The sequence below is a fragment of the Hyperolius riggenbachi genome, chromosome 4, assembly GCF_040937935.1.
Source record: "Hyperolius riggenbachi isolate aHypRig1 chromosome 4, aHypRig1.pri, whole genome shotgun sequence".
NCBI lineage: Eukaryota > Metazoa > Chordata > Amphibia > Anura > Hyperoliidae > Hyperolius > Hyperolius riggenbachi.
Window position 1 is genome coordinate 20,254,675 of NC_090649.1, and position 72,089 is coordinate 20,326,763.

At 43.8% G+C, this 72,089-nt stretch overlaps 1 protein-coding gene and 6 pseudogenes across 1 annotated transcript; all 7 read right to left on the bottom strand.

The window, feature by feature from the left end:
* Positions 1–30,871: 30,871 nt before the first annotated feature.
* Positions 30,872–31,823, bottom strand: LOC137571039 (zinc finger CCHC domain-containing protein 3-like; annotated as a pseudogene).
* A 583-nt stretch (positions 31,824–32,406) lies between these two features.
* Positions 32,407–35,192, bottom strand: LOC137571040 (sterile alpha motif domain-containing protein 9-like; annotated as a pseudogene).
* An 8-nt stretch (positions 35,193–35,200) lies between these two features.
* On the bottom strand, positions 35,201–43,753 carry LOC137571041 (sterile alpha motif domain-containing protein 9-like; annotated as a pseudogene).
* A 3,981-nt stretch (positions 43,754–47,734) lies between these two features.
* LOC137571042 (uncharacterized) lies at positions 47,735–48,896 on the bottom strand. The gene is given in 10 exon segments (XM_068279731.1): positions 47,735–47,958; positions 47,961–48,025; positions 48,027–48,124; positions 48,127–48,279; positions 48,282–48,322; positions 48,325–48,411; positions 48,414–48,501; positions 48,503–48,592; positions 48,594–48,814; positions 48,869–48,896. Coding segments are annotated over 10 exon segments (1,095 nt in total).
* Positions 48,897–49,200: 304 nt separating this feature from the next.
* On the bottom strand, positions 49,201–52,052 carry LOC137571043 (uncharacterized; annotated as a pseudogene).
* Positions 52,053–52,548: 496 nt separating this feature from the next.
* Positions 52,549–53,183, bottom strand: LOC137571044 (sterile alpha motif domain-containing protein 9-like; annotated as a pseudogene).
* An 18,699-nt stretch (positions 53,184–71,882) lies between these two features.
* Positions 71,883–72,089, bottom strand: part of LOC137571045 (uncharacterized) — a 1,129-nt pseudogene continuing 922 nt past the window's right edge.

Below are 72,089 nucleotides of genomic sequence, written 5' to 3' on the forward strand. Positions count from 1 at the left end.
GCTGAAAAAAACGCACCACAACAACGCTACAGTGGAAACAGGCCCATCCACTTGCATTACATGTGCGAATCTGCATGCGTTGGACGCATGCAGATTCGCGATAGTGGAAACGAGCCCTAACAGTTTTTGTGGAAACTGGGTTCTGTAGGTGTTCATTCAGACAACTTCGACTTTTGGCCACAACTGTGCTTTGCTGAGGATGTTTTTCCTTCTTTCAAAGGCAGTCATTACTTTTGGGACAGTACCTCTTGAAATGTCAAGCATTTGGGCAGTTTCTGTTACAGTAGCGCCTGCCATATGAGCACCAACAATTTGGTGTCTTTGAAAGTCTGAGAGATCTCCCATTTGCATAAATTATAACCAACTTTTTGTTTAAATATCTGTAAAAAAACAATTTTAATTAAACATATCTAACAAAAATAAGAAACAAAAAATTAGCATATGTCAAGTTTTGATTGCTTAAAACGTTCAAAGATTATGATGCCAAAATGTTAGGTGTTTACATTTTGTCCAACCCCTGTATCATTCAATCTATTGTATGCCTTTCTCCCTTTTTTCCCTCTACACCTTTTCCTTGGAAAAAAATAATCCTTTTCTACACCACCCCCACCAATCTCCTTTAGCATTATTTTTTTTAAACTCCTTATTTTATAACTCTTCAAACTCCTCACATTCTTCTAATATTAACATTTAATTTCCAATTTTTTTTATATATCTTTCCCAATCCCCAATACACATTTTAGTTCCTGGTGGTCCGAAAAAAATGTTTAACCTCCATATTAATTAAATCCATCTCCTTCGAAACAAACAAGTCTATCCCACTTTTGGACCTATTGTTTTCAGGTCCAGCCATCTGTATCCCCATATGTTTTTTTTTTTTCTCCACATATCTACCAAATCAAAATCTAATAAGATGTCCTTTAAACGTTTGGACGCAGTCTGTCCCTCTCACTCCCATAGTCTTTATCTTCTAGGATACAGTTGAAATCGCGCAAAAAAAATTAATTTCCGAACCACCCAAAAAAACCTGTTTTTGAAACAAAGCAATTCTTTCTCTTTTTCACATCCATAAATATTTATTTAATCCTAACCTTTACTTTTTCCAACTGACATCAGGACTTTGGCTGGCTCTATTTCTATTTTCTCATTCAAAACAAAAACCTAATTTTTAAATAAAATTCCTAGCCCAGCATTCCTTGTTTCGTTTTTACCAGACCAATTTATGCTAAATAAAAAACCACTTTACATTCGTCGTTATAACTTAAACACTCCTGTAAAAAAAAATCCACCTCCTCCTTTCGGAAAAAAAAAACCTAGAACAGTTTGACTTTTTGTAACTGCCTTCAGCCCTCTTACACTGAGGGATCCAATTTTATTATACATCTAAAAAACGTATCCAGGATATTCATCTCTCCTTAATTCCTTATAGAAATATATGCTTATCCAGGCGGCAGCGAGCTATCCACCTTCCTCGTATTCACCAGCCTCTGTGGCAACAGATTTGGAGTCCAGGAGGACTCCGTCTGTTCCCTCAATAACTCAAGTGTCCCTGGGGTTACTTCATCTATATATAACGGTGCCGCATCTGAGCACACCGAACCTCCATTTTCTACATCTTCTTTTTCCAACCTCTTCCAATCTGTACCTTTTTTTTTACTAGCCAACTCCTTTTTCTCTTGGTTCTTGTGCTATCTCCTTCACCTCCACCTGTCTTACTACCTCACTATTTGTGCGTTTCTTCTTTCTCTAATTGAACCCTTCCTCTTTGCTGGATTCTTTTCTTACCCTCCACCTTTTTCACCCTCCATTCTTTCTCCTCTTCCTCTCCAGCTCCTATGTCCCCCATCAGTCCCTGAATCTCTCTGATCTTTCGTCTACTCCCTAGTACTCCTATCTTCACTTTCTGTCTATTGTGTTCCCTGAAGTATCCTCAATTTCCTCCTCAACACCTCTGTCCTCTCTTCTTCTTCCTCTCACCACCTCAGCAAGCTCTCTTTGCATTGTTTGTTCTCTGTTTCCCAAGGTTGGGCAGTCTTAATACAAATGGTCAGTTTTCTGACATCTATATAACATTTCCTTGGCTGTGTACACGCTTCCATCCTGTGCCCCCAAATTCCCACAGTTTCTACAGTGCGCTAAATCCTGTTTATTGCATGCTGATGTATCGTGTCGAAAAGCTGTACATTTCCAGCAATAACTAGGCATCCTGGAGTATCTTGAGAAGCCTTTTTTTTTTTACCCAATAAAGAAAGTTTTGGGATGAGTAGCCACCTTTCGTGGTATAATCACTTTTCAGTTTGACACTAAAGGTTCTCTTCCCCGACCAAATACCAGCATGCTGAAATACCGCATCATCAAAAATCTGCTTCAAACAAATCTCCGCTTTTTCTTCACGACACATACGGACAGGGATGCTCTAATACCACTTTTCAAAATCCGAATTGATTCAGATCAGGAGACCCAGATATCCGGATCAGACTCGCTTTCCAAATCCGAACTTTGCGGTATCCGCATAGAATTGGATATCTGAACCCATTATCTGGGATATCCACCGGATTCAGATATCCGGATAGAAAACCGGCAGTGGTGTAGAGATCACCATAGCACCGGCAGCAATGGCTATGGGGCCCACAGCCATGGGGCGGCCCACCTGCCCTGGTTGACTGTATTTTATTTTATTTATGTGAGCCTTTCATTAGCCACAGGTTCCCCTCCCCCTGTGTGGTTCTGACATCCTGAATGAGGTCCGCAGTTCAGCAGCACATACGAATCAGCAGGAATGGCTCAGTATAATTGACCAGATAGCACTCTGGTGTAGAGGCCTGCAACGGGTTAAGTACCCGCGGGTAACCAAAATGCAGGTCGGGTTCGGGTATTGATTTAAGCTGCGGGTAGGGTTGCGGGTAGTGAAAGCAAGCTAAAAAACTTCTTCTTCTTTAGCTTAGGTTTGTGTATAAAAATAGGTTCTATTAACTTTACTGCTCCCCATTGTTAGTTTAAATGTGAACTTTAGAAGAAAATGTAAAAAAGCGGGTTGCGTTGGTGCGGGTCGGGTTGCGGGTATCAAATTCACCAGAAAGCGGGTCGCGTAGTGGGTATGATAAAGTGGACCTGCGCAGGCCTCTACTCTGGTGTGCTTCAGCAGGAAGAAGTTACTAAAGGGGAGCTAAGGGGGAAGATGGCAGAAAGTCTCTGCACACTGGAGAGATACAGATCTCACAGCTGGAAGGTCCTGGCTGTTGAAATATAGATATTTGCACTTTATAGGATTGTGCTGTTTTCTCTCCCTGCTCTTTCTACCTGTCCTCTTTTCTATGCTGTGTAGCCCCCCTCTTCTATGTTTCTGCTCCTCACCTTACCATTCTCTCTGGCTGCCCTTAACACAAGTTCTTGATTTCACTGCACCTGTGGTGTAGGTATGCCCTAAATTGTTAGCATTTCCTTAGTGACCCAGAGAGGAGCATTCTTAATGATTTTAACTTACCCGGGGCTTCATCCAGCCCCATAAGCACGATTGCATCCCTCGCTGTCCTCTCGAGTGCCTCCGTTAAGCTGCGATCAGCTCCCCTATTCTGCTCAGTCAGACCCAGTCTGATTCAGTAACGTCAGCTTAGGGTCTTCTGCGATTGTGCTGGAGCTGATTGCCAGTTAACAGAGGCACTCGGGAGGCCAGCAAGGGATGCGTCCATGCTTATGGGGCTGGAAGAAGCCCCAGGTAAGTAAAAATCTTAACTCTCATCTCTGGTACACTTTAATGTCTTGCCATAGCCCTATTCCGTCATACATGCGCAATAGAACTTTCAGTCCTGGAAATCAGCTAACCCCCCCTCATCTATCTTTCATGCTGTTGTTCTCATCCCTATCTCTGCCCTGTTTTTCCTTCTCCCAGTCTTTCTCTGCCTTCAGCCAATCGGATTCATGGGATGGGGGGGCATAAAAACAATTTGCTATTAGGCCCAGTTATTCCTAGCTACGCCCCTGGGAAGTGGCCTTTAAATAGCTTCCAAAACATTTTTTTTAAGGTAAATGATGCATGTAGCATCATGACTTTTTATAAAAAAAAAAGAGAACCACTTATTTTGTGGGGAGTTAAAATAAAAAAAAAAATAAACAAAGCTATAAATTAACATCAGGCCTAGGTTCCAGACAGCGGTCGTGCAGCCCACATTGTGTCCAACCGCACAACTGGGACATGACAGTTTTTAGCCCAGACACCTCCAAAAAATGACACTGCGATTGTGTTTTGGGTTAAATATAGGTGGTATCAGCACAGCAGCAGTGGCCTGTGGCACCCTGGTGGTATGAGCAGCACAGGGAGCAGGGCAATGCAGCAGCATGTGTAGCATGCCGCATGTGACATGTGTTCGTGGCACATAGCGTTGGTACCACAGCTGTGTAAAAAAATAAAATAAAAAAAATTGTGAACCATATGGCTTAGTAATAGTGAAAAATCAGGAGGAGCCAGGAGGTGGTAGTGGTAAAGGGTGGTTAGGCAGACATAGTGATTACCAGCCACTTCATGTCCCCCTCTGGCCAACACCAAGGAAAGACTCGCCCAACAGGGTCTGGCAGCAGTTTTTTTTCTTTGCACGGGAAGCGGTGTACGGAGCAGAGGAGGCCACTGAGGCATGGCTGCCTTAGTGTCAGCAGGAGTGGCAGAGGGGGTTCTGGTACTCAGTCTGACCACTACCAGCGCCAGCTTGCTTCAGCCAGATGTGGGGTACTTGTACTTTATTAAAAACGGGGTTGGACTTTAAAGCAAATCAGCATGGCACCCTAGTCTGCACCCAAACACACTGATCTGCCCCCCGTACCCTTAATGCCCACAGCACCCCTCAGACCCCTCCCCCTGCCCACCCTCCAGACCACTGTTTGCACCCAATCACCCATCAATCACTCCCTGTCAATGTGTCAACGCTATTTTTTTAAACTGCCCTCTGGGGGCTCCTGATCACCCCCCCCCTGTGTACTGTATGCATATATCCCCCCTGTAATAACCCACTGATCACCCATCAATCACCCCCTGTCACTGCCACCCATCAGATCAGCCCCTAACCTGCCCATTGCGAGCATCTGATCACCCACCCACACAATCAGATCGCCCGCAGACCCGCCGTCAGATCACCTCCCAAGTGCAGTGTTTACATCTGTTCTCTCCTCTAAACACCCACTAATTACCCATCAATCACCCCCTATCACCACCTGTCACTGTTACCCATCAGATCACTCATCTGCCCCTTGCGGGTACCCAATCACCCGCCCACACCCTCAAATAGCCCTCAGACCCACCCTGATCACCTCCCCAGTGCATTGCTTGCATCTATTCCCCTTTCTAATCATACCCTGAGACACCTATCAATCACCACCTGTCACCCCCTAGCACACCTACCCATCAGATCAGGCCCTAATCTGCCCCCTGCGGGCTTCTGATCACCTGACCAAACCCTCACCCGCCCCACTGCATTGACAGAATTTTTTTTTCTGAACACTGCTGGTTTCTACGACTTAATTGTGGCTGAGACCAACCGTTATGCCACACAATACGCAACCGCCAATCCAAGAAGCTACCATGCCCAGCCTTTTTGGTGGAAACCACTCCAAGTTTCCGAACGTAACATTTTTTGGGGCCTTCTCCTTAACATGGGTCTAGTCAAAAAGAATGTATTGTGGTCTTCTTGGTCTACGCACCCAATACATCACATGCCCATGTTCTCTGATGCCATGTCCAGGTCACGATTTGAGAACATCCTGCACTTCAGTGCCATTACAACCTGTCATCTAAGAGGCCACCCTGCTTATGCCTGTTTCCACAAAATTCAGCCCCTCATAGACAGCCTGTCATCAAAATTTGCAGATGCTTATACCCCTGAACAGTCATGTTGAGGCATTTGGTTTCCAGATTACTCCTCACGGTTTTGGGCCCCTAAAATGCCAGGGCAGTATAGGAACCCCACAAGTGACCCCATTTTAGAAAGAAGACACCACAAGGTTTTTCGTTAGGTGTATGATGAAATCATAGAATTTATTTTTGTCACAAATTAGTGGAAAATGACATTTGGTGGAAAAAAAAAATAAAAATCAATTTCCGATAACTTGTGACAAAAAATAAAATCTATGAACTCGTCATACCCTTTTTTTTTTTTTTTTGTGGACTGGCACAATGGTTGTGGATTTAAGGCATGAGGGGACTACACCCAAGAACAGAGAGAGGTTGAAAATGTATGTAAACACTTCCGCTAGTTGACCAGCACAGGCCTTGAGCACATGTCCTTGCACACCATCATGGCCTGCAGCTTTCCTGGTGTTGAGTGCACTGCCTGTCACAGACCGCAAGGCCGGTCTGCGGGCGGGTCATTCGATCAGTCAGAAATCCTCTCACGCTGTCATCTTGCCCATCACGAAGTGTAAACCTGACTTCGCAGTTTGATGAACTGACTAATGGAGGGAGCGTTCGGACGCCAAAGGATTCACCACACACATACAATTCAAAGATCTGCCACCAAGCGGGTTACACAGCCCGCTACTGTAATTATGCTAATACTTTGAGAACGCACTGTTAACCCTTTGCAGTATGCAGGAATCTGGGTCAGATCTGAACATCTGAGCCGAATTCACGCTGATGGGTTATAAATATACACTTCTATTACACACAGGGTAGCGGTTACAGGAGAATAGGTATGATTGTGTATGTTAAGCAACAGGTCATAACCGCTAAACGAATTTTAAAACGTTTAATAACAAAAGCATTACATAGTTATATACACCACTTAACATACACACAAAGCTTAACAATAAAAGGAATAAAATTAGAAAGTTCTTACTTAGTTACGGCTGAACAGTCTATTTGGAGAACGAAGAGTCCAGTTGAAATGCACATTAAGAGTCTTTGGAAAAATGCATGCGTTGGTCCTTCTGTGGAACGCATGCTCTAAGCTCATCTTTAGCAGATGAAATGACGAAAGACAGGGGTGGGCTCTGCTGGCCCCATATTTATATAATCTTAGAATTGGGGCTGGGTTACCTCAACTAGGTGGAGGGAAGGCTTCGTTATCTCCTGGCAGAAAGGTTGCCACCCCCAGACTCAGAGCAAGAAAATGTAACCTTCATTAATAATCTGTGTGACTACGCCCCAGATTGGCGCATCGCAAATCCGAGGCTATATTCATAAGCGGCCTGCGACCCTGTATCAAATGAGGCTACACATGCCTATTCTATTGCATTTGCTCTATGTAGGCTGAATAAAGTAGTTTTCCTACTGACTCCTGACAGTTACATTGTAATTCGGTGGAATTACAAAACTGGCTTATGGGTATCCGAAAATGTCATTTTTGTCTTTCTGTGACAAGCCTATTTTGAAATACAAATACATTTGTTTCCTTTGTTTGAGTCTACGAGTTTGGAGGGAATCTCTTATCTTACTGGTTGGATCTAGTTTCTGGGACATGAGCTGTGCTGCAAATGGCTCTGCCTAGGGGATCAGGCCATGTGTGACATTCCTTGCTGACCTGACACAGGATGGGGGAAGTTACTGTACTCTGCTTTTAAAAGAGGGAAAAGACATCTATTGTGCATTTACACAGGACTGACAGTAATGGTGCTGGACCATACAAAAATTGTTGGCGATTATGCACGACTTTCCGTAATGTTCACCACACTGCCTGCTACACTTCATGTATATGAAGGATTAAAGGCTGTGAGTCTATAGTGGGCCCAAAGTTGACTGGAGAATGTCTTTTTCAAATCTAGCAAAGAAGTTCCCCTGCTAGGCTGGGGTTGTTATTGCCCAGTGTATATTGTGTGCCATTCTTTTTGTAATCTGTGAAAAGATGAATACTTTGAAAATGACTCAAACTCAAAGAGGATGTGACAAAGTTTTCCTCAATCTTTTTGTTTGTAATTAAGTTTAGCATATTGTATGCCTCTTTTCAGACTTGCTCTGGCTGAAGAATATGCTTCTTTGTCTTGTATTTTAAAAGCTTTGTTTCTATTCCTTATGAGTTCCTTAGGTTCTTTTGTCATCCACGGTTTTTGATTTGTGTAAACAATAATTCTTTTGTTGACCACACCATCACTGTGTCCACACAGAAATTAACATATGACAATACAAAGGAAGTACACGTCTCCAGGTCTATTTGATGAAAGAATACATTCCAGTCTATGTTCAAAACAATCTTGGAGATGAGACAGCAGTCTCAGGCCAGACTTGTAGCATGGTAATTGGTTTAGTAGTGTTTAAAGGGAAGGTCCAAGCAAAAAAAAAAAAAAATGAGTTTCACTTACCTGGGGCTTCTACCAGCCCCATGTAGCCATCCTGTGCCCTCGTAGTCACTCACTGCTGCTCCAGTCCCCCGCTGGCAGCTTTCTGACCTCGGAGGTCAGGGCCACATTGCATACATTTTTACGCATTCCAGCTAGTGCAGGAACAAAAATTAACGTGTTGCACCACTAACGCGCAAAAATGTATGTGTTAATGTTCCTGCACTAGCAGGAATGTGTAAAAATGTACGCAATTCGGCCCTGACCTCCGAGGTCAGAAAGCTGCCAGCAGGGGACTGGAGCAGCAGTGAGTGACTACGAGGGCACAGGATGGCTGCATGGGGCTGGTAGAAGCCCCAGGTAATGGAAACTCATTTTTTTTTTTTTTGCTTGGACCTTCCCTTTAAGGGCTTTGTATGCAGGAATAAGAAACTAAGATAGATGGTCAGACTGTCCCAGTGACAGTGCACCAAGCATTATTGATATAGACAGTCCTCCGCCTGTTTTCTTGCCAGAATCATGCGTTCGATCAGTACGGTGAAGGGTATGACCTGCAAGCTCAACTGCAGCGTCTGGTATATAGGGGTCCAGCCATGTCTCTGAGAAAATCAGAAGGCAACAGTCTCTCATATTTTTATACGTGGAGATATCCAGTCGGAGCTCATCCATTTTATTTGCGAGGGATCTCACATTTTGCAAGAAGTGTGCTAGGAAGAGAGGTTTTATGGGGAGCAGCTCTATCTAGTTATCAGTCCTGATCGCTTACCTCCTTTTTGTTTCCTATTGCTTAGCTTTCTTCCTCGTCTATTTCCGAGGATAGCAGTGGTTAACACAAGTCCTGGTGATCTGAGAATCTCCTGCGGTATTGACTCCATGTTAAAGTAATCTCCTGTGCTGCTCTTGGCGATTGTAGTGAATGCTTGCTTTTGCTTGTGAGGCAATGAAGGTCAGTAGAAAGGAAATATGACTCCTATAAAGGGAAGTTTGCACCCCCATTCTTTACTTTAGTTGCCCACTCAATGATTACTATAAATTGTCCTGGAGTGTAAAAAAAAAAGAAAAGTTCAAATAACTACTTGGTCTCAGAAAAGATGGGCTGGAATTGTGTTTTGCGAAAAACTTGGTGAGCCCAAGCGTCTGACCGGGGATTGTTCGTCATGAAGGCAGAAATCTGCTTTTTAAAAAGCGTAGGACCATTGACAGATTTCCATCTCTCAGCAGTAGTCTAGTGACTGTCAGCTGCTGAGACTAAATGAATTTCACCTGCATAGGGAAGGGAGCGAGTTTCGGATTACTTTCCTTTGTGTAGCAAATAACCTCTAAAGGTAAAGGGTTTGTTTCACCACTAAGTGATGCGGCTACCTAGGAGCATTGCATCACTTCCGCATCTCCCGATGCGGAAGTGAATAGAGGAGATAGGACACGGCCGTGTGAAAACCTGCAGATTATCAGATTGCTCCGCACTGCTCGACACACTATGCACACAGTGGAAACTCTTCCACTGGTGTGCATTTTTCAGGACACCTGTGGCTATATAGCCGCATTGCACCGCTCCTAGTGGAAACTGGCCCTAAGAGTCCTCTCCCGGGACACCACACACCTGATTACTTTATCCTGTTTGATGAAATCTTGAAAATACACATTTTAAAGGGGAACTGAAGAGAGAGTTATATGGAGGCTGTCATGTTTATTTCCTTTTAAGCAATACCAGTTGCCTGGCAGCCCTGCTGTTATATTTCTCTGCAGTAGCATCTGAATAAAACCAGAAACAAGCATGCAGCTAGTCTTGTCTGATCTGACTTTAAAGACTGAGCCACTGAAACACCTGATCTGCTGAATGCTTGTTCAGGGGCTATGGCTAATAGTATTAGAGGCAGAGGATCAGCAGGGCTGACAGGCAACTGGTATTACTTAAAAGGAAATAAACATGACCGCCTCCATATCCCTCCCTCTTCAGTTCCCCTTTAAAAGTGATAGGTCACCAGTTCTCCAACTTCGTCTGATCTCATGCTTCGGGGAGCAGTGTCAACTGGTAAAACTGGACGTCTAAAAGCATCAATAAAAACTTGCAATCAACTTTAAAGTTTTCCCAGAAAACCAATTAAAATGCAATTGAGTCCATCAGAACCCAGGGGCTTGTCATCATTAAAATCTCCCACATCCCATTTTCTATTAATAGAATCAAAAAAGGTAATCAGTAAAGTGGTCATTTTTTAACATTAACTCCTGATAAAAATAAAGGTTTCCTGTAGTCTGTTTCTTTTACCTCTATTGTAAAACATGAATTTGTTTTTTTAACTACAGGATTTCTAAAAAACAAAACAAAAAAATTACACTTCATCTTGTTCATAATGTTCAACCTTTTGGATTACTTTTTCATTCACTTTTTGCATTTGTGTGTAGCTTATGTGTATCTTTGTATTTGTTTTGTTTTTAAATGTAAATATGAGATATATACATTTACATATGGAAAATAGAGAGCAAACTAGGTAATGCATAAGATTCTATTTAAACTGAACCCGAGGTGATATGGAGGCTGCCACATTCGTCTCCTTTCAAACACCAGCTGCCTGGCAGCCCTGCCGATCTATTTGGCCGCAATAACACCAGAAAGAAGCATGCAGCTAATCCCGTCAGATCCAATAATAATGTCAAACACCCGATCCGCTGCATGCCCGCTCAGAATCTATGGCCAAAAGCACTAGAGGCAGAGGATCAGCAGTTGCCAGTCAACTGGCACCTTCCAACAGGAAACAAACACGGCAGCCTCCAGATAACTCTCACCCTGAGTTCACTTCACTTTTGCTCTGTCGTCCTCTTTATCAAAGAGCGAGGAAAGGACTGTTGTCTCAGAGTCAAAAACACACAATATTTAAACATGTTTAAAAATGTAGTGTGAGGTAAATCATTTTCTCTGCATTCATTGGTCACAAGAATATATTGCAGGGAGTCATTTATGTACTTATCAGTCATCAGAACTGATGGCTTTCTCCAAGTCTTCTGTTTCTGTTGTATTAGAGCTGACATTTGATTCTCACTTCTTCCAAATCTTTGAGGTTTTGAATAAATTAAACCTTTTCTTCATCTGACACAGGTTCAGACTTGGCACCGATTCTTCGATACATTGCTTTCTTTTCCTGAATGATTTTATTTGTCTTCTCATTAAACTTTGGTAAAGTAACCTCAAACACTTTTCCTTTAACAATGGTGGATTGAGGCAAGATGTCAACTTCAACTATAAAATTTTGCTCTTCAGAATCTGCATCCTGAATTACCTCAATCATTTTTGGGGGCGGATACGAAACCTTGCTGCAGCAATTGTTACTTTTGCAAAACTTCTCTCAATACAATCTAAAGAATCAATGTACCAATCTGGGTCATTTACTAGAATGGCAATTATTTCTCCGTGCTTATGGGGTGTCGTCTTTTCTGTCCATCACACCAAAATGGATTGTTCCATTGGAACGCATATTCATGCAGGCACAAGCAAATCGAATTACTTCATAAGCAAATTTGGCTTGTAATCTTACTGGATCCAGCTTTGATGCAGTAACAAGTGATTTATATTCATGGCAAGGTGTAATTAAATCTTCTACTCCTGTTTCCGGTGGAAGAACATGGCCTTTCACATACCTAAATTCTCCTACCTCTTTGTCAAATGGCCAGAATGTAGCTGTGGAGTTTGGTTCTGACTGTTTATCTAATTTACAGGCATTTGCTGAATTCCCATTTGGTGGTTTTTTCTGATCCCCCAGGGATAACTTTCCCATAGATGTTGTTGTAAGTTCATTATTAGCAGCTGATGTTAGTGATTCTGCGTGGACAAAGGCTTGAAGCTGTTCCAAGTTACCATCAGCTCTGGTTTGAACCTTGCTTTAATGCTGTAGAGTATCTGCAGCTGGAACATCTTCTCTGCTTGGAACAGCCGGAGGCAATAAACTGGATGAAACCGTTTTAGGACCAGCATGATCTGGAGATAAAGGTTGCTCTCTTATGAACTTGTTTATCTTTTTTTTGTCAATTGGATCTGTCCTTGTTTTATACCAAAGGTCCTGAGGAAGTCATCACTGATCTCTAAGTACAGGTCCAGTCACTTCTTCATCATAAAACTTATCAATATATTCAATCTTTATACGTATGGAGCGCAGCCATACTCTGACATGGTCTATGTCCACTCATCCACAGGTGTTGCCTTGTAGTCCATTATTTAGATGGTCTTCTCCTCTGACAATTATCTGTGATGAAGACTTAGACAGAGATGTAGATAAACAATTTATTTAGCACTTGGACAACGCGTTTCACGACTGCAGTCGCTTCATCAGGTTAAGTTATCGTGCAATTGTACGGGATAGAATCTCTCCTGGGTACCATGTTTTTAAATGTTAGGTAATTAACCTCCATACCATTTAGTTTACAATTATAAGTTTGTAATTTGTGGTGCCATTTTATAGCACTTTTTTTTTCTCTTGCTTTTTGAATCCCAGCAGTTATTAAAAAAAAAGAGGATGGTGGGGGTTAGGTGCAGGCGGGTGGGACGGATTAGGAGGGGCAATTCCTTCTGGGTTACCTTCAGAGGTGTTTTGCTGCAGGCTATGACTCTTCCACAGGGCCCTTGGCAACCCTTCCGGCGTAGCTCTTGTCATGTTTGGGGCAGGCCATGTACATGTTCATCTCTGGTTTACTTTAAACCTTATTGCAAACTTCCATTTTGATGGGGTTTTTTTTCTTCAATCTGTTACAATACCAACTTCAAATAACTTTGTCAGACAGGTCTAGTAATTTGGCAAGCTGAGATTTCTGCCCTGATGTGTTAACAGAAATAAAAATATTTCTCCAGCACAACCCTTACATTTTGTTTATTGCAGAAGGTGAACAGAGGCCCCAAAAGGATAAAATATACTAAAATTATTAAATTGCCGAGGAGGTAGCGCTGGACTCGCCTCCCCCAGGCAGACATGAAGCTGTCTATTTTTTATCAAAACAAATTTATTCACATACTCCAAAGTACAAGAAATGCATTTCACAGGTATATTCCTGCTTCCTCAGGCAATAAAGAGTAGGAGTATCGCACAGCAAAGTGTCTGCGCCTAGCGCCTCTCACACGTCTATTGTCATTCTTTGTTTTCCCCTGAACTACTTGTGCAGTATCATGCTGTTAGAATGTACAGTATTTTGCTATAGAGGTACTTATAATCTGGTATAGTGCAACAAAAGATACTCTGTGAAAGGGAGACAACTGCTTAGCAGTTCGGGGTTTGTGTATGAAAAGATGTGAAAGAGGTAGGCAAGTTGTCTCGCATGCATACACGCCTCTATTTTTCCATGTTAATCAGTTTTCTTCTCTCCTCCTCAGGGGACAGGATACAAACACATGTCCTCTTTGTGTACCAAAATTACAGGATATCCATTAGGGCAAATCACCGTCAAAAATAAATAAATCAGTTCACAGTATGATTACAGTAGTCCTGGAAGTGACCATATTGTTTGCGGTAGCAACAGAACTGGCCCATCCCAAAAAGTACAGTTCATTCTGCCCATGTTAAACCTGGCAGGTGGCCGTACATGGTCTTTAACCTCTTGAGGACTGCAGGGCTAAACCCCCCTAGTGACCAGGCAATTTTTAGTTTAAAAGGCCACTGCAGCTTTAAGGCCAAGCTGCAGGGCCGCACAACATAGCACACGAGTGATTCCCCCCCCCTTTTCTCCCCACCAACAGAGCTCTGTTGGTGGGGTCTGATCGCTCCCCCCATGTTAATTTTTTTTTAATAAATATTTGTGTTGCCAATTTTTTTAAAAAAAACCCTCTTCCTTTAAATCCCTTCCCTCCCTCGCTCCCTCCCTCCCCACAGCCGGCCAATTACGGCGATCGGCTGTCATAGGCTTCAGCCTATGAGAGCCGATTGCTCTCTCGTCCTCCAGGGGGACAGCCGTGTCACACGGCTGTCCCCAGTACAGCGCTGCTGCAGATCGCAGCGCTGTACAATACAATTAAGCGGCGCTTTCGTCGTTAGTCTCCAGAGCGGCTATCGCCGCTCAGACTGAAGGCGGAGCTCTGCTCCACCCACCAAGCAGGAGATGCGCGCGATCTCCTGCAAATGCAAGCCCCAGGACTTTCCGCCAATCGGCGTTAGGCGGTCCTGGGGCTGCCGCCGCGGCCACGCCTGCCGGCGTGTAGCCGTCGGCAAGTGGTTAAACCTTACTGCAAACTTATATTTTGATGTCCATAATGCAAACTTGATCCAAAGCAGGTTGCAGTCCTTGTTTCTTTCCTTCTGCTGTCTTTTACAATACCAAGTTTGAATAATGTTGTCAGGCAGGTCTAGTTCTTTGGCAAGCTGCAATAATTCTGCCCTGATGTGCTTTTGGCAGCAATAAACTCTCCAGCACACCTCACACATTCTTGTCTATTGTCCTTTTTTTTTTTTTTTTTTTCCTCATAACTTTGGGCAATGCCTGTTCATTACTCATAACCTCATCCATGGTGCTGTTTTTTATTCATTTCCTCCATACATTTTTTTATTGGAGACCATCATTTTTGCATGGTTTTTATTTGCAGCTGTCCATGTCTGGCTATAACTCTGGCCAGAATGGTAGCCAGTGGCCTTTCCAGTTCCAGATGAAATGAAAAATCAATTTTGTACAAATTTTTCAAGATCACCTCGCTTGGAGGGAACACCACACTCAAATACAACATACTGGTATTAGTGATTTAATGATCACCACTTTCCCTTCAAATTATGATGTAAACAGTTTACACATCTCTATTTTTTGCAACTCTCCCCTACACCATATTCCTGCTTTTTGTACCATTTTTTTTCATTGTCAAAATAACGCCAAGAATTTTGATTTCCTTATGTTAAAGTAATATTGCACATCACCCTACTGGCCTGTTTGTGAATTGATCATACTTCTAAATGTTTAGTTTAAAGGCAGAACCTTTGTGGAAATACTGTCTTTTTATTGCACGTGATGGTGACCTCACCATATAAGACCTCACCATATAAGCTGTCTGGTGGCTTGCAAGTGCCACCACTCCATGGGGAGAAATAAAGGTCCTGGTCACGCAGACTGCCAGCACCATCTTGGATTCCGGGAGCCTTAGTCAGGGAGAAATTGCCTGCTTGTGTGGTTTTTACACTTACTACTAATAGTTGGTTGGTGCAGAGATGGTTCCCCAGTAAATCAAACCTGAGACAGGAATGAAGCAGTAGTGCTGCTGTGTGCCGCCAATTAGAGCCAAGACAGCAGGGAGTTGGGCGACGGTCCTCATTAGCTTCTGGCCATGCCCCACCCCCTAATTTTTATTTTTTTTTTATTTTTTTTTAGCATTCCAGATGAGTGTTAATAGATTGGATTTCCACCAAAGGGCATCATGTGTACATAAGCTTGATGGGACCCCTCATTCCTGGGATACACATGATGAATCTAAAGTGCTGGGTTATGAGGAACATGAAAACCTGCCATCATTCCGATGTTGGCCATCAGCTGTCTCTCCTTCATCAGCATGGTTAGATTGTCCAAAGCAGCTTGCGGTCCTCCTTTTTTCCTTAGCAAGTTTGAATAATTTTTGTCAGGCAGGTCTAGTTCTTTGGCAAGCGGAGATATTTCTGCCCTGTTGTGCTTAAGGCAGCATTAAATTAATTATCCAGCACATTTCTCATATTCTTGTTTACTGTCCTCTGTTTTCTACTTTGAACTTGGAAGTGTCTGTCAACTCACAACCTCATCCATGGTTTTATTTTTATCCATTTCCTTTTTTTGGGGGGGGGGGGGAGACCATATGTGTTTTTTTTTTTTGTTTTTTTTTTGTTTTTTTTTTGTTTTTTTTTTGTTTTTTTTTTTAAACTGCAGTTGTCCACTCTCAAATGTACAATTCTATGCCATATAAGAAAACCTCTTTGCACATACCCCATTGGCCTCCGGGTAATGGTACTACTTTAATTGCTTGACCCGGCAGCATTCATAACTCCCCACTAACCACTGCACCGAACACTCCATCCATCCAACCAACACAGATCCCCCAACTACCAACATCTTTATTTTTTTTTCTTTAACCATGACATGCTCAACCTACCCTCACTCAACCCAAAGAAAAACGCACACACTCCCTATTAAGTTGGAGTGATACTAATGTCGGCCACAGCTGAATAACAATACAAAGAACATAAATATCAATAACCTCAAACAGTAATGTAAACATAACATCAAGTTCTCGCTCTCCCTCTTCACCCTTTTACTAGCTGGTGGCGACTGAGTAGCCCCATCTTGAAGCACTTCATATTACAGCCTGCACAAAACCAACCAGTTGTCCAAACCAGACCTGGAAGTTCCTTGTGTTTACATGCAAATTGGAAGTTAATCACCTGTACATAAACATACCAACCACTGTAAACCCCAATAACTTGACAGACCAGGAATTTTGACCTCTATTTCCTTATATTCCGACCCCTCAGCCCCATTTTGCCACCTTCACTAGTAGAGGAGACCGCCGCCGAAGTCTGTAATGAAAAACAGAATTAAAAACTGCCCTGCCTTAGGTAAAACTGCTACCTACCACAATGCTAGGATCCCCCTAACAAATGCATGTCTCCCCCACCCTCAAGCACCATAACTAGCGGCACTAACTGAAAAACATTAAACATAAAACAGTAAAGGACCCCAACCCCCCCCTCGCCTAGCTACGTAAAACAAGGGAGTATGGGACGTTTTCTCAGGCTGCCAGCTAAGGAGGTAATGACCTCTACCACCTCTATCATCTAGCACTACCTCCACCCAATCCCAGCCCTGCCTATGCTCCAGCTCCTCTCCCCCACAGTTAACCATTTCCCACTCTGAAGTAAGTTGTTTTAGAACTTACCAGGGTCATGATGCTTCTCGGCTAATTGCAGAGAACATCTCCTTATCTTGTCTTAGTTTGTTTAGAGGAAAAGCAAAAGAGAGAAAATCTTACCCTGTCGGTGAAGAAAAAATGTCCAATGCAGCATAGGAGGAATTTTTTTTTCTAGCGCGAAGAGCTAGTGTTTTTCTTCTCCCTCATCATGGTTAGATTGCCCAAAGCGGGGTTCGGTCCTCGTATTTTCCTTCCATCTGTTACAATACCAAGTTTGAATAATTTTGTCAGACAGGTCTAGTTCCTTGGCCAGCTGTGATATTTCTGTACTGCGGGGCTTTTGGCAGCTATAAAAATAATTCTCCAGCACATCTCTTGCATTCTTGTCTGTCGTTCTTTTTCTCCCCTGAACTTGGGGCAGTGTATAGTCTACTTGTGCAGTATCGTGCTGTCAGAATTTACAGTATTTTGCTATAGAGATGCTCATATTGTGGTATAATGCGACAAGATACTCAGTGACCAGGAGACAACTGCTTAGTAGATCTGGGGTTTGAGTGTGAGGGGTGTGAGAGGCAGTAAGGAAGTTGTCTCGCATGCATACACGCCTGTAGTTTCACTTGTGTTGATCAGTTTTCTTCTTTTCTCCTCCGCAAAGGACAGGATGCAAACACACATCCTCTCTGCTTGCAAAGATTACATGATCTTCCATTAGGACAACTGGCAAGATCATGGTCAAATCACAGTTCGGATAGTAAGTCTGATTACAATAGTCCTGGTAGTGACCGTGTTTTTTGCAGTGGCAACAGAACTGGCCCATCCCAGAAAGGGTACAATTCACTCTGCCAAATGTAAACCTGGCTGGTGGCCGTATACGGTCTTTGAACCTTACTGCAAACTTCCATTTTGATGTTCGTATCCCAAACTAATTGATCAAAAGTGGGTTGCTGTCCTCGTTTTTCCATCTGCTGTCTATTACAATACCAACTTTGAATAAATTTGTCTGGCAGGTCTAGTTCTTTAGCAAGCTGAGAGTTAGGCGACAGTCCTCATTGGCTTCTGGCCATGCCCTGCCCCCCCCCCCCCCTCTCCTTCTTTTTTTAGTGTTCCAGATGAAAGTGCTAAAAGTTTGGATTTCCACCAGTGGGCATCATGTGTACATAAGCTTGATGGAACCCCTCATTCCTGGGATACACATGAATATAAAGTGCTGGGTTATGAGGAACATTAAAACCTGCCATTTCAATGTGGGTTACCCTCAATCAGCTGATCACCGCCACTCTGTACAGTAACATTAGTTACATACGTGTCTACCTCTTCAGCCGTACGGGCATCAACGTTCAGCTGATCCTTAGCGCTTGTCAATGGTAAGTCGTAGACAATCAGTTAATCTCCAGAAATATCTCAAGACTAATACGGCTGGTAACACCAGTACTAGGTAGTGCTCTCCTACAAGATAAGTGCCAATTTTCATAAAGTCTATAGATATGATAAAGGTAGTGCTCAATATCAGTCCATGTAAGTAAATATTCAGCCATTATAGAGGATTTCCCCCCCCCCCCATGCAGCAACTCGCTGGATGTTGTGGCCAATATGGTCCATCAGCGCCTCTTGGGTATATGGCCACCCCCCACTGCCTCCTCTGGCAACCTCTGTCAGGCTGTCACGTTCTGCACTCAGAGAGCTTACATTGCGTAAAAATATCAACTTTTATTATAAAACGGTGACCTATCTTTTTTTAAACAGTTTCCCTTAACAAAATTGTACAGCATAACCTGCTAGGTCTCTGTAGGGCGTACGTTAAAGGGCGCCGGGAAAAAAGGGCGCAGGGTTTTAAAAGATAATCATGAATAACGTTTAAAAAAAAATGTGTTATTTCGTTTAAAAATGTTTTATAAAGTTATAAATCATTAAATAATGTGTATAAAATCGGCAATTTTAAAAACGTTAATCTTCCCTGTTTAAAAATTGAAATTTATAATAACGTTTTATAAAACATTAATAAGAATTTTACTAAAGCTATACCTAACCCTACTCTCACACAGAACCCTCCCTGTACCTATCCCTAACCCCTAGACCCCCCTGTTGGTGCCTAACCCTAAGACCCCCCTGTTGGTGCCTAACCCTAAGACCCCCCCCTGGTGGTGCCTAACCCTAAGACCCCCCCCTGGTGGTGCCTAACCCTAAGACCCCCCCCCTGGTGGTGCCTAACCCTAAGACCCCCCCCTGGTGGTGCCTAACCCTAAGACCCCCCCCTGGTGGTGCCTAACCCTAAGACCCCCCCCTGGTGGTGCCTAACCCTAAGACCCCCCTGGTGGTGCCTAACCCTAAGACCCCCCTGGTGGTGCCTAACCCTAAGACCCCCCTGGTGGTGCCTAACCCTAAGACCCCCCTGGTGGTGCCTAACCCTAAGACCCCCCTGGTGGTGCCTAACCCTAAGACCCCCCTGGTGGTGCCTAACCCTAAGACCCCCCTGGTGGTGCCTAACCCTAAGACCCCCCTGGTGGTGCCTAACCCTAAGACCCCCCTGGTGGTGCCTAACCCTAAGACCCCCCTGGTGGTGCCTAACCCTAAGACCCCCCTGGTGGTGCCTAACCCTAAGACCCCCCTGGTGGTGCGCTTTAATAACGTTTAAAAAAAATATGGTGCGGTTTTTCGTTTAAAAATGTGAAAAAAAAATATTGTACTGTTTTTCGTTTAAAAATGTGAAAAAAAAATATTGTACTGTTTTTCGTTTAAAAATGTGAAAAAAAATTATAAATCATTAAATAATGTGTAATCATGAGAAACAGTTATAAAACATTAAAAGTCTCCGGGCGCCGCTTTTAAAACGTTATTTTTCTCCGGCGCCCTTTTTTCCTGTTGGGCGCCGATTAAACGATATTTATTATGGGAGTGAATGGCGGCGCCCTTTTTGTCCACTTGCCTCATGCGCCCAAATTTCCTGCTTCCCTCTGTAAGACCACAACAGACTGCACTGCTATGCATGCAAAGATGAACATTTGTGCGCACTATCCCCGCTATGCAGCCACACCACGTGACGTGACACTTAGCTGCATCCAATCGGTATCATGTGGTTTCAGTTCCTCAAATGTTGCTCCATAGCTCCGCCCTGTGTGTTAAGTTGCCTCAGCACTATCAGCATCCTCAGCCACATTACTTAGTCTGCATATCGCTGCACTGGCCACTCTCCCTTTCAAGACCAGTGATAGCGGCAATGCCTCTGCTCAGATAGTGGCAGTAGCCACACCCCATCCAACTCTATATCGGCAACTTTCCCTGCTGCCTGCTCCCTCGTCTCAGCCAAGGGATTTTACCTTCACAGCCCGCACATATGCAGGGGCGTATCTGGGTAATATAGCGCCTATGACAAAAAATGATTGTGCCCCCCTCCTCAGTCAGAGCTCCCTTCCCCTCTAATAACCGCACCATTACATGCGCTATGGTTGCTTGTGTGTTTTTGGCTCAGGATATTGCTGAGGTTACTCTTTTGGAAATGGCACTAGTTATTCACTCTCTGTCCTCTAACACTAAGCAAAGTGTGCCCTACATGCAAGTTAAAGAGGAACTCCAGTGAAAATAATGTAATAAAGTGCTTCATTTTTACAATTATAAATGATTTAGTCAGTTTGCTCATTGTGAAAACTTTTAAATCCCTGATTTACATTCTAACATTTATTGCATGGTGACATTTTTACTGTTGGCAGGTAATGTAGCTGCTCCTTGTTTTTTTGGCAGTTGGAAACAACTGTAAACAGCTATTTCTCACAATGCAGCAAGGTTCACAGACAAACTGCCAAGAGTACATACTTTTCTTGTGGGAGGGGTTTCACCACAATATCAGTCATACAGTGCCCCCTGATGGTCTGTCTGTGAAAAGGAATAGATTTCTCACATAAGAGGGTATCAGTTACTGATTGGGATAAAGTTAAATTTTTGGTTGGAGTTTCTCTTTAAGTAGCCATGTTCCCCAGATAACAGCATTAATCTGATCTGAGGTCTGTATGACAAGAAGGCATGGAGGCAGGCAGGCCAGTGCAGCACATGGTGCTGTGGCGCCCATGGCACAAGCCATGCCTGCACCCCTCTAGATACGCCTCTGCACATATGCCTCATCACACCACCTTTTTCAAAGCCTCCTTTTCAGCGAGGGAGTTAAAGGCAACAGCCGCTCTGGAACCTCTTAAATTAGGTATCTGACGGTATGGCCGCCATGCCTCCCTCTCCTTCCTGTCAGCAGCAGCTTTCACGGCAGCCTAGTCAGTATCCTTAAACTAGGGTCTTTCAACAGTTAAACTGCCACCCCATTAAATATCTGCCCATGAAAAAAAACTATTTTTAAATTGAAAAAAATATTTAACCAATAATACAACTGTAAATAGTCAGGTAAGCCTAAACCCCCTGCAACTACCCTCCTTTTCTACTTTCTCCCTCTCTCACACCTTTCTATTTTAGAGCCTCACAAAAACAAAACCCTCTTCACCCTCTGTACCCATACACTATTTGGTGGCTGAACTACACAAGTCTATAGGATCAAAGGGGAGATCATGGACTTAATAAACACCCTCCCAACAAAAGATCATTGCCTAGGTCTCCAAAAATGTTGTTTTATTTTCCACTTTCTCAAAGATTAAATCAAAGGAAGTTTTCCCTTTTCAGGGATGTATCAAAAGTAACCCCCAAAACCTCTAATTCCTCAACCTGGGAGACATTACCTACATCCAATTCCACCTGCCTTCCAAAACTGCATACTTTCCACTTATTCCAATTTACCCTCATACCTGACACACTGCAAAATTCTATTAACCTCCCTAGCGTTCTGGACTAGTTGAGTTCGTCCAGAGACGCTAGAGGGCACCGCTCAGGCCCTCCTGGGCCGATTTTGATAATTCGTTTTTTCAAACATGAAGCTAGCACTTTTCTAGCTGCGTGTTTGCTCCGCTCGCCGCCGATGCGCTGCTACCCACCACGTAGTAGGGCCCCCCGAGACCCCGTGCGCAGCCTGGCCAATCAGCCAGCCAGCGCTGATGGGTGGATCGGGACTCCCTATGACATCATTCTGTTCATCACCATGGCAACAGGGGAAGCCCTGCAGGAAATCCCGTTCAGAACGGAATTTCCTGACTGCCATCATCGCCGGCGGTGATCGGAAGGGTGGGTGGGATTCAACTGGGAGTTTATTGGCCCTCTGGATGTCACATTGGGACCCACCCACTAATACCTCATCCATATTTGACATTACCTTAAACACCATCCCTCCACTACCAGGAATAGAGACCCCCTTATTCTTTGATCATCTTGAATGTATACTAAGCAGGGGCTCCGCCACACAAATGAAGACCAATGGTGAGAGCGGGCACCCCTGTCTTACCCCAGCTCTCACAGGAAAGGCCATGGAAACCCTACCATTAATTACTACTTGACTACTTATGTCTGTATATAAAACCCCTTATAATCAATTTTTTCCCCGGAAACTCCATTTTACCCAAAATCTCAAACAAAAATTTGAGACGCAATCATACGCTTTCTCAAGATCAATTGATTGTGCAATAAGAACTGAATTATTAAGATGTGCCGAATAGATTACATAAAATTAAATTATCAGGAATTCTTCTTCTGCTCGGGACAGCGCACGATTGTGCCTCCCCAATCACACTTTCAATCACAATTTTTAGTCTATTGGCCACAACTTTAGCAATTATTTTATAATCTACATTCAATGTTATCAGCCGCCAGTTTTTAATATCCCTTCTATCCCCCTTTTATAAAGTAGTGTGACCATGACCTCCTTCAAAGAGGATGCCACCACTACAGCAAAACTTCACAGAAGTCCTCTTTTATAATAGGCCACATTTTAACATAAAACTCCCTTGGCAAACCATCTTTCCCAGGCATCTTACCCACTGGCATCCCACAAACAGCCTGATAAATCTCATCATCTGCAATATCACCTTCCAACACTCTTATCTGCATCATCCAAAACTCCTGGAAAAGATTGTACATAATTTTGCATTAAACCACCATTCTCGTTCTCCAACCCACTATATAATTCTTTATATAAGTTAATAGCATCAATCATTTTCTTACCCTCTACTTCCACCTCCTCACTCCAAACAGGTGAGAAAATATCCCTATATTTACATTTAAAAAAATATCTTGTGCTTTTTTTTTCATCTTCTTTCAATCTTTTCACTTTAGCTTTATATACAATCCTCCTCCCCCTATCCTCTAACATCTTTATTCCTCCCCTCCCTCGTTGCAGCAATGGCATCTACATCGTACCCCAAATTACGGAACAAATACAAAGTTTGCAATCTCTGGTTTACCTCCCCCCGCCGCATAACCTCCCTTGCTTTAACAAGACTATAATGCCTGAAAAAGTACATACTGCACCTTCACCTAATCCCACCAAAGCAAAATATTCTCAAAATTAATGTTATGCAGCTGCCAGAAATTTAAATTTTTCTTTGACTTTTTCAAAAATGTTTCCATCCTCCAGCAAAGAATTAAGCTTCCATAATCCTTTCCCAAAAAACAAGCTGCTTCAATATTTATAATTGCATATACAGTAGACCTCTATGGTCTGTAAAAGAGAAAAAACTAAATGCTTATACGCCTCAAACTGTGTAAATTCTAAAATCAAAATATAATCCATCCTGGACTTTTTTGTTCCTTTGAGTAAAACGTAAATTTTGGGGCATCCCGCACCTCCTTGAATGCATCCTGCAACCGAAAATCAGTGATCAAGGAATTAAACGACTAGTTGCATCTTTTTTTTAAAAAAAATTTGAGGCCGCCTCCCCTTCCCTATCACCGGTTTCCGTAATGAAAATAAAATCCCCAACAATGATAGTGTTACCCCTCCCAGGTAATTATAAAGAAAGGTCATTCAAAAAACGCAAATGCTCATTCTTCTCTGCTGAAGCAAAAATACCAATTCTCAAATCAATATTGAAAAACTTAACACAGCACAATACCAGCCTACCAGGCACAATGTGTAATCCTACTAATAAATGGGAAAGTTCGGATGCTCGGATGTTCGGATGCTCGGATGTTCGGATGCTCGGATGTTCGGATGCTCGGATGCTCGGATGTTCGGATGCTCGGATGTTCGGATGCTCGGATGCTCGGATGTTTGGATGTTTGTTACTCGATCACGCAAAAATGGCTGAACGGATTTGAATGAAATTTGGCACACACATAGTACATTACCTGGAATAAAGTATAGGATACTTTTTATTCCCATAACCCAAAAGGGGGCGGAGACAAATACAAATTTCACTGGAAAATGTAAACTGCAGCCATTCTTACACTGTTAATGGCAGGGTTCTCAAACTTTGCACAGTTGGTCGCTGGGTGACTGGGATTAAGATTCAGAAAGGTGGGTGGAGTCTATAAAAGCCCATCAAAATCAACCTATTGATTTTCAAGGGGAATATTTACATTGCTGCCATTCTTGCACTGTTAATGGCACAAGCCTCAAACCTGGTACAGTTGATCATTGGGTGACTAGGGTTCAATTTCAGAAAGGGGTGGAGCCACAAACAGCCAATTAGATTTGTTTCATTTCAATGCAAATTATTGATGCCAAACACCGCAAAGATCACTAACTTCGTAATTGATTAATTGTGTGTTAGGGTTAGAAAAGTAAGCACAGCCAACACCATCCAAATACATAAGCGGGCAATGCAGGGTCATAAGTGGGCAGAGACAAATACAAATTTTACTGGGAAAATGTCAACTGCAGCCATTCTTACACTGTTAGTGGTAGGGTTCTCAAACTTTGCACAGTTGGTCACTGGGTGACTGGGGTTAATATTCAGAAAAGTGGGTGGAGTCTATAAAAGCCAATCAAAATTAACCTATTGATTTTCAAAGGGAATATTTACATTGCTGCCATTCTTGCACAGTTAATGGCACAAGCCTCAAACCTGGTGCAGTTGATCATTGCGTGACTGGGGTTTACATTCATAAAACAGGGTGGAGCCACACACAGCCAATATGATTTGTTTCATTTTAATGCAGGTTGATGCCAAAGACCGCAAAGCTCACACACTTGGTCATTGAGTAATTGATTGATTGTGTTAGGGTTAGGAAAAGTGGGCGGAGCCAGCACCTGCAAAATACATAATCGGGCAATACTGGGTCATCAGTAGGTGGAGACAAATGCAAATTTCACTGAGAAAATGTAAACTGCTGCAATTCTTACACTTTTTTAATGGTAGGGTTCTCAAACTTTGCACAATTGGTCACTGGGTGACTGGGATTAATCAGAGAAGTGGGTGGAGCCTACAAAAGCCAATCAAAATTCATCTATTGATTTTCAAGGGGAATATGTAATTGCTACCATTCTTGCACTGTTAATGGCACAGGCCTTAAACCTGGTACAGTTGGTCATTGGGTGACTGGGGTTCAAATTCAGACAAAGGGGTGGAGCCACAGACAATCAGATTTTTTTAATCTCAATGCCAATTATTGATGCCAAAGACTGCAAAGCTTACAAACTTGGTTATTGAGTAATTGTATTAGGGTTAGAAATAGTAGGCGGAGCCAACACCAGCCAAATACATACCTGAACAATGTTAGGAAATAAGTGGGTGGAGAAAAATACAAATTTCATTGCGCAAATGTAAACTGCAGCCATTCTTACACTGTTAATGGTAGGGTTCTCAAACGTTGCACAGTTGGTCACTGGGTGACTGGGATTAATATTCAGAAAAGTGGGTGGAGCCTATAAAAGCCAATCAAAATCCACCTATTGATTTTTAAGGGGAATATTTAATTGCTGCCATTCTTGCACTGTAATCACCTGTACCTGGTACAGTTGGCCATTGGGTGATTGGGGTTCAAATTCAGAAAAGGGGTGGAGCCACATCCAATCAAATTAATTTTTTCATTGCAAATTATTGATGACAAAGACCGTAAAGCTCACAAACTTGGTCATTAATTAATTGTGTGTTAGGGTTAGGAAAAGTGGGCAGAGCCAACACTAGCCAAATACATACCCGGGCAACGCCGGGCGTCCAGCTAGTATGTTATAAATGGCAATATTGTGGCTTTTGCATAGAACCGCCACTCATTCACTTCTACTGCCATACCCCTTAGACCACACTGCTGGTCCATAAGGCCACTCCTCCTCACTCGGCAAAAGAGTGCGCATTCCTGCAGCAATAAAACGTCAAAAGAAAAAACTTGCAAAATATTAAATATCGCCTGCCTCCTATTTAAGGAACCAATACTTCTTACATTATTTATCAGGATTTTAATGTTTGCCGTGTTATATTACTGCAGGAGTGCAAATAATCATAGTACAATATATCATCTCCTCCTCCTGGATTTCCTCCCTTTCCCTTTTTTCTCTTTAGTAAATTGGCAGGTGTCAGAAAAGACTGCGCAGGAGATGGTGACTCCTCCATCCCCTCAGACTCAACCACACTGCCCGCAAACAAATCAGCACTCACACCAGCAATAACCTATGGATCCAGGTGAGTGTTTACTGGAAGACTGTTCCTCCTCCTCACCAGACTCCCTCCGCACACTTCTCTGCCCAGCCACTGAGCCATCATCTGCAAAATTCCCATCAATTTCAGAGCCACTTAAACACTCTCCTTCCCCACACTCAATTGCTTCTTCTGCACACATGGACCAATTGCATAAGGGATCCTCAAACTCGAACACCTGCACTAAACTTCTTTCTTCTGCATTAGGACTCCGTTGCACAAGCCCCGCCCCCACCAGCTCCGGTACCGAAGCACCATTAGGCTGAACTGAGGGAATATCAGACCCAGCAACCTCATCATCCCCTTCACCTTGCACAGCAGCAGTACACACAGAATCATCAATAGACAGCTCATCCTTTACAGACTTTCCAGCGTCATTGCTGTCTCTTACACCAAACTCTCCAGCTCCAGGCACATCGCACTTCACAGGCTCCGCTCTGGTGACATCAGCCACCTGTGTCCCGCAAGCCCCGCCTCGGACACTTGATACATGAATCGCCACTGCTGTTTCCTTAGCGGCAGAACTGCTCACTCCCTGCAGCACCAGTAACTTTGTCTGCACTCACAGACACTTCATACATCACTCTGAGCAGCGGCAGCCTCAGTCACCAGGGGGAAATCAGCACCTTGGCCAGCGGCAACATTCAAGCAAAACCCTATCCTCTTTTGTGATGTCACCAGCTGCTTGCTGTCCACTGCCCACTTGATTCAACAGCTTCCAGCTCCTCAATAGCCTTACATGGATGGTGTAATGGTTAAGGGCCCTGCCTCTGACACAGGAGACCAGGGTTCGAATCTCTGCTCTGCCTGTTCAGTAAGCCAGCACCTATTCAGTAGGAGACCTTAGGCAAGTCTCCCTAAAACTGCTACTGCCTATAGTGTGTCCTAGTGGCTGCAGCTCTGGCGCTTTGAGTCCCCGGGACAAAAGCGCGATATAAATGTTATTTGTCTCTGTCTTACAATAAGCCATGCCCTGTACATTTCTAACTGTCTCGCTTCTCAGCGAGTGACATGTCAGAGAAGCTTTTGCAGGCTTTCCAACAGATAATGCACTCCTTGGTTGCCATCTCTCTCTGCTCCTATGAGCTTCAGCTTTAGAAAGTTCAGGATACTCTGTCATGCCAATCACGTTGTACAGTTGAAAACCGGGTGTGTCTAGGCGCCCCACATTGTCTGGCCCAGTGCCCTGGGCTATAACAAAGGTCACAAACCCCTGGGCTCCGGACATCGATTAGTCTCATGCCCAGGGGCTCCACATCTTCGGCAGCACCTCTGCCTGACGCACATCACTTAGATGTCCGTATTTATTGCAGGACCTGCAAAACTTTGGTGAGGAGAGAGGGTTCCTCTTATCCGGATATGCCAAAGGTGAACACTGCTGGGGCTCTGGCCACCCCTCTGATGCCATCAGGGTCCTCTTTTAAAGTTACAAAGTACTTATACTTACCATTACAGATTCCATATTTATTCCTCAGAGGATCCCCTCCTTAACAGAGGAACAGTACTTTAATAAGAGCCTCACTATAGTCAGATTCACCTCACGGTTATACATGTGAATAGTCAACATCCCTTCCTTCATCTAGAGCGGTTTCACATCCATTCTCAATAGAAATTGGTAATCTCGATGCCTTTTGACCAGCATTCAACAAGGAAGCTTCCAAAGCAAAGGTGAGGTCAAATATACCCTGATTCGCAAAATTCTGCAACACAAATCTCTTCCAACTGTACCTTTAGAGTCGTCAATAACCTTTTCCGCGATGCATTCCAACGACCTTGTTCTTCTGAAACCAGGATTGACCTGAATACGAAGGGTGCGCCTACAGGCATCCGTCTCTGGATTCCATCTCCAGCGGTTCATCGCTCCTTTTCGGTTAGGGCCCCCACAGGGAGGACCCCAACTAAACACCCCGGCCAAGACCGCACTTGATTTTAGCCAAAAGGCCGAGAAGCGAGAACCCATTTATTGTCCGCAGCTGCGCCTGCCGCGACAGCACCCTCCATAGGATTTAAGGCAAACTACATACTAAATGCAGCACCGGCAGGCCTGCTGGGCCACAAGGATGGGCACACTTGTGCCAGATGAAGACTTAAAGGCCAGGCTCAGCTGCTGACATTTGCATGGCTGTGCCCACCACTGGAACAGCCAGCACCCCTCCGCTGCCGTGCCTCCACACCAAAAATAAAAGTAAAGTAGGCTTCCGGCTCCCTGCATTCCGGCTCAATGCTAGTAGTGTGTGGAGGGCAGACAGTCAAGTCTCTAGTCGAGCAGGCTTGCTCTGGCTGTGTACACTGAAAACAATGTCGTCCTCCTCCTCTTTCCTCTTAATTGCTCTCTGCCTAACCTCCCAGCCACAATGGTAAAGGTTCTGCAGCTGGGACTGCAGCCTCCTGAGGTCCTTCTTCCGTTCGCCCTCCTGTTGACATCCCTTCTCCTGAAAAACTGCGGAGCCTTAACTTGGTGAACTCCCACCACTGTCCAACGCTGTCAAACTTGTCTGTCATCTCGCCAGGAGACATAGGCCTCTCCTAGCTCCCGCATAAGCTCCTTATTTTTCAGCAGTTTACAGTTCAGCTTCCAGGAACCTGGTCCAGGGGGAAACCCATCGCCTAGGATTGCCTGTAAGTGCACTGCTCTGTGGTCAGAGAAGAAACGGGATCATGGAGTGACTGCTATGCCTCACTGCTCGGGAGGTGAAGATGAAGCCAATCTTCGAGTGCACCGAGCCATCAGGCCGGCACCATGAGTATTTCACGGCACCCTGTCCAATAGAACCCACTGCGTCTCTCAGAGATGCCTCCCTCACCATCTCCACAAGCAGGCGGGAGGTGACATCGAGCTCAGCTGTCGCGTTGGAGCTACGACCTCCCTCTTCCACTGCGCAGTTGAAATCACCGGCCAACACTACTGGTCTGGATGTGGCGAGGTGCAGTCTCAGGGTCTGGAAGAGTTCCAGCCGCTCATTCTTTCCAGGGGGGGCGTACACGTTGATGAACCTTAACCGGCTCTCCTGCCTACGAGCCGTCTACGACCAGAAGTTGGCCGCAGACAAGCTCCGGCAGTGTCAACCATGAAAGCCTGACCCCTGATCAGAAGGGCCACCCCTGCAGACTTGAAGTCGCCACCTCTCAACCAGAACGCCGGCCCGTGAGTCCACTGGGTGCAGAGGTGCCTGTATGTGCTTGCATAGGGCAGTGCACATTCCTGCAAGAAGAATACATTACCCTGTTGCCTGTCAAGGAATGCCAGGGCTGTATGTCTCCTCAACATGTCTTTGATGCTTCTCATGTAAAAAAAAGAACCGAGAGCCAAATATAGTGTAGTAGGTTAAGACAATGGGTAAATGTAGAAGAGTACAGTGATATACTCACAAACCAGGGTTACCTCCAGGCAACCACTGTATGGGCAGGTGAGGAATTTAGCCTGTCCTCACTCAGGAATAAGAAGTAGCTCTCTGTAGACAGGAAAAAGATTTTTGGGGTATCCCCCTCCACCAAGGGTGGATATTAAGTATAACGTAACGAGAACAGAGGCGCCAAAAGAGTAAAACAGTAATTAAAAGTTTTAAAAGAATTGCTTAGGAGGCAGTGGTGGACTTACCTCCCACAAGCAGACACAACAAGCTGTGTATTCAGAAGTAAAAAGATTTATTGGTACACTCCGGGGGGTAGTCGCAACGCGTTTCGCAGGTAAAACCCGCTTCCTCAGGCAATAACAGAGTACATACAACAGCAATACGTCCGGGTAACACCTGGCGCCTCGTCTTGATGCTTCTCATGTTGTTGGAAAGAATGTTGAGTCCTGCCATCCATACTGCTGTGGGAAGAAAATGCCATTACTGTGGTGGGGATGTTGTCTCCTGGTTACCTGTCCTGTCTGGAGGCTCCCCCTTCGGTGCCACATCTGGGTTCTCTGGTGCTCGGGTCACCGTCCCTGCCCTCTCTCTGATGTTGTAATGGTTTGGGGCTATGATGTATGGCCAGTTTTGGAGCACCTCTGCTATGTCCCGTTGGAGCTCAGCCTCTTGTAGGTCCGTATCTGCTGGCGGTTTTATTACCTTTTTCGGGGCAGTTTCTCCAGCGGCTGAAGTTCCTTCGTCTCCTTTTCACCCCGATTGGGGTATCTGGGTGGCAAGTGTGGGAAACTCCTCCAGGGATGTTATCTCGGGTGGTGGTGCCTGGGAAGAGGGGGTAGGGGTGGAAGGGTGGGTTTGGGTTGGGTCTTACCGTCCTTCCTTTGCGGGTTCTTCTTTGGCTGTTGTGCTGGTCTGGAGGGTGTAGGCTTCGTAGGTCATCGTATGGACTGCATGGTGCCCTTGGCAACTCTTTTGGCATAGAAATTATCCCGCCGGGGGCAGTCTCTATACATATGACCCGTCAGCCCACAGAGATTGCAGCTCCTTGCTCTGGGGCAGTCTTTCGACTTATGTCCTGTCACTTGGCAGAACCTGCAAGCAGATTCCCTACAATCTTTACCCTGGTGCCCCAGCTTACCAAATCTCCTGCATGTATGGGGTACATCCTAGTAGCTCAGTTCTGTTGAGTTCCCCAGTGAAAAACACTGTTTCAGGTGCTGGAGGCCGCCTGGCAGATTGGGATCCTTTTTGCAGCCTGCATAGGACCGACCACCTAGCTGTCCAGAAGCCGTTGGCATCTAGGATCTGAGTGGGGGTTTTCAGCACTTAGCAGAAGCGCTTCAGGTAGGTGGCAATGTCCGCCGCCGGCACGTGTGGGTTCCTCATCATGATGGTGACTCTCCTTTTCTCCTTCTGGATGGGGGAGTTGCACCTGAACTTGCCAAATACTGAATCTGGCCCCGCCGCCGAGACCATCTCCCAGTGCCGCCTGCATACCTGTATGGAAACAAAGGTGACAAAGAAGATACCTGACAGGAAGTTCTGGGTAGAGAGGGTTTCTGCCTTTGCGAACCCCTGCTCCAGGACCATCTTCTTCCCAAACACCTCTGGGGTCATGGCCGGCACTCTTCCCTCTACCTCCTTCAGCTGGAGGACCACCATGACCTTCATCCATGGCTCCAGAGCAGGTGGTCCTGGGCGGGCCTGCCTGGGCCGGGGGTGGGACCGCGGGGCCACATCCGCTGGGGTGGCAGAGGGTGAGGCGGCCACTTCCTGAGGTGCAGGAGAGGGTCCAGGTCTTGGGGCCGCAGCGGCGTCCTTCCTCCTTTGTCCACATTTCTTCTGTCCGGCGGTCGTGTAGCTCCTCTTTCCCGGAAGAACCTTCATGGCGTCTGTTCTCTGTGGCGAGGATCCGATTTCTTCCCCAGGCGATTCCGAGCTGCGAAGTTCTCCTGCTTGTCTGAAGCTTGCAGAGTCTCTGAAGTTCCACGCTGAGTTTCTGGAGATCCTCAGTTTGCTTGTGACTTGCAGGATGATCTTCCGGTCTTGGAGTTCGTCATCTGGGATGTCCTCGGCGATCTCCCGCTGGTATTCGTTCCACCTGGGGTTGTCCTTAAAAGGACAAGCTCTTCCCACAGGGGACTAAGGCCCAAGCTGATGAGAACAGATTTTTTATTTTTTTTGTCTCCAAACACCAGCTGCCTGGCAGCCCTGCCGATCTATTTGGCCGCAGCAGCATCCAAATAGCACTAGAAACAAGCATGCAGCTAATCCCGTCACATCCGACAATAACGTCAGAAACACCCGATCCGCTGCATGCCCGCTCAGAATCTACGGCAAAGTACTAGAGGCAGAGGATCAGCAGTTGCCAGGCATCTGGCACCGTCCAACAGGAAACAAACACGGCAGCCTCCACATAACTCTCACCCTGAGTTCACTTCAAATAATTCATGCTTTCCCTCTAGATTTTCTATTGCACGTTTTGCACGTATTGCAACAAGTCCAGCATTTGCAAATCCAAGATAGTCACATTTTCAATCCCATAAGACAATGATGCATTGTTCATTGGAATAATTTCAAATTGTTGTTTCTCAGTGTCCTCTAGCATAAATTATTCCACTCTCAGTAAATCCTTTTACAGTTTTAAGAAGCTTTTGCACATTTTGTAAATTCCCCATATCTCCATCATCCCACTTTAGTCTCCACTCATTTACAGGTCCTTCCCTGACCTTTTCAGTGGTACTTCTGTGAATAAATTTCTGAAGCCCAGGTCTATTTCCCAAGAAGCAAAGAACATTGCTTCTTTTTTTCCGTACCTGGACATCATTTATCCTGATTTTTAAGTAATCTACGAGCAGTCTGAAGTGCACATTTGAGAATATTGTCTTTTCTAGCATCTGGCTCTCCATCAATCTCATCAGGCCAATAGAGAAGCAGCAGTAGGTAGGCACTTGGAGGAAAAGACTTTCTCTGTGTTTGATAACTATTGCTAAGTTCTTTTAGGCTGGTTTCACAGTGGGACGTTACAGGTGCACATTAGAGCAGCCTGTAACGCACCCCACCGCACAGCAATGAAAAATCAATGGGCTGTTCACAGTGCCCACGTTGCGTTACTTAGTAACGCTGCGCCATTAGACAACGTACTGCATGCAGTACTTTATAAGCGGCAGAGCCGCGTTAGACTGCTTGCACATGCTCAGTAATGTTGGAGAGGAGCGGAGAGCAGCCAGGCACATGGCTAATTAATAATCACTGCACTCAGTGACGTGCAGTGTTTACTTCCTGGAGCGGCCGCTCTGTGCGGCGATTGGCCAGGCGGGACCACGTGATGCCGCATGCGTCCAAGAGTACGCATCACGGCATCACGGACACCAGAGTGAGCTGCACAACGCGGCTCACTGACGTCCACATCAGAGAGCCCCAGGCGTTGCGTTAGGGGCACGTTATGCGACCATAACGTCCCCTAAAACGCAACGTCCTACTGTGAAACAAGCCTTAATTCCTCAAGAGTAGATTGCTTGAACCTGGTTCTACACAATCTAGAGCTATGTTTCTCATGATATAATTTAATTAGGTTATCAAGCACCTCGCGCTGGGTGCAGTTTTTGTAAAGATTTACAATAGTTGAAAGTTTACTTTTTGCTCTGTCCTCTATCAAAGAGCAAGAAAAGGATTGTTGTAGTGCTGTCACCTCCTAATATGTAAATTAATTTTTTCAACCAATTTATTGATTGAATATTTGCCTTCAATTGCATCAGTGCTTGGCTTGTGAGGGAATAGTTCCAAGCTAAAAAAAACTTTGCAAATGCTTCTGTTTTTCGTAACAGCCATTTCTGGGGCCACTTTATTTGTTCAACTTCAGAAGATTTTTCCCCTTCATCAGTTTTATCAGTTTTATCAATCTGAAAATAACTCAGTTCTTCAGAGATCCAGTCCAAAGCATTGGAAATTTTGGACCATTGCTTATTGATCTTTTCTGGAATATAGTCTGTTAAGAGATATATTTTAAGAGTTCATAGCTTTCACCATCTTTGTTTGTAGGAAATATGTCAAGTGTTGACAACTGATGCAATAACTGACAACCAATTTCAACTTCTACAAAATATCCAGCATTGTTTATTGTCTCCATTTCTAATTTTGCAGATTTTTGTGCTGCCCGAAAACACTGCATAGCCTTTATTGCATGTTCAATTAATTCATCCATTTCATCTAAAAGTAATACATTATTTTTCTTTTCTAACAGATCATTCAACCACTTTTTATATAACTGACCACCTGTGTCCAGAATGCATGCGTTGCTGGGCAATTGTGATTTGGCAGTTTTGATCCAATATTTGGCATCTTTAAACTCTCCATATTTATAATGCAGTCTACAAAGCTGCTGGGCCAGAAAAGGATCTTTGTCAAGCACCTCATGGGCCACTTAATAAAGCCTGACTGCTTTGTCTTGGTCTTCAATGTTACAAACATGTTCAATCAGAGGAGACATGTAGGAGTCAACACTACCCCCCCCCCCCCCCTACTTATCTTACATCTCCGTAAAAGCAAGTCCCTAACAAACCCAATAAATTCATCTCTACCAAATCCATGTTGGAACAAAACATCTTCACGAAGAAGATCCATGGCTATTTGGCTTTGTGTGTATTCAGGGACGGGGAGCTGCTTTAAAACTTCCTGTGCAACCAGTGGATGTATATTTATACAATTTATTGATTTATTAGGACATTTTTGTTCAATAAAAAGCAATTTTGCTTGTTCAGGTTTACTGAAGCAATTGGAGCTATATGGTCTTTGAATGGTTAGCTCTGCTGTTTGTGAGTGACTCAAAGCCCAGGAAAGCCTCACAGAGGGGCATAGAAATGTAGGAATTCTGGACGTAGCAATTTAACAATGCAACATAACGCAGTCTCTTGTTATATCTGAGGAGTGGTCAACATTATGCATAACGCTATGCACAAAGTTTGTCACATTCTTCAACAAATTCTTGGCTCATTAAAATGAATGATTATGGGCTCTGCTGAGAACTTCTTCTTCAGCTAATCTGCTCTGTTTGTAAATGTTGTCTTTTCATCTGTATGAAGTTTGTGAGCGATTTGTAATGGTCTCACGGGTTAAGAACCGAGAGAGATTTTCAAGGGCATTTGATCTTTTACAGCTCTGAAGAATGAAACCTGGTTTCTCAGATGTAATTTTCCTAGACACCATTTCTTTAGATAGTTCATACCTCAGGGCATCAATGTACTCATCATCTTTCAATGAAACTGCTACACATTTTTATCAGCAAGCCAAAAGTGCTTCCAGATTTACTTTTCCTCCCCGATAGGTTGTCTCAATTTCTTCTATTTCATTTTTTCCTTCGTCCTCCACACCAGTATTTTCACTCATTTTCTCATAACACATCAAGTGAATGCATTTTCTCCATCTGGTGTGGCAAGGACACATACTCCCTTTGTGAAAACACTTGAATTGTCTACAAGAAAATAATCTTGGTAGTAGTGTTTGTACTGTTGCATCAACATGGCTCAGTTGCATCCCCACAATACTTCTCTGATCTAGGATCTCCATGCTACAAGAGGCTTGAGCCCGACTGGCCCGTTTCTTGTAATTGTCTTGGTTTTCTGCCATGCACAATATATAGTCCGTCATTTAACTCTGTGAAGAACGCATGGAATAGACACTACTATGGGTTTTTCCCCTGGAGATAACAATAACACAACAATAAAATATCCCTTTCAACATCGCATATGAGTGCATTTTTTAAAGGTTTTCTTAGTTTATAACCGATGTGCTTTCATCACATGATTTGTCCTCACCTGGATAACTGTTACGCCCATTGCAAAATATCCAGCTTGTCTGATTAAACAGTGAGAAATTTTTTGAAAGGTCACTCGCACTCATCTTGCCTTAATTTTTATAACTGCTTAAGGAAAGTATATTTATGGCATGGTGTTCTTTATATTTAGCACATAATCCAGTCCTGTCAGAATTTGGATCAAAGTCAAAAACACACAATATTTAAGGGTTAAAAATTTAATGTGAGGTAAATCATTTTCTCGGCATTCATTGGTCATAAGAATATATTGCAGGGAGTCATCTATGTACTTATCAGTCATCAGAACAGATGGCTTTCTCCAAGTCTTCTGTTTCTGTTGTATTAGAGCTGACTTTTGATTCTCACTTCATCCAAATCTTTGAGTTTTTGAATAAATTAAACCTTTTCTTCTGACACAGGTTCAGACTTGGCACCAATTCTTCGATACATTGCTTTCTTTTCCTAAATGATTTTATTTGTCTTCTCATTAAACTTTAGCAAAGTAACCTCAAACACTTTTCCTTTAACAATGGTGGATTGAGGCAAGATGTCAACTTCAACTATAAACTTTTGCTCTTCAGAATCTGCATCCTGAATTACCTCAATCATTTTTGGGGGGCGAATACGAAACCTTGCTGCAGCACTTATTACTTTTGCAAAACTTCTCTCAATACAATCTAAAGAATCAATGTACCAATCTGGGTCATTTACTAGAATGGCAATTATTTCTCCGTGCTTATGGGGTGTCTTTTCTGTCCATCACACCAAAATGGATTGTTCCATTGGAACGCATATTCATGCAGGCACAAGCAAATCAAACTACTTCATAAGCAAATTTGGTTTGTAATCTTACTGGATCCAGCTTTGATGCAGTAACAATTGATTTGTATTCATGACAAGGTGTAATTAAATCTTCTACTCCTGTTTCCGGTGGAAGAACATGGCCTTTCACATACCTAAATTCTCCTACCTCTTTGTCAAATGGCCAGAAGATGTTGTAAGTTCATTCTTAGCAGCTGATGTTAGTGATTCTGCATGGACAAAGGCTTGAAGCTGTTCTGAGTTACCATCAGCTCTGGTTTGAACCTTGCTTGAATGCTGTAGAGTATCTGCAGCTGGAACATCTTCTCTGCTTGGAACAGCCAGAGGCAATGAACTGGATGAAACCGTTTTAGGACCAGCATGATCTGGAGATAAAGGTTGCTCTTATTAACGCGTTTCTATTTTTTGTCAATAATTGGATCGGTCCTTGTTTCATACCAAAGGTCCTGAGGAAGTCATCACTGATCTCTAAGTACAGGTCCAGTCACTTCTTCATAAAACGTATCAATATATTCATTCTTTATACGTATGGAGCGCAGCCATACTCTGACATGGTCCTTTGTCCACTCATCCACAGGTGTTGCCTTGCAGTCCATTATTTAGATGGTCTTCTCCTCTGACCATTATCTGTGATGAAGACTCTTAGACAGATATAAACTATTTAGCACTTGGACAACGCGTTTCACGACTGCAGTCGCTTCATCAGGTCAAGTTATTGTGCAATTGTACGGGATAGAATCTCCTGGGTGCCATGTTTTTAAAAATGTTAATTAGGTCATTAACCTTCATACCATTTAGTTTACAATAAGTTTGTAATTTGTGGTGCCATTTTATAGCACATTTTTTCCTCTTGCTTTTTGAATCCCAGCAGTTATGAAAAAAAGAGGGTGGTGGGGGTTAGGTGCAGGAGGGTGGGACGGATTGGGAGGGGGCCTTATCTTCTGGGTTGCCTTCAGAGGCGTTTTGCTGCAGGCTATATGACTCTTCCACAGGGCACTTGGCAACCGTTCCGGCGTAGCTCTTGTCATGTTTGGGGCAGGCCATGTACATGTTCATCTCTGGTTTACTTTAATCCTTATTGCAAACTTCCATTTTTTCTTTTCTTCAATCTGTTACAATACCAAGTGTAAATAACTTTTTTCAGACAAGTCTAGTTCTTTGGTAAGCTGAGATTTCTGCCTTGATGTGTTAACAGAAATAAAAATATTTCTTCAGCACAACCCTCACATTTTTGTCTATTGCAGAAGGTGAACAGAGGCCCTGAAAGGATAAAATGTACTAAAATTATTATTGCCGAGGAGGTAGCGGTGGACTCTCCTCCCCCAGGCAGACATGAAGCTGTCAATTTTTCATCAAAACAAATGTATTCACATACTCCAAAGTACAGGAAACTCATTTCACAGGTATATTCCTGCTTCCTCGGGCAATACAGAGTATCGCACAGCAGAGTGTCCACGCCTAGCGCCTCTCACATGTCTATTGTCATTTTTTGTTTTTCCCCTGAACTAATTGTGCAGTATCATGCTGTTAGAATGTACAGTATTTTGCTATAGAGGTGTTTATAATCTGGTATAGTGCAATAAGACTCTGTGAAAGGGAGACAACTGCTTAGCAGTTCCGGGGTTTGAGTGTATTAGAAGTGAAAGGTAGGCAAGTTGTCTCGCATGCATACACGCCTCTATTTTTCCATGTTGATCAGTTTCTTCTCTCCTCCTCAGGGGTCAGGATACAAACACATGTCCTTTGTGTACCAAAATTCCAGGATATCCATTAGGGCAAATCACCGTCAAAAACATTACAGTTCAGACAGTATGATTACAATAGTCCTGGAAGTGACCTTCTTGTCTATTGTCCTTTTTTTCCTCAGAACTTTGGGCAATGCCTGTTCATTACTCATAACCTCATCCATGGTGCTGTTTTTATTCATTTCCTCCATACATTTATTGGAGACCATCATTTTTGCATGGTTTTTATTTGCAGCTGTCCATGTCTGGCTATAACTCTGGCCAGAATGGTAGCCAGTGGCCTTTCCAGTTCCAGATGAAATGAAAAATCCATTTTGTGCAAATTTTTCAAGATCACCTCTCTTGGAGGGAACACCACACACCAATACAACAGAATGGTATTAGTGATTTAATGATTACCACTTTATCTTCAAATTATGATGTAAACAGTTTACACATCTATTTTTTGCAATTCTCCCCTACACCATATTCCTGCTTTTTGTACAATTTTTTCATTGTCAAAATAACACCAAGAATTGATTTGCTTAGGTTTCTGAAAGTAATATTGCACATCACCCAACTGGCCTTTTTTGTGAACAGATCATACTTCTAAATGTTTAGTTTAAAGCCAGAACCTTCATGGAGATACTCAGTCTTTTTTCTTTTATTGCACATGATGGTGACATCACCATATAAGATCTCGCCATATAAGCTGTCTGGTGGCTTGCAAGTGCCACCACTCCATGGGGAGAAATAAAGGTCTGGTCATGCAGACTGACAGCACCATCTTGGATTCCGGGAGCCTTAAGGTGCATACACACATCAAATAGTCTTTGGAAAATGAAAGATCACAGACCAATCTTACCACCCTTCTTGTAGTATGAGAGCCATACTCTACACAGTCTTTTCTATGGAGCTGAACTCCCCATCAGATAAAAATCTTTGCAAGATGCTGCACACACAGATGCTGTACAGATACAAACGATCAGTATCTGCAAAAGATCTGTTCCTGCCAAAAATCCATTCCTGCAAATTGCAATGATAGTCTATGAGATCTGCAGATCATCGTACACACATGATTTAACTGATATTCATCTGCAGATCAAGCAATCATCCGCTGATCTGAAAATCCATCCTGGTGGATCTGATGATGAATGTCAGTTAAATCATGTGTGTATGATGATCTGCATCTGCATCTTGCAAAGATTTCTGTCTGATGTGGAGTTCAGCTCCATAGAAAAGACTGTGTAGAGTATGGCTCTCATACTACATGAAGGGTGGTAAGATTGGTCTGTGATCTTTCATTTTCCGAAGACTATAGTCTGTGTGTATGCACCTTTAGTCAGGGAGAAATTGCCTGTTTGTGTGGTGGTTACCTCTGCTTTTTTTTTTTTTTTTTTTTACATTTACTACTATTAGTTGGTTGGTGCAGAGATGGTTCCCCAGTAAATCAAACCTGAGACAGGAATGAGGCAGTAGTGCTGCTGTGTGCCGCCAATTACAGCCGAGACAGCAGGGAGTTGGGCGACGGTCCTCATTAGCTTCCGGCCATGCCCCACCCCCTATTTTTTATTTATTTATTTTTTGCATTCCAGATGAGTGTTAATAGTTTGGATTTCCACCAAAGGGCATCATGTGTACATAAGCTTGATGGAACCCCTCATTCCTGGGAGATACATGATGGCTATAAAGTGCTGGGTTATAAGGAACATGAAAACCTGCCATCATTCCAATGTTGGCTATCAGCTGTCTCTCTCCATCAGCATGGTTAGATTGTCCAAAGCAGGTTGCGGCCCTCCTTTTTTTCCTTCTACCATCTGTTACAATAGCAAGTTTGAATAATTTGTCAGGCAGGTCTAGTTCTTTGGCAAGTGGAGATATTTCTGCCCTGTTGTGCTTTTGGCAGCATTAGAAATAATTATCCAGCACGCTTGTCATTCTAGTTTATTGTCCTCTGTTTTCTACTCTGAACTTGGAGAAGTGTCTGTCAACTCATAACCTCCATCCATGGTTTTATTTGTATCCATTTTATCCATTTCCTTTTTTTTTGGGGGGGGGGGGGGGGACCATATGTATTTTTTTTTTATTTAAACTGCAGCTGTCCGCTCACAAATATACATTTCTATGCCATATAAGAAAACCCCTTTGCACATACCCCTTGGCCTCCGGGTATTGGACCTACTTTAATTGCTTGACCTGGCAGCATTCATAACTCCCCACTAACCACTGCACCTAACACTGCATCCAACCAACACAGATCCCCCAACTACCAACACCATTATTTTTTTTTTCTTTAACCATGACACGCTCACCCTACCCTCACTCAACCCAAGGAAACACACACACACTCCCTACTAAGTTGGAGTGATACTTTAATGTCGGCCACAACTGAATCACAATACAAAGAACATAAATATCAATAACATCAAAACAGTAATGTAAACATATCAAGTTCTCGCTCTCCCTCTTCACCCCCTTACTAGCTGGTGGCGACTGAGGAGCCCCATCTTGAAGCACTTCCAATTACAGCCTGCACAAAACCAACCAGTTGTCCAAACCAGGCCTGGAAGTTCCTTGGGCTTACATGCAAATTGGAAGTTAATCACCTGTACATAAACATACCAACCACTGTCAACCCCAATAATTTGACAGACCAGGAATTTGGACCTCTATTCCCTTTATATTCTGACCCCTCAGCCCCATTTTGCCACCTTCACTATTAGAGGAGACCGCCGCCGAAGTCTGCAATGAGAAAGAGAATTAAAAACTGCCCTGCATTAGGTAAAACTGCTACCTACCATCATGCTAGGATTCCCCTAACTAATGCATGTCTCCCCCACCCCTATCATCTAGCACTACCTCCACCCAATCCCAGCCCTGCCTATGCTCCAGCTCCTCTCCCCCACAGTTAACCATTTCCCACTCTGAAGTAAGTTTTTTAGAACTTATCGGGGTCATGATGCTTCTGGGCTAATTGCAGAGAGCATCTCCTTATCTTGTCTTAGTTAGTTTAAAGAGGAAAAACAAAAGAGAGAAAATCTTACCCTATCAAAGTGTAGAAAAAATGTCCAATGCAGCATAGGAAGAAAGTTTACTTCTAGCGCGTAGAGCTAGTGTTTTTTTTTTTCCTCTCCATCAGCATGGTTAGATTGTCCAAAGAAGGGTTCGGTCCTCTTATTTTCCTTCCATCTGTTACAATACCAAGTTTGAATAATTTTGTCAGGCACGTCTAGTTCCTTGGCAAGCTGTGATATTTCTGTACTGCGGGGCTTTTGGCAGCTATAAAAAAAATTCTCCAGCACATCTCTTGCATTCTTGTCTGTCGTCCTTTTTCTCCCCTGAACTGGGGGCAGTGTATAGTCTACTTGTGCAGTATCATGCTGTCAGAATTTACAGTATTTAGCTATAGAGATGCACATATTGTGGTATAATGCGACAAGATACTCAGTGATCGGGAGACAACTGCTTAGTAGATCTGGGGTTTGAGTGTATGAGGGGTGTGAGAGGCAGGAAGGAAGGTGAATCTTCAGCCAATCGGGCTGCATTTAAGTCTGAGGGGAAAGTAGAGAAGAAAAAAATACAACCCAGCATGCACTGCAACTTCCTTTGTGTGTACCAAATAAGTCCGGTACTGTGGAATGATCATTTATCAACGAGAAAAGTGATTTTAACTTTTGGATTGCCTGGTTTTAGCAACCATATTAAATGTTTACCAGATAAAGAATTGAGTTGTTTTTTTTTTTTTTAATGCCTGACAGTTACTTTAAAAGGACAAGCTCTTCCCACAGGGCACTCACTGGCCCAAGCTGTAGTATGGATTTTTTATTTCCTGACTCCTGCTGTAAGACATGGGCTTAAGGCCACATGCCCAGAAAAGATGGAAAAATGGCAATGGATTTTACACCGCCACAAAACCGGGCATGCGGGGCCCTCTGGGTTTTTCACAAAGGGAGGGAACCCCTAGGCTTCTCCACCCTCTGAACAAGAGTTCAGAGGGTTGAGGAGACCTTGTCTCCTTGCCAGAGGCTCGAGGTGGCTTGGGCCCACTCACGCCTAAAGGCGTTTTTGCCAACTGGGTTCATGAAACAAATTTTTTTTTCTGGGCGGGAGATGTCCAAGGTGTAGCCTAAGGCAACTACCTCTGGCCCTCACAATGCACGCTTCCCTGCTGACTTTTAACTGTGGGTCCTTGGCTCTGGCCCGGCGTTGAACCTCTGGGCTGAAGTCTCAAGGAGCTCCCCTCTATGGCTTTTTCTCCGATGTGCGGTGTGTGGCAAGTGCCATGATTCGCACATTCTCCAAAGTACCACAGTTTAACCTATACTTACCATTCAACAAAGACAGGAGGGGTGAGGGAGTAGGGTAAGGGTAGGGGAAAGACAAACCTGTGGCTTTATTGAAGGACAACACAAATTTAAGGAGTAGAGGGGGGGGGGACGAGACAAACCTGAGATGATCAGTCCTCTGACTCCTGATGTTATAGTCCCGTAGCAGGCTGTGGATCAGTCTGCGGCAGTCCTCCATGGATATCCTTTTCCTCCGGTACACCATTCTTTCCCTGGCATACCAGACAGCATCCTTAAAGCAACCCATAAGGTGCCAAGTGTCCAGGGTTTTTTCCTCCGAGTGGCTGCTTTGAAAGAGACCATACAGCACTGAACAGTGGGTAATTGCTCTCTTCGGCATAAGTCTTGAAAGTTCCAGTCTTGTGCGTCCCAAAGCTCCTGTGCATACTAGCAGTCCCAGAAAAGGTGCAGAGATGTTTCCTCACTGTAGATGCACAAGGGGCAGTGTCTTTATTGGCACAGGTTCCTGGCATGCATGAAGGCTCTCAGGGGCAGCCCCCCTTGGATGGCCATCCAGGACAGGTCTGTTTGTTGGTAAACTTCCTGGATGCCACATTTTTCCATGCATACCTGGCAGAGCTGTCTGGCAGGCCTGGGATGGACTCCATGGTCTCTCTGATAATCTTGTAGATCACCTTTGGCCTCCACAGGTCCAGATTGATTCTCTCAAGCTGCAGCTCCTTGATGAACTTGAAAGCCTCAAGTAAAACCAAACGGTATTCCGGTTGTAGGGGATGGAGTTATCCCATTTGTCCCACCCTAAGGCTCTCCAGAGGGGGTGAAAGGAGAAACGGGATGAGTTTCTTGCCAAGCCCTGGGCATAGTATGTAATTGTCTTCCGGATGCAGTTGTATGCAAAAAAAGACCCGGAGCATGGCGGAGATGTCGGGCACGCCCTTACCTCCCTTTTCTAAGCTCCTTGTACATGACTGCCTGCTTGACTCTGTCCCCAGATGAAGTTGAAAACTACCCTGGTGATCTTGTACGTGTTCGCCCTTGGTGGCCATGCTTGTGCTAGGTACGAAGTACCGGAAGGATTCCGTTCCACAGAACCAGGATTTTCCCTTCGATGGTAAGCTTTTTGAGGCTCCAGAGTTCAAACTTCTGCCTCATCTTTGAGTCTCTCTTCCCATGACTTCAAGGCAGCGCCCTTTGCCCACAACTAGACTCCAAGTATTTTAATGAAATCAAGCTTGATGCTAAAAGGGGGCAGGTGCAGATGTAGAAAGGTCCAACTCTCAGAAAAGGCCTTTGACTGACTTAGTGCAGTTGACCTTTGCTCCTGAAGGCCGGCCAAAGTCCTCACACCTCTGGACGAGCACTGCAATGGACTGCTGATCTGTGCAGAACAGTTATATTCTCTGTAGAGTGAGCACTTGACCACCCTTCTGTCTGGTCCCAATGTGGTGATCCCTTTGATCTCTGGGTTCTGTCTGATGCATTCGGCAAAGAGCTCTATTCAACAAACTAAGAGTGGACAGAGCGCAGCCTTGTCTGACCCTGGAGAGAACCGGGAAGGGGTCAGTTTTCCAGCTGTTAACCAGTACCCTGCTTTTAATACCTGTGTAAAGATTAGCCTTCTCCTGGTCAATACTCACCAGTGCCACACAGACATTGCAGTCTTTGATGTATTGGGTCTCTGAGAGCTAGACTGTCCGCGATCCTGTGGTTGGGGATTCCGGAAGTCTGGTCCTGGTTGATCTGACCGATTACCTTTGGCCAGTTGGCTAGCACCTTGGTCAGAATCTTGTAGTCCATATTGAGGGAGATGGGCCTCCAATTCCTGCTGTTTATACAGGATCGTGACCATTCCTTCCCTGAGAGAAGGGGGTAACTTGCCTTCCGCCGCCATCTCTTTGTATAGCTCCAGCAGGTCCATACCTACCAGGTCCCACATTGCCACATAGAAATCTGCGGGGAGGCCGTCACTGCCTGGGTTCTTACCTGAGCTGAAAGATCTGGCTGCGGTGTGAAGCTCCTCCAATGTCAGGGATGCATTAGCTGATGCCTTACCTTCCTCATCTACAGTTTTTTTTTTGTTTTTTTTTTCTTCCATACAGGAATCTCTTGGTAGTCTCACTGTCCGTGGTTTTTGAAGAGTAGAGGCCGGAGTAGTAGTCAGTGAAAGCTTCCTTCCCCTCTGCAAAACCCCGGACTCGTCTCGCAGCTTGACCAGGGATGTGGCCTGAGTGGAGTTTCCTAAAAAAGAATGAACTACCTTTCAGACCTTTCTCCAGATTCTCCACCTTGGAATGGAAGACAATACGCCTGGATTCCTCCTCGAAATGTCTCTCCTTTTCAGTGCAAGAGGTTGGGGAGTGGTGCTTTCTTACCATTAATCTTCCCTTTTTTTTTTTTTTCTTTTTTTTTTTCTGGTTTGCTTTTGTAGGTGGTTTTGTGGCAGGTCGTGACTGTTTTACAGCGCCCTTGGCAACCCTTCTGGCGTAGCTCTTGACATGCCGGGTGCAGGCTGTGTACAGGTGCCCCGGAAGTCCACAGAGGTTGCAGCAGAGCACCAGAGTGCAGTCCTTGCATCATGGGCAGTCACCCAGCAGGTCATGCAGGCATGCTCCTTACAGTTCTTCCTGATGTGGCTCAGCTTTTCACACTTCATGCAGGGCTGAGGATGTCCTTGTAGCGGATGATGCCTGGTGAGTTCCCCAGGTTGAAATGTGGGCTCAGGTGCTGAAGGCCACCTTGCTTGCTGGAATCCCTCCGCATCCTGCAGATGACGCTCCACTTACCCGACCAGAATCCGTTGGCATAGAGGATCTGGGTGGGACCCTTTAGCACCTGACAAAAGCGTCTCAGGTAGGTGGCAATGTCTGCTTCTGATATATGCGGATTCCTCATCGCAACCATGACTCTTCTTTCCTCCCTCTGGATCGGGGAGTTTCTGACAAACTTCATGAAGGGTGAGTCAGGACTCGCTGTGGAGAAGGCCTTCCAGTACCTCCTGCAGACCTGCATCGAGATGGTCACATAGAAGATCCCTTCCACGAAGTTTTGGATCAACAGGGTCTCCGCCTTGGTGAAACCCTGGTCGAGGACCATCTTCTGGCCAAACACCTTAGGGGTCATGTCCGGAAACCGACCGTCCACCTCCTTAAGCTTCAGTGCCACCGTGGTTCTCATCCAGGGCTCCAGTGCGGGCGCCCCTGAGGAGTTCTGCCTGGGTCTAGTCTGAGGCCGTGGGGCTGCTTTCGCTGGGGTGGTGGAGGCCACGTCCTCCCGGAGTCCAGCCGACGATCCTGTTCCCGGGGCCCCCATTGTCGTGTCCCTCCTTCTGCGCCATCTTCTTTGGTAGCATCTTGTCGTTGCTTTTCGTCTTGTCATGGGCATAGACTGCGATGATCTACAGATGTCAGACTGCTGATCATCTGCTTGTTTGAAGCTTGCAAGGCTCCTGAAGATCCTCTGCTTGCAGTTCGCAGAGGTTCAGCTTGGGAATGTGCCCTTAAAAGGACATTTAGCTTTTACAGGAGAACAGTAGGGCCAAGCTGCAGACCTGATAATCTGATCTATTTTTTGTTCCACTTTTGTATCTTCCATTTTACATCTGCACTTTCACCTTTTTTTCTTATCCCATAAATAATACACATACATGACATGACACTTACATTCTGAAAGTGTCATTTTATATGCTCATCTTGTTTCTTAAAAACCAATGTATTTCTGACTTTCCATAAAACTACTTTTGCTGCATTATCTGCCATACTATTCCCTCCTCACTTTTACATTCACTTTTCCTTCCATATACGATAATGTCATGGTCCATTTTTGTTAATCCCATTTCTTTCAATGAAGTGCCAATTTTCCGCCAGAATTTCTGTGCAAAGTTGCAATTCCAAATAAAGTGCATTACCGACTCATCCAATCCAAACCTCCTTCGGAATTTTGCGTTTCTCGCCAATTTTCTGAAAATCTTTCACTGGCAAACATCTGTGTACTTTTGCCCATGCTAAAACTTTTTGGCTGTTTAAGTTTTTATTTACCACCATGTTCCAGATTTTTTTTAAATTTTCATTAAACCCACCAAATGACTCCTTTTTTACTCCTCACCACCTTCTCCACCAATATAGCATTGGCAATCTCTTTCCATTGTTTCCTTTGTTTGGTCTTGGCTTACTACGTCATTAAGTGTATTTCTTATTAAAATAAAATTCTTTCCAATCATTCTCCCAGGTATTGCACATGACTGTCCCTCTTCAATAACGTTATGTATCACCTTTTCAATCTATTTGTAAATGTGCATGTGTTTCGGGACATCTGCGGCTATATAGCCGCATCGCACCGCTCCTAGTGGAAACCGGCCCTAAGAGTCCTCTCCCGAAACACCATGCACCTGATCGTCATGCATCAAATTATGAATTACTTACTTTATCCTGTTGAGTAAACTTTTTTGATAAAATATTGAAATACACATTTTTAAAGTGACAGGTCACCAGTTCTCCAACTTCGTCTGATCTCCTGCTTCGGGGAGACACAACTGGTAAAACTGGACGTCTAAAAGCATCAATAAATCTTGCAATAAACTTTGTTTTCCCAGAAAACCAATTAAAATTCAATTGAGTCCATCAGAACCCAGGGGCTTGTCTTCATTAAAATCTCCCACATCCCATTTTCTATTAATAGAATCTAAAAAGGTGGTCATTTTTTTAACATTAACTCCTGAAAAATGTATTTTCTGTAAAGTCTGTTTTCTTTTACCTCGATTGTAAATTTTTTTTTACAGGATTTCTAAAAAAAAAAAAATGTACACTTCATCTTGCTCATAATGTTCAACCTTTTTGGATTACTTTTTCATTCACTTTTTGTATTTGTGTGTATCTTATGTGTATCTTTGTATTTGTTTTGTTTTTTAAATGTAAATATGAGATATATTTACATATGGAAAATAAAGAGCAAACAAGGTAATGCATAAGATTTTATTTAAAGTGAACCCGAGGTGATATGGAGGCTGCCACATTCGTCTCCCTTCAAACACAGTTGCCTGGTAGCCCTGACGATCTATTTGGCCGCGGCAGCGTCCGAATAACACCAGAAACAAGCATGCAGCTAATCCCGTCAGATCCGACAACGTCAAACACCCAATCAGCTGCATGCCCACTCAGAATCTGTGTCCAAAAGTACTAGAGGCAGAGGATCAGCAGTTCCCAGGCAACTGGCACCGTTCAAAAGGAAACAAACATGGCAGCCTCCAGATAACGCTCTCACCCCTGAGTTCACTTCAAAGAATTCATGCTTTCCCTCAAGATTTTCTATTGCACGTTTATTGTATGCAACAAGTCCAGCATATGCAAATCCAAGATAAATTTATTTTCAATCCCATAAGACAATGATGCCTTGTTCATTGGAATAATTTCAAATCGTTTTCTCAGTGTCCTCTAACAGTCTTCCATTCTCAGTAAATCCTTTTACAGTTTTAAGAAGCTTTTGCACAATTTGTAACGTCCCCATATCTCCATCATCCCAATGTCCTTTCAAAAGAAAAGAACATTGCTGCTTTTTTTCTGTACCTGGACATCATTTATCCTGATTTTATGTAATCTACGAGCGGTCTGAAGTACACAATTGAGAATATTGTCTTTTCTGGCGTCTGGCTCTCCAACAATAATCTCATCAGGCCAATAGAGAAGCTCAGCAGCAGTAGGTAGGCACTTGGAGGACAATACTCTGTTATCTCTTGCTAAGTTCTCTTAATTCCTCGAGTACATTGCTTGAACCTGGTGCTACACAACCTAGAGCTATGTTGCTCATGATATAATTAGGTTGTTGTCATCAAGCACCTCATGCTGGGTGCAGTTTTTGTAAAGATTTACAATAGTTGAAATTTTACTTTTTGCTCTGTCCTTTTTTTTTATCAAAGAGCAAGGAAAGGATTGTTGTAGTACTGCCACCTCCTAATTTGTAAAGTTTCATTTTTTTCAACCAATTTATTGATTGAATATTTGCTATCAATTGCATCAGTGCTTGGCTTGTGAGGAAATAGTTCCAAGCTAAAAAACTTTGCAAATGCTTCTGTTTTTTGTAACAGCCATTTCTGGGGCCACTTTATTTGTTCAACTTCAGAAGATTTTTCCCCTTCATCAGTTTTATCAATCTGAAAATAACTAAGTTCTTCAGAGAGCCAGTCCATAGCATTGTAAAAATTTCTATGCAAACCTTTTATGACTGTGAAATGTGGACAATTGCTTATTGATACTACCCCTCACAAGTGCTCTAAACCTACAGCTGAACTCTGGTCCCCTACCATTCGTGTCCTTACCTCTCCCTCTAGATTGTAAGCCTTTGGGCAGGGTCCTCCTTTTGTGTCCTACCTGATCTGGCACCTCCATTACTGTGAACCCATGCTATGCATCTGAGTGAACCTAACTTGCCTAATCTCCATGCTTCATCCAGTGACTGACTAAGCATTACCTTGTACTAATACTGTGCTGTGTGATCTGGTTTTCTTGTATTCCTGTATTGTCATATTGCTGTATGTCACCCCTAAATATTGTCTGTAACCTAAATTAATGTTCAGCGCTGCGTAATATGTTGGCGCTTTATAAATACAATTAATAATAATAATAATTGATCTTTTCTGGAATATAGTCTGTTCAGGTATTCATAGCTTTCACCATCTTTGTTTGTAGGAAATGTGTCAAGTGTTGACAATTGATGCAATAACCGACAACCAATTTCAACTTCTCCAAAATATCCAGCATTTTGTCTCCATTTCTGATTTTGCAGCTTTTTGTGCTGCCCGAAAACGCTGCATAGCTTTTATTGCATGTTCAATGAATTCATCCATTTCATCTAAAGGTACTACATTATTTTTCTTTTCTAACAGATCATTCAACCACGTTTTTATATAACTGACCTGTGTCCAGAATGCATGAGTTGCTGGGCAATTGTGATTTGGCAGTTTTGATCCAATATTTGGCATCTTTAAACTTTCCATATTTGTAATGCAGTCTACAAAGCTGCTGGGCCAGAAAAGGATCTTTGTCAAGCACCTCATAGGCCACTTTCAAAAGCCTGACTGCTTTCTCTTGGTCTTCTTCAATGTTACAAACCTGTTCAATCAGAGGAGACATGTAGGAGTCAACACTACCCCCCCCCCCCCCCTACTTATCTTACGTCTCCGTAAAAGCAAGTCCCGAACAAACCCAATAAATTCATCTCTGCCAAATCAGTGTTGGAACAAAACATCTTCACAAAGATCCATGGCTATTTGGCTTTGTGTGTATTCAGGGACGGGGAGCTGCTTTAAAACTTTGTGCAAACAGTGGATGTATATTTATACAATTTATTGATTTATTAGGACATTTTTGTTCAATAAATCCATTTTGCTTGTTCATGTTTACTGAAGCAGTTAAAGCTATATGGTCTTTGAATGGTTAGCTCTGCTGTTTGTGAGTAACTCAAGGCCCAGGAAAGCCTCACAGAGGGGCCTAGAAATGTAGAAATTCTGGACATAGCAATTTAACAAAGCAACATAACGCATAAGTCTGCGTACAGGAAAAAATGGCGCAGGGGAAAAAAGGCGCACGGATAAATGTATCATAAAACGTTATTTACCGTTTTAATGTTAATACATTAAAACGATAAATAGCATTTTAAGATACATTTATCGGCGGATCGGTGCGCCATTAGAAAAAGCAGAGGGGCTTCACTACAGCTACAGTCTCAAGTTTCCGGGAATACTTCTTGCTAGCGTACAAATCCATGGCAACAGAGAGGAATCCGAGGCAGCCTCTGCTAGATGTTTCCCCGGTGCGCCCGGCCAATAGGGAGCACAGAAGAGGGCAGAGACGTTCCACAGACACTTGCTACTACGGACACCAGTACTTAATTATTTTCTGACATTCCTGCAGCTCATTTAGCACAGCGCTAACGGAACATACTAGGAAAAAAGTTTTGCAGGTTCGAATCTGCTCTTCACTTTTTTTTTTTAAACTGCACTATTGTAATATTATTGTAACGTTTTTAAAGTGTGACTGCAGAATAAGGATAAGGGACAAAGAATTGGTGGCTGCAAACTGACTAACAATAGCGGTGATTAGTCAGAGAAGTGACTTTTCTCTGACTAATCACCGCTATTGTTGGTCAGTTTGCAGCCACCAATTCTTTGTCCCTTATCCTTATTCTGCAGTCACACTTATTTTAAAAACGTGGCGGACTGGGGAAACATCTAGCAGAAGCTGCCTCTGATTCCTCTCTGTTGCCATGGATTTGGACGCTAGCAAGAAGGATTCCCGGAAACGTGAGACTGTAGCTGTAGTGTAGCCCCTCTGCTTTTTCTAACGGCGCACCGATCCGCCGATAAATGTATCTTAAACCGCTATTTACCGTTTTAATGTATTAACATTAAAACAGTAAATAGCGTTTTATGATACATTTATCCGTGCGCCATTTTTTCCCCTGCGCCATTTTTTCCTGCTCTGATAAGTCTTGTTATATCTGAGTGGTCAACATTATGCATAACGTTATGCACAAACTGTCACATATTCAACAAATTCTTGGCTCATTAAAATGAATGTGATTATGGACTCTGCTGAGAACTTCTTCTTCTTCAGCTGATCTGCTCTTTGTAAATGTTGTCTTTTCATCTGTATTAAGTTTGTGAGCGATTGTAATGGTCTCACGGGTTGAGAACTGAGAGAAATTTTCAGGGGCATTTGATCTTTTACAGCTCAGAAGAATGAAATATGGTTTCTCAGATGTAATTTTCCTAGACACCATTTCTTTAGATAGTTCATACCTCAGGTCATCAATGTACTCATCAGTCTTCTATGAGCAAAAGGACAGGAAGGCACTGGTTTAAGTCTTATCATACTGTCTGAAAGTTGCAGCATGGGTCACCTACTGTTGCTACTGGAAAATGTTTTCATTACAGCACATCTTAATTCTTTTCTTCCACAGATCTGTCAAGCAACAGTGCTGCCACCACTTCCTGGTTGATGAACAATTTTTATGCTAGCAACAGGAAGTCTTATCAGGTTTTAATTTATAATATTTAAAATAGTCTGAACTTCCTTGCAAGCATCGTTCAATGAAACTGCTACACATATTTTTATCAGCAAGCCAAAAGTGCTTCCAGATTTACTTTTTCTCCCCGATAGAAGGTTGTCTCAATTTCTTCTATTTCATTTTTTTCCTATGTCCTCCAGACCTGTATTGTCACTCATTTTCACATAACACATCAAGTGAATGCATTTTCTCCATCTGGTGTGGCAAGGACACATACTCCCTTTGTGAAAACAAATCGTCTACAAGAAGAGAATCTTGGTGGAAGTGTTTGTACTGTTGCATCAACATGACTCAGTTGCATCCCCACAATACTTCTCTGATCTAAGATCTCCATGCTAAAAGAGGCTTGAGCCCGACTGGCCAGTTTCTTGTAATTGTCTTGGTTTTCTGCCATGCACAATATATAGTCCACGTCATTTAACTCTATGAAGAACGCATGGAATAGACACTACTATGGGTTTTTCCCCTGGAGATAACAATAAGACAACAATAAAATATCCCTTTGGAAGAACTTCATCGCATATGAGTGAATTTTTTAAAGGTTTTCTTAGTTTATAACCATGTGCTTTCATCACATGGTTTGTCCTCACCTCGATAACTGTTACGCCCATTGCAAAATATCCAGCTTGTCTGCTTAAACAGTGAGAGATTTTTTTGAAAGGTCACTCGCACTCATCTTGCCTTAATTTTTATAACTGCTTAAGGAAAGTATATTTATGGCATGGTGTTCTTTGTATTTAGCACATAATCCAGTCATGTCAGAATTTGGATCAAAGTCAAAAACGCACAATATTTAACCATGTTTAAAAATGTAGTGTGAGGTAAATCATTTTCTCTGCATTCATTGGTCACAAGAATTGCTGTATTAGAGCTGACATTTGATTCTCACTTCATCCAAATCCTTTGAGGTTTTGAATAAATTAAACCTTTTCTTCATCTGACACAGGTTCAGACTTGGCACCGATTCTTCGATACATTGCTTTCTTTTCCTAAATGATTTTGTCTTCTCATTAAACTTTAGTAAAGTAACCTCAAACACTTTTCCTTTAACAATGGTGGATTGAGGCAAGATGTCAACTTCAACTATAAACTTTTGCTCTTCAGAATCTGCATCCTGAATTACCTCAATCATTTTTTAGGGGGCGAATACAAAACCTTGCTGAGGCACTTGTTACTTTTTGCTAAACTTCTCTCAATACAATCTAAAGAATCAATGTACCAATCTGGGTCATTTACTAGAATGGCGATTATTTCTCCGTGCTTATGGGGTGTCTTTTCTGTCCATCACACCAAAATGGATTGTTCCATTGGAACGCATATTCATGCAGGCACAAGCAAATCGAATTACTTCATAAGCAAATTTGGTTTGTAATCTTACTGGATCCAGCTTTGATGCAGTAACAATTGATTTGTATTCATGACAAGGTGTAATTACATCTTCTACTCCTGTTTCCGGTGGAAGAACATGGCCTTTCACATACCTAAATTCTCCTACCTCTTTGTCAAATGGCCAGAAGATGTTGTAAGTTCATTCTTAGCAGCTGATGTTAGTGATTCTGCATGGACAAAGGCTTGAAGCTGTTCTGAGTTACCATCAGCTCTGGTTTGAACCTTGCTTGAATGCTGTAGAGTATCTGCAGCTGGAACATCTTCTCTGCTTGGAACAGCCAGAGGCAATGAACTGGATGAAACCGTTTTAGGACCAGCATGATCTGGAGATAAAGGTTGCTCTTATTAACGCGTTTCTATTTTTTGTCAATAATTGGATCGGTCCTTGTTTCATACCAAAGGTCCTGAGGAAGTCATCACTGATCTCTAAGTACAGGTCCAGTCACTTCTTCTTCATAAAACGTATCAATATATTCATTCTTTATACGTATGGAGCGCAGCCATACTCTGACATGGTCCTTTGTCCACTCATCCACAGGTGTTGCCTTGCAGTCCATTATTTAGATGGTCTTCTCCTCTGACAATTATCTGTGATGAAGACTCTTAGACAGATATAAACTATTTAGCACTTGGACAACGCGTTTCACGGCTGCAGTCGCTTCATCAGGTCAAGTTATTGTGCAATTGTACGGGGTAGAATCTCCTGGGTGCCATGTTTTTAAATGTTAAGTAGGTCATTAACCTCCATACCATTTAGTTTACAATTATAAGTTTGTAATTTGTGGTGCAATTTTATAGCACACTTTTTTTTTCCTCTTGCTTTTTGAATCCCAGCAGTTATGAAAAAAAGGATACAGGGACTGATCAAACAAGTAGTTGATGAGGCTTTACAGCGTAGAATTATTGAAGAATGTGCAAAATTCTTAGTGAAAGATCATCCTGTAACCCCTATGCTATACACCCTCCCTAAAATACATAAGAGTCTGGAGGCGCCACCTGGTAGGCCCATAGTGTCGGGTGTAAATTCAGTGTTTGTCCCTTTGGCACAATTTATTGATAAGATTTTGCAACCGTTAGTTCTTTCTTTGGATTCTTATTTGCGAGACACTAAAATGTTTATCGACAAATTAAATGATTTAAGTGCATTGAATGCAGAGTGTATCTTGGTTACTTTGGATGTTGAAAGCCTCTACACCTCCATCCCACATGATGGAGGTGTAGAGGCTATAGAGTGGTTTTTAATGTTACATGCGGATTTGACAAGTGAACAGAGAAAGTTTGTTATCTTGCTGCTGCAGATAGTATTGCGAGAGAATTACTTCTACTATGATGGGGACTTTTATGCGCAGCGTAGGGGAACTGCGATGGGTTCGAACGTGGCCCCGTCCTATGCAAATTTATTTATGGGACAATACGAGGAGAGCTTCGTTTATACTAGTCCCTTGTTCCACCAGCATGCTAAATGCTGGTGGAGATTTATCGATGATATATTTTGCATATGGGCGGGGCCACGTTCGTCCCTGGAACAATTTATTGTCCAACTTAAAGATAAGTGTCCCCAGATAGCCTTGACCGCGCATGTGGATGCCACGGGTGTCTCTTTTCTTGATACTTGGGTGTATAGGGTGGGTGACAGATTGTTCACTGACCTATACACTAAACCCACAGATCGAAACTCTATATTAGAATTTCAGAGCTTTCATCCGCAACATATTAGGAATAATATCCCGACGGGATAGTTAATGCGGGTTGAGAGATTGGTGGCGGATCCAGAAAAACGAGAAGATAGACTGGAACAGATGAGGGATACATTTAAGAAGAGAGGGTATCCTAACACTATTGGAGAACAAAGTCAGAACTAGGGCCAGGAGTAGATCTAAGGAGCCAAGAATAGCCTTTGTTAGTACTTATAACAGCCAGAGTCAACAGATAGCTAGGATTATTAATAGACACTGGAAGATACTTAAAGAATCCTTCCCTACAGTACAGGAATTTAGATATCCGCCACTGATGTCTTTTCCACGGCCGCCTAGGATTAGAGACAAGGTGGTACACACGTCTGCGGTTGAGAGGGTAGGTGTGCCCAGGAATGGGACATTCCCTTGTTTGCACTGCCACATGTGTGGCTGTGTGACAAAGGGAGATATGTTCACACATCCATCCAGTGGCAAGAGATTCTATATTAGAGGGTACTTTAATTGTGAGTCAGCATTTGTAGTTTACCTGATTAAGTGCCCATGTTGTCTAGGCTACGTGGGCAAAACCACACAACCGCTTCGAGATCGCATTTCATCACACAAATCTGCGATCAGAGGTGAGAGCTCTGATCATGCAGTGGCATGCCACTTTAAAGAATGCAGACACACTGTCTCGCAATTGAGAGTCCAGGTTATTGATAATGTCCCTTTTAGTGTAAAGAGGGGAGACCGCCATAAATTATTGTTGAGAAAGGAGGCGATGTGGATCAGGAGATTGGGAACTTTTGGTAGAGGGGGGCTTAATAAGGAATATGAGCTGTCGGGGTGTATTTAGAATTGCATTGCATTTTTGTCTTTGTAGGGGATTTATGCATATTTATCTTGTGTGTGTTTTTATTTTTATCTATTTATAGATCCATTGGACCGACGAGGAGGAGTTAGGTGGAGACTGGCAAGTTTAAATTGTCCAGGGCAGGTGATGGATTGCTGTGCGGGGAGAGACTGGGGACTTTATGGCTAGGCTGCTCTATTGGCTATACAGGTACTGTCCCTTGTTTGGGGTTGCCATGGGGATAATGTTTACATGTGGGAGTCACATGATAGCGAGGGCGGATCGCCCAGATGTAGTCAGTGACGTTCCTTTCTCATTCAGACGAGCTGCCTCCGCATTGGAGAGCGGAGCGCTCCTACTATTGGAGGAATGACCCCATGTGACTGACGTTGCGTCTCTGATGACGCTGCGGACGCCGGCGGAGGGGGCGGCTGTGTTCTGGTGTCCTGAGCGTCTCCTCGCATGGCAACCATATTCCCCGCTGATTAGGTGGGTGATTGCTGACGTCTGGGGGAGGGTATTGAGCACTCCATTTTGCATACGAAGGGATTAGTTCCCCATCAGGTCCGCCGGCCTCTGCCTCTCTCCGATTGGTCGGTCACAGGTGAGCTCATCAGATTGTGTGGTATATAAGGAGATTTGTAATGTTTATCAGTGTGATGATCCTTGCTTTTGGCTTGAAAAAGGGCTGCATGCCCGAAACAGCGGAGCTGTCGCTGCTGCTTTGACATCATGCTTTTTAACCAATAAAAGAGCTATTTTTCTACTGAAGGCGGTGCTGACTCGATTTTGGAACTTTGATGAAAAAAAGAGGGTGGGGTTAGGTGCAGGAGGGTGGGACGGATTGGGAGGGGGTCTTTTCTTCTGGGTTGCCTTCAGAGGTGTTTTGCTGCAGGCTATGACTCTTCCACAGGGCCCTTGGCAACCATTCCGGCGTAGCTCTTGTCATGTTTGGGGCAGGCCATGTACATGTTCATCTCTGGTTTACTTTAAACCTTTTTGCGAACTTCCATTTTGATTGTTTTTCTTCAATCTGTTACAATACCAAGTTCAAATAATTTTGTCAGACAGGTCTAGTTCTTTGGTAAGCTGAGATTGCTGCCCTGATGTGTTAACAGAAATACAAATGTTTCTCCAGCACAACCCTCACATTTGTCTATTGCAGAAGGTGAACAGAGGCCCCAAAAGGATAAAATATACTAAAATATACTAAAATTATTATTGCCGAGGAGGTAGCGGTGGACTCTCCTCCCCCAGGCAGACATGCAGCTGTCAATTTTTCATCAAAACAAATGTATTCACATACTCCAAAGTACAAGAAACGCATTTCACAGGTATATTAATGCTTCCTCAGGCAATAAAGAGTATCGCGCAGCAAAGTGTCCACGCCTAGCGCCTCTCACATGTCTATTGTCATTTTTTTGTTTTTCCCCTGAACTACTTGTGCAGTATCATGCTGTTAGAATGTACAGTATTTTGCTATAGAGGTGTTTATAATCTGGTATAGTGCAACAAAAGATACTCGGTGAAAGGGAGACCACTGCTTAGCAGTTTCGGGGTTTGAGTGTATGAGATGATGTGAAGCAGATAGGCAAGTTGTCTCGCATGCATACACGCCTCCTATTATTCCTTGTGTTGATCAGTTGTCTTCTCTCCTCCTCCTCAGGGGACAGGGTGCAAACATGTCCTTTGTGTACCAAAATTTCAGGATATCCATTAGGGTAAATCGTCAAAAACATCACAGTTCAGACAGTATGATTACAATAGTCCTGGAAGTGACCATATTTGCCCATTACAGAAAGTAAAGTTCATTCTGCCCATGTTAATCCTGGCAGGAGGACTTACATGGTCTTTAAACCTTACTGCAAACTTATATTTTGATGTCCATATTGCAAACTTGATCCAAAGCAGGTTGCAGTCCTTGTTTGTTTCTGCCATCTTTTACAATACCAAGTTTGAATAATTTTATCAGGCAGGTCTAGTTTTTTGGCAAGCTGCAATAATTTTGCCCTGATGTGCTTTTGGCAGCAATAAAAATTCTCCAGCACACCTCACATTCTTGTCTATTGTCCTTTTTTTTTTTTTCCTCAACTTTGGGCAATGCCTGTTCATTACTCATAACCTCATCCATGGTGCTGTTTTTTATTCATTTCCTCCATACATTTTTTATTGGAGACCATCATTTGTGCATGGTTTTTATTTGCAGCTGTCCATGTCTGGCTATAACTCTGGCCAGAATGGTAGCCAGTGGCCTTTCCAGTTCCAGATGAAATGAAAAATCAATTTTGTGCAAATTTTTCAAGATCACCTCGCTTGGAGGGAACACCACACTCAAATACAACAGAATGGTATTAGTGATTTAATGATTACCACTTTCCCTTCAAATTATGATGTAAACAGTTTACACATCTCTATTTTTGCAACTCTCCCCTACACCATATTCCTGCTTTTTGTACCATTTTTTTCATTGTCAAAATAACACCAAGAATTTTGATTTGCTTATGTTTCTGAAAGAAATATTGCACATCACCTCCACTGGCCTTTTTTGTGAACAGATCATACTTCTAAAGGTTTAATTTAAAGCCAAAACCTTCATGGAAATACTCAGTCCTTTTTTTTATCGCACATCATGGTGACATCACCATATAAGATCTCGCCATATAAGCTGTCTGGTGGCTTGCAAGTGCCACCACTCCATGGGGAGAAATAAAGGTCTGGTCACGCAGACTGCCGACTGCCGACACCATCTTGGATTCCGAGAGCCTTAGGGAGAAATTGCCTGTTTGTGTGGTGTTTACCTCTGCTTTTTATTACATTTACTACTAATAGATGGTTGGCGCAGAGATGGTTCCCCAGTAAATCAAACCTGGGACAGGAATGAGGCAGTAGTGCTGCTGTGTGCCGCCAATTACAGCCGAGACAGCAGGGAGTTAGGCGACAGTCCTCATTAGCTTCCGACCATGCCCCACCCCCTAAGTTTTTTTTTTTGTTTTGTTTTTGTTTTTTTTGCATTCCAGATGAGTGTTAATAGTTTTTGGATTTCCACCAAAGGGCATCATGTGTACATAAGCTTGATGGAACCCCTCATTCCTGGGATATGCATGATGGATATAAAGTGCTGAGTTATGAGGAACATGAAAACCTGCCATCAATCCAATGTTGGTTATCAGATGTCTATCCTTCATCAGCATGGTTAGATTGTCCAGAGCAGGTTGCGGTCCTCCTTTTTTTCCTTCTACCATCTGTTACAATAGCAAGTTTGAATAATTTGTCAGGCAGGTCTAGTTCTTTGGCAGGCGGAGATATTTCTGCCCTGTTGTGCTTTTGGCAGCATTAACAATAATTATCCAGCACACTTCTCATATTCTTGTTGTCCTCTGTTTTCTACTCTGAACTTGGGGAAGTGTCTGTCAACTCATAACCTCATCCATGGTTTTATTTTTATCCATTTTATCCATTTCCTTTTTTTTTTTGGGGGGGGACCATATATGTGTTTTTTTTTATTTAAATTGCAGCTGTACACTCTCAAATATACAATTCTATGCCATATAAGAAGACGTCTTTGCACATACCCCTTGGCCTCCGGGTAATGGTACTACCTTTATTGCTTGACCCGGCAGCATTCATAACTCCCCACTAACCACTGCACCGAGCACTCCATCCAACCAACACAGATCCCCCAACTACCAACACCTTTATTTTCTTTAACCATGACACGCTCACCCTACCCTCACTAAACCCAAAGAAAAACACACACTCCCTACTAAGTTGGAGTGATACTTTAATGTCGGCCACAGCTGAATCACAACAATACAAAGAACATAAATATCAATAACCTCAAACAGTAATGTAAACCTATCAAGTTCTCGCTCTCCCTTTTCACCCCCCTTACTAGCTGGTGGCGACCAAGGAGCCCCATCTTGAAGCACTTCCAATTACAGCCTGCACAAAAAAAAAACAGTTGTCCAAACCAGGCCTGGGAAGTTCCTTGGGCTTACATGCAAATTGGAAGTTAATCAACCGTACATAAACATACCAACCACTGTCAACCCCAATAATTTGACAGACCAGGAATTTTGGCCTCTATTTCCTTATATTCCAACCCCTCAGCCCCATTTTGCCACCTTCACTAGTAGAGGAGACAGCCGCCGAAGTCTGCAATGAGAGAATTAAAAACTGCCCTGCATTAGGTAAAACTGCTAGCTACCACCATGCTAAGATCCCCCTAACAAATGCAGGTCTCACCAGACCCTCAAGCGCCCTAACTCGCGGCACTAACTGAAAAACACTAAACAGAAAACAGTAAAGGACCCCAACTGCCCCCCTCACCTAGCTAAGTAAAACAAGGGAGTATGGGACGTTTTCTCAGGCTGCCAGCTAAGTAGGTAATGCCCTCTACCACCTCTATCATCTAGCACTACCTCCACCCAATCCCAGCCCTGCCTATGCTCCAGCTCCTCTCCCCCACAGTTAACCATTTCCCACTCTGAAGTAAGTTTTTGTAGAACTTATCGGGGTCATGATGCTTCTGGGCTAATTGCAGAGAGCATCTCCTTATCTTGTCTTAGTTTGTTTAAAGAGGAAAAGCAAAAGAGAAAATCTTACCCTGTCAGTGTAGAAAAAATGTCTATTGCAGCATAGGAGGAAAGTTTAAATTTTCATTTTTTTTTTATTTCTAGTGTGTAGAGCTAGTGTTTTTTCCTCTTAGCATGGTTAGATTGTCCAAAGCGGGGTTCGGTCCTCGTTTTTTCCTTCCATCTGTTACAATACCAACTTTGAATAATTTTGTCAGGCAGGTCTAGTTCCTTGGCAAGCTGTGATATTTCTGTCCTGCAGGGCTTTTGGCAGCTATAAAAATAATTCTCCAGCACATCTCTTGCATTGTCTGTCGTTCCTTGTTTTCTCCCCTGAACTTGGGGCAGTGTATAGTCTACTTGTGCAGTATCATGCTGTCAGAATTTACAGTATTTTGCTATAGAGATGCACATATTGTGGTATAATGCGACAAGATACTCAGTGACCAGGAGACAACTGCTTAGTAGATCTGGGGTTTGAGTGTATGAGGGGTGTGAGAGGCAGGAAGGAAGTTGTCTCGCATGCATACACGCCTGTATTTTCACTTGTGTTGATCAGTTTTCTTCTCTTTTCTCCTCTGCAAAGGAGAGGATGCAAACACACATCCCCTCTGCTTGCAAAGATTACATGATCTTCCATTAGGACAACTGGCAATATCATGGCCAAATCATCACAGTTCGGATAGTAAGTCTGATTACAATAGTCCTGGTAGTGTTTTTTGCAGTGGCAACAGAACTGGCCCATCCCAGAGAGTACAATTGACTCTGCCAAATGTAAACCTGGCTGTTGGCCGTACACTGTCTTTGAACCTTACTGCAAACTTCCATTTTGATCATATCCCAAACTAATTGATCAAAAGTGGGTGGCTGTCCTCGTTTTTCCATCTGCTGTCTGTTACAATACCAACCTTGAATACATTTGTCTGGCAGGTCTAGTTCTTTGGCAAGCTGAGATTTCTGCCCTGATCTAGAGCTGAGACGCAGGGAGTTAGGTGACAGTCCTCATTGGCTTCCAGCCATGCCCCCCTTCTCCCCTTTTTAGCTTTCCAGATGAAAAAGTGTTAAGTTTGGATTTCCACCAGAGGGCATCATGTGTACATAAGCTTGATGGAACCCCTCATTCCCGGGATACACATGAATATAAAGAATCAGAATCCATTTTTTCGCCAAGTAAGTTTTCACCTACAAGGAATTTGTCTTGGCAGTTGCTTAACAAACGCAAACAAAAATACAAGGACAGACAGTGTGTATATTACAAGTCAAGGACATTATGCAAGTATAGTGGCAGTAAGCAATGTGAGAATTGTTCATTTACAGTTCTGTGCTGATTACTTTGCAGTCCTAGCAGCTCTAACGTGGTTCAGCATTAAGTATGGCTACCGCTTGAGGAAAAAAGCTGTTCCTGTGTCTGGAGGTTTTGGTAGCGATGACCGGAATCTTACTCCTGAAGGCATGCGCTGGAAGATGGAGTGATCTGGGTGAGAGGGGTCAGAGGCAATTTTGATTGCTCTCTTTCTGCACCTGCTAGCGTAAAGATCCTGCAGGGAAGGTAAGCTACAGCCAATTATCCTTTCCGCTGTTCGGATGATGCGCTGCAGCCTCCCCTTTTCTAATGCTGAGCAGGAGCCGAACCATACAGTCATAGATGATGATATGGTGGATTCGATGATTGCAGTGTAGAACTGCACCATTTGATTTTGAGGTAGACAAAACTTTTTCAGCTGCCGTAGATGGTACATCCTCTGTTGCGCTTTCTTGACAATAGTGTCAGTGTCGTCCCATTTTAGGTTGTGTGATAGTGGACCCAAGAAACTTGAATGACTCTACCTGGGTTATTGTGGATCCATTTATGGTTAAGGGGAGGTGCTGGGGGGGGGATCTCCTAAAGTCTATTATCATCTCCATGGTTTTGAGAGCATTTAGTTCCAAGTTGTTGCTGCACCAGGAGGAAAGCTGTCCCACCACATGCCTGTATGCAGACTTGTCCCTGTTTTTCTATGAGACCAACTACTGTTGTCATCTGCAAACTTCAGAACCTTAACAGATGGATCTGTGGAGATGCAGTCATTGGTGTACAGTGAGTAGAGCAGTGGGGAAAGCACACATCCCTGGGGTGCACCAGTACTGACTGTCAGAGAGCTTGATGTGTGTTTACCAAGTCTAACATGCTGTCTCCTGTCGGTTAGGAAATCGGTTATCCATTTGCAGATGGATTCAGGTATGTGTAGCTGGGAGAGCTTGCTGTGTAGCAGAGATGGCATTATGGTATTAAATGCAGAGCTGTAATCTATAAATAAAATCCTGGTGTAGGTTCCTGGGGTGTCTAGATGCTGTAGTACATAATGCATACACATGTTCACGGCATCATCTGCGGATCTATTAGGCCTGTAGGCAAATTGCAGAGTGTCCAGCAGGGGATCTGTGATAGATTTCAGATAAGCCATTACATTTTTCGAATGCTTTCATAACCAATGATGTTAGGGCAACAGGCCTGTAATCATTTAAACATGTAGGTTTTGCATTTTTTGGAATTGGTACAATAGTTGAGCTTTTAAACCAGGCCGGAACAATTGAGAGTTCGAGAGATGCTTTGAATATCTGTGAATACAGGAGCTAATTGATAGGCACAGTTTCAAGCATTTCACAGACAGTGTCTGGCCCCATTTGCTTTCCTAGTGTTTTGTCTTTTGAAGAGTCTGTTTACATCTTATTGGCATATTGTTAGAGCATGCACATCTGGGGACAGGTCAATAGATTGTCTGGCCTCCTGTGTTGTGTAGATGCTGAGGCACCGCAGGGGGTGGAGACGTTAGCTGGCAAAAGGAGTGTTCAGTTTGCCTGTTGCAGAGATGGAAATTATGCGAATTAACTTGTGTTTAGCTTTTGTTGGTAGTGTCAAACCTGTAATAAAATGTATTCAGTTCATTTGCAAGCTGCAGATTGTGTAGTGAGGGCGGAGATTTCTTCCTGTAGCTGGTAATTTCATGCAGAGATTTCCATATTGTGAACAAGTCGGCGTTTAAACATTGTTTCTCAAGTTTTTTTTAGAATAAAGTGCTGGGTTATGAAAACCTGCCATTTCAATGTGGGTTACCCTCAATCAGCTGATCACCGTCACTCTGTACAGTAACATTAGTTACATTAGCGTCTTCCTCTTCAGCCGTTCGGACATCCTCCCTTAGCATTCAGCTTATCCTCAGCACTTATCAAAAATTATATTACAGTGCTCAATGGTAAGTCGTAGACAATCAGTTAATCTCCAGAAATATCTCAAGACTAATATGGCTGGTAACACCAGTACTAGGTAGTGCCAATATTCATAAAGTCTATAGATATAATAAAGATTGCGCTCAATATTGGTCCATGTAAGTAAATATTCAGCCATTATAGAGGATTTCCCCCCTTCATGCAGCAACTCACTGGACGTTGCAACCAATTTTGGCGCAACTTGAGTATATGGCCACCCCACTGCCTCCTCTGGCAACCTCCAAGAGAGCTTCCATTGCATAAAAATATCAAAATATTTTATTAAAAATTGGTCACATACCTTTAAAAACAGCGTGCCCCCCCAACAAAAAGCTGTAGAGCATGACCTGCTAGGTCTCTGTAGGGACCGTAACAGACTGTACTGCTATGTGTGGGAAGATGAACAGTTGTGCGGCCCTGCCACTGAACTCCATTCGCACTATCTCCGCTATGCAGCCACACCCCGTGACCTGTGTCCAACCGGCGTCATGTGATTTCAGTTCCTCAAACGTCGCTCTGTAGCTCCGCCCTATGTGTTAAGTTGCCTCAGCACTATCAGCATGCTCAGCCACATTACTTAGTCTGCATATCGCTGCACTGGCCACTCTTCCTTTCAAGACCAGTGATAGCGGCAATGTTCTGCAGCACTGCAGACTGTTCCTCCTTTCCTCTGCTCAAAGATACAGTGGGAGTGGCACTTTCAGCAACGGCCACGCCCCCAGACAACTCTGTATCAGCAACTTTCCGCGCTGCCTGCCCGCTCTTCTCGGCCAAGGGGTTCTACCTCCTCTACAGCCCACACACATGCCTCACCACACCACCTTTTCAAAGCCTCCTTTTCAGCAAGGGTGTTACAGGCAACAGCCACTCTGGAACCACTTAAATTAGGTATCTGACGGTATAGCCGCCATGCCTCCCTTTCAGCAGTAGCTTTCCTGTCAGCAGCAGCTTTCACGGCAGGATAGTCAGTATCCTTAAACCAGGGTCTTTAAACAGTTGAAAAACTGCCAACCCATTAAATAGCTGGCCATGAAAAAAAATTTAAATTGGAAAAACTATTATTTAACCAATATTGTAACTGTAAAAGAAATCGGGTAATCCTAAACCCCCTACAACTACCTTTTCTACTTTCTCCCTCCCACACCTCTCCATTTTAGAGCCCCTCAAGAACAAAAACAAAACCCACTTCACCCTCTGTACCCAGACTCTATTTGGTGGCAAAACTACACAAGTATATAGGATCAAAGGGAAGATCACCGACTTAACAATTAACACCTTCCCAACAAAAGATAATTCCCCAAGTCTCCAAAAATTTTCTTTTTTCACTTTAAGATTAAATCAAAGGAAGTTTCCCTTTCAGGGATGTATCAAAAGTGACCCCCAAAAACCTCAATTCCTCAACCTGGGAGACATTACCTGCATCCAATTCCACCTGCCTCCCAAAACTGCATACTTTACATTTATTCCAATTTACCCTCATGCCAGACACACTGCAAAATTCCATTAATAGTTTATTGGCCCTCTGAATGTCACATTGGGACCCACCCACAAACACATCATCCATATATGACATAACCTAAAAACCCATCCCCCCACTCCCAGGAATCAACCCCCCCCCCCCCTTATTCTTTGATAAGCTTGAATATACCAAAGCAGGGCTCCACCACACATATGAAATCCAATGGTGAGAGCGGACACCCCAGTCTTATCCCAGCTCTCATAGGAAAGGCCGTGGAAACACTCCATTAATTGCTACTTGACGATTTGACGATAAACCCCTTATAATCTTCTAAATTTTTCCCGGAAACCTAATTTTATCCACAATCTCAAACAAAAATTTATGAGAAACACGATCATACCCTCTCAAGATCAATCGATTGCAACATAAGAACTGAATTTTTAAGACGTGCCAAATAGATTACATCTCTTGGTAAAATTAAATTATCAGAAATCCTTCTGCCCAGGACACGGCTACACAAAACTTAACTACTTTGCAGGAGTCATCTTTAATAGGCCACGTTTTTAACATAAAACTCCCTAGGCAAACCATCTTTTCCAGGAGTCTTTCCCACTGGCATCCCACAAACAGCCGGATAAGGCCCGGTTCACATTAGCGGTGGCTATCCGGAATAGCCGTGCCGGAGCCGCACCGCATGCTGGCCGGACGAAACGGACGCACGGCATAGCAATGTAAGTCTATGCCAGGGTTCACATGTGTCCGTTTCGTCCGGACCGGAGCCGGACCGGATCCGGACTCCGGTGTCCGTTCCAACATGCGCTATTTTTTGGTCCGGCTCCTCCGGCAGCCGTATCCGGGGCGGAGCCGGACTGCACCATCCGGCCAATGGAAACCAATGAGAACCGGAGAGCGCACAACACACTGGCAAAAAATCCGGATGTTCTACCCCACTTCCTATGAGGATTGTTGCGGCGATATTGTATCGGGGACACATGGGCAACCATTTTGGAGTGGAGCAGCACGAGCTGGAGATGTTGGCAGCATGTTGGAGGTGGAGGTGAGTGCTAAACAGCGGAGGGCCTGATTCCACAGGTTCCCCTTCTGCTGACCTCCCAGACCCCAACATTTTTTTTTGTTTTTATACAGGTTATCTCTTTTAGAATCCGGATCCGGACCGCAACCGTGTTCATACCGCACGGAAACCGTATGCAACCGGACCGGATCCGGACAGGAACCGTACGGTTCAGGTCCGATCCGGCTCCGGTGCGGTCCGGACATCCGGTGCGGTTTTTGCAAAACCGCAAGTGTGAACCGGGCCTTAATCTCCTCATCCGCAATCTTATCCTCCAACACTTTTTTATCCGCATCATCCAACATTCCGGGAATGATTGTAAATAATTTTGCACAGAATCGCCCATCTTACCCACCTGGCCGCTATATAGTTTTTTTTTTTAATAAAAATTAGTTTTATAGCATTAATTTCCTCACCCTCCACTTCCACCCCCTCCCTCCAAACAGATGTAAAAAAAGGGATATTTTTTCAATTTTTAAACAATCTCGTGCATTTTTCATCCTCATCCAATCTTTTCACTTTAGCTTTATATACAATCCTCCTCCCCCCTATCCTCTAACACCTTATTCCTCTCCTCCCTTGCTGCAGCAATGGCATCATCCACGTCATACCCCAATTACGAAAACAAATATAAAGTTTGCAATCTCTGGTTTACCTCCTTCTACCACCGCATAACCTCCCTTGCTTTAACATGGTTATAATGCCTGAAAAAGTGCCCACACTGCCCCTTCACCCAATCCCACCAAAGCAAAATGTTTTCAAAATAAATTTCATGCAGCTGCCACAAATTTAATTTTTCCCTAAATTTTACAGAAATCTTTTACTCCTCCAGCAGGGAAGAATTTAGTTTCCATAATCCTTTCCCAAAAACAAACTTCAATATTTATAATTGCATATAGACCTCTGTGGTCTGTAAAAGAGAAAATAAAATGTGTATACACCTCAAAACTTTATGAAATCAAAATATAATCAATCCTGGACTTTACTGTCCCTTTATCTGAGTAAAACAAATTTTGGGGCATCCCGCACCTCCTTGAATGCATCCTGCAACCAAAAATCAGTAATCATAGAATTAAACAAACTACTAGTTGCATCAATTTTTGAAGCCATCTTCTCTTCCCGATCACTGGTTTTCCTAATCCAAAATAAAATCCCTGACAATAGTATTCACCCTCCCAGGTAAATTTTATAAAGAAAAATCATTCAAAAAACGCAAACGCTCACTCTTCTCTGGAGCATAAACGCAAAAAATTCTCAAAACAATATTCAAAAACTTAACACGTGCTGTTACCAGCCTACCAGGCACAATCTGTACTACATTATTAATAGCAATATTATGGGTTTTGCATAAAATTGCAACCCCTTCATTCCTACTGCCCTATTCCTTAGATCACACTGCTAGTCCATAAGGCCACTCCTCCTCACTCTGCATAAGTGAATGTGCATTCCTGCAGTAACAAAACCTCAATAGAAAAAACTTGCACAAAATAAATATCGCCTGTCTTGCATTGGTTCAATAAATAGGTCTTACATTAATTGACAGTACTTTAATGTTTACCATGTTACATCACTGCAGGAGTGCAATTCATCAGAGTAAAGCATATCATCTCCTCCTCCTGGATTTCCTCCCTTTCCCTTTTTTCTCTTTAGTAAACCGGCAGGCGTCTTGAAACTTCACAACATTTTCTGCAGCCAGAAAAGACTGCGCAGGAGACGGCGACTCCTCCATCCCCTCAGACTCCGCTGCACTGCCCACAAACAAATCGGCACTCACACCAGGAATAACATAAGGATCCAGGCGAGTCCGTTTACTGGAAGACTGTTCCTCTTCCTCTCAAGACTCCCTTTGCACGCTTCTCTGCCCCGCCACTAATGAGCGATCATCATCCGCAAAACTCCCATCAGACCGTATCCATTTCAGAGCCACTTTCACACTCTCCTTCCCCACGCTCAATTGCTTCTGCACACATGGACCAATTGCATAAGGGATCCTCAAAATCCAACATTTGCACTAAACTTCTTTCCTCTGCATTAGGACTCCATTGCACAAGCCCCACCCCCTCCAGCTTCGGTATCAAAGCACCATTATGCTGAACTGAGGGACTATCAGACCCAGCAACCTCATCATCCCCTTCACCTTGCACAGCATCAGTACACACAATCATCAATAGACAGCTCAGCATTTACAGACTTTCCAGCGTCATCGCCGTCTTTTGCACCAAACTCCCCCACTCCAGGCACATCACACTTCGCATGCGCCGCTCCAGTGACATCAGCCACGTGTCCCGCAAGCTCCACCCCCACCTCGGATACTTGATACATTAATTGCCACTGCTGTTTCCTTAGCGGCAGAACTGCTCTCACTCCCTGCAGCACTAGTAACTTTGTCTGCACTCAGTCACTTCAGACACTTAAGACACATTGCACTGAGCAGTGTCACCCTATCCTCTTTTGTGATGTCACCACGTGCTTGATTCAACAGCTTCCAGCTCCTCAATAGCCTCACAATAAGCCATGCCCTGTAAATTTCTAACTGCCCCTCGCTTCTCAGCGAATGACATGTCAGAGAAGCTTTTGCAGGCTTTCCAACAGATAATGCACTCCTGGGTTGCCATCTCTCTCTGCTCCTATGAGCTTCAGCTTTAGAAAGTTCAGGATACTCTGTCATGCCAATCACGTTGTACAGTTGAAAACCGGGTGTGTCTAGGCACCCCACATTGTCTGGCCCAGTGCCCTGGGCTATAACAAAGGTCACAAACCCCTGGGCTCCGGACATCGATTAGTCTCATGTCCAGGGGCTCCACATCTTCGGCAGCACCTCTCTGCCTGACGCACATCACTTAGATGTCCGTATTTATTGCAAGACCTGCAAAACTCCGGCACATCCGGATAAGAGGAACCCTCTCTCCCCACCAAAGGTGAACACTGCTGGGGGTCTGGCCACCCCTCCGATGCCATCAGGGTCCTCTTTGAAAGTTACAAAGTACTTATACTTACCATTACAGATTCCATATTTATTCCTCAGAGGAACAGTACTTAAATAAGAGCCTCACTATAGTCGGATCCACCTCGGTTATACATGTGAATAGTCAACATCACTTCCTTCATCATATAGAGTGGCTACACATCCATTCTCAATAGAAATTGGTCATCTTGATGCCTTTTGACCAGCATTCAGCAAGGAAGCTTCCAAAGCAAAGGTGAGATCAAATATACCCTGATTCGCAAAATCCTGCAACACATAAATCTAATCCAACTGTACCTTTAGAGTCGTCAATAACACCTTTTCCACGATGCATTCCGACATTGTTCTTCTGAAACCCGGCTTGACCTGAAAACGAAGGGTGCGTCTATAGGCATCAATCGATTGGATTCCATCTCCAGTGGTTCATCACTCCTTTTCAGTTATGGTCCCCACAGGGAGGACCCCAACTAAACACCCCGGCCAAGACCGCACTTGATCTTAGCCGAAAGGCCGAGAAGCGATAACCCATTTATTGTCCGCAGCTGCGCCTGCCATAGGATTTAAGGTGAACTACATACTAAATGCAGCAGCGGCCAACTGCCAGCTAGCTCTGTGGGTACCGGCTGCTGGGAGGACCGCTTCCCACTGCCTCTGCAGGCCTGCTGGGCCACAAGGATGGGCACACTTGTGCCAGATGGAGACTCAAGGGCCAGGCTCAGGTACTGACATTTGCATGGCTGTACCCACCACCGGAACAGCCAGCACCCCTCTGGTGCCGTGCCTCCACACCGAAAAAAAAAGTAAAGTAAGCTTCCGGCTCCCTGCATCCCGGCACGACGCTAGTAGAGTGTGGAGGGCAGACAAAGTCAAGTCTCTAGCCAAGCAGGCTTGCTCTGTGTACGCTGAAAACCAATGTAGTCGTCCTCCTCCTCTTTCCTCTTAATCGCTCTCTGCCTAACCTCCCAGCCACAATGGTAAAGGTCTTGCAGGGACTGCAGCTGGTGCTACAGCCTCCTGAGGTCCTTCTTCCGCTCGCCCTCCTGTTGACGTCCCTTCTCCTGAAAGAAACTGCGGAGCCTTACCTTGGTGAACTCCCACCACTGTCCAACTCTATCAAACTTGTCTTTGTCATCTCGCCAGGAGACATAGGCCTCTCCTAGCTCCCCCACAAGCTCCTTATTTTCCAGCAGTTTACAGTTCAGCTTCCAGGAACCTGGTCCAGGAGGAAACCAGTCACCTAGGATTATTCAAAATTTGGGGTTGGGGTGACTAGTGCGCTCCTCAGATAATAAATATTAAATAACCGGCCTAACTGCCTGGTGCGCTCTAATCAACAGGGGTGTATACCATAGAGCAAGTAATATATTAACACGATGGTAGCGCTCAACAGCTCTTTCCTATGTATCACTATTATGGATCACTAAACCTCAGCTTTCCATTATGTGATTAAATTGCACAAACAGCCAAGAACACTAATCCCAATAAATTCAATAGAGCATTTTTTTTCCTTTACATGCCCAATTGGAATACGGCTGGAGGCACAGGAGGATCGGATTCATCTGACAGGCTGGGCCAAACGCGTTAATTGCCAACTGTTGCGATTGGCAATTCAATTTGGTGAGCACATCTACTGTCTCTATGAGGATAAAGCATGTTGTCGTAGAAATGTCTTCCTGATATTGGCAACATTCATATTGGACTTGTAAACTAGGACTTTTGCTAATGTTCATTTGATATTGTTTTTTTTTGTGAAGAGACATTACTGTGAGTGTTAAAAGTTCCACAATAGATTGGACTAACATTCCCTTTCCCCTATATGAAGTATGGGACTCTCATATGAGGATTTATGATTCCTTTTTAGATATTAGAGCATGTGTATGAGGTTTTTAATATGAGTAATGTAAAGGGAAACTGTTGAATTTATTGGGATCAGTGTTCTTGGCTGTTTGTGCAATTTAATCACATAATGGAAAGCTGAGGTTTAGTGATCCATAATAGTGATACATAGGAAAGACCTGTTGAGCGCTACCATCATGTTAATATATCAGTCGCCTAGGATTGCCTGTAAGTGCACTGCTCTGTGGTCAGAGAAGAAACTGGATCATGGAGTGACTGCTATGCCTCACTGCTCGGGAGGTGAAGATTAAGTCAATCCTCGAGTGCACCGAGCTATCAGGCCAGCACCATGAGTAATTCACGGCACCCGGTCCAATAGAACCCACTGCGTCAGATGCCTCCCTCAACATCTCCACTAGCAGGCAGGAGGTGACATCGAGCTCGGCTGTCGAGCTGGAGCTACAGCCCCCCTTTTCCACTGGGCAGTTGAAATCACGGCCAACACTACTGGTCTGGATGTGGCGAGGTGCAGTCTCGGGGTCTGGAAAAGTTCCAGCCGCTCATTCTTTCCAGGGGGTGTGTACACATTGATGAACCTAACTGGTTCTCCTGCCCACGAGCCCTCTACGACCAGAAGTCGGCTGCAGATGAGTTCCTGCACAGTGTCAACCATGAACGCCTGACCCCTGATCAGAATGGCTACCCCTGCAGACTTGCAGTCGCCACCTCCCGACCAGAACGACGGCCCGTGAGTCCACTGGGTGGAGAGGTGCCTGTATGTGCTTGCATAGGGCAGTGCACATTCCTGCAAGAAGAATACATTACCCTGTTGCCTGTCAAGGAATGCCAGGGCTGTATGTCCCCTCGACGTGTCTTTGATACTTCTCACGTTGATGGAAAGAATGTTGAGTCCTGCCATCACTACTGCTGTGGGAAGAAAAGACCATTACTGTGGTGGGGACGTTGTCCCCTGGTTACCTGTCCCGGCTGGCGGCTCCCACTTTGGTGCCACATCTGGGTTCTCTGGTGCTCGGGTCACCGTCCCTGCCCTCTGATGCTGTAATGGTTTGGGGCTATGATGTGTGGCCAGTTTTGGAGCACCTCTATTTCCCGTTGGAGCTCAGCCTCTCTTAGGTCCGTCTCTGATGGCGGTTTCATTCGGTTTTTTCGGGGCAGTTTCCCCAGCGGCTGAAGTTCCTTTCAGTCTCCTTTTTCACCCTGATTGGGGTATCTGTTTGGGCGGCAAGTGTGGGAAACTCCTCCAGGGATGTTATCTCAGGGGGTCGGGCCTGGGAGGGGTGGAAGGGTCGTGGGGTTGGGAAGGGTGGTTTGGGTGCGGTCTTACCGTCCTTCCTTTGCGG